The sequence below is a fragment of the Cyanistes caeruleus genome, chromosome 8 (genome assembly GCF_971803275.1).
Source record: "Cyanistes caeruleus chromosome 8, bCyaCae1.hap1.1, whole genome shotgun sequence".
Taxonomy (NCBI): Eukaryota; Metazoa; Chordata; class Aves; order Passeriformes; family Paridae; genus Cyanistes; species Cyanistes caeruleus.
The window spans coordinates 38,228,122-38,299,290 of NC_141708.1; the positions used below are offsets into that span (position 1 = coordinate 38,228,122).

Consider the following 71,169-nt stretch of genomic DNA (forward strand, 5'->3'; position numbering starts at 1 on the left):
CCTCTTTTAGAGGGATTTATATAAATTTGAGTGCAAATTAGCTGCATTCACTGCAGTGCCGCTGAATCCTTGCATTGGGGACAAAACGCCGGTTCTGCTAGAGGATTCCTCAATCCTCAGACCCGGGCCCTTTCATTTTTTCTTTCCTTTCTTCTTTACTCCCTCAGCCATTATCCCTTCCCCCGCCTCGTTTCTTTCCCTTAATGAACACCCGAGTTTATTTGAGCTCCCGAAGTTGTGTCTTTTTCCTCACACCCTTGTTCACTAGACACAAACATTAGCTATTTCTCACTCAGCCCCGCAGACCCTCAGGGGCGGAACAGTCCCGGGCCAGCCGAGCCTTCGGCGCGCGCCGCGCCTCACCGCCGGCGGGCCGCGCTTCCCGGCGAGCCCCGCGCGCGCGCGCGGCCCCGCAGGCGCAGGACACAAAGGGCACGGCCATTGCGTACCCGCCCTTCCGCTTCCACGGCGCGCTTCCGCCCCCCGCCCCTCCCCGCCGCGCTCCCGCCGCCTGCTTCGCGCTTCCGCTGCGCGTTCCCATGGCGCTGAAGCGGATACAAAAAGTGAGTCGGGCTGAGCTATGGGAGCGGGCGGAAAGAGCACTCTGCCTTTGGGTAGTCTCCGGAGCTGCCTTCCCCCTTGTTGCCGGGGGTTGAGGCGGTGGCCGGACCGGGCTCAGCGAGAGGTGTCGCGGCAGCCGCAGCCGCGCGCTTTATTTGCCAGGATTCGTCCTTCCCTCGCCGGTAGCCGGGGAAGAAAATTGAGTGTGAGGCTGAGAAGGAGGGCTCTTGTCGGCCGCCGTGCGGTTTCGGGACACTGCCTCCTTGAAGGCCCCGCACCCCGAGTCGGTGCTTAACGCGCCGTCTGTGGGCCAGCCGCGGGCGCTGCGCGGAAGCGGGGGAGGCAGAGGTGTTAATGGAGAGTCTTCGGCTGAGGCACAGGGACTGCATCAGTCGCCCACACGTTGCGCTGCTGTTGTGCACGGCTGGTCCGTAGTGTGCGCAGGATGTTGCCTGGCTTAAGAAGTGCTGTCAGCATAGTTCTTGGTGTGACCTTTGAACGTATCCCAGCTGTAGTGTTTTGGGCTGGTACTTGCAAATGGCCTGGTTCAAGTTGTGAATTCCTCGTTTCCTTTTCTTTGGCGAGGCTGAGCTGATCGCTATACAGTACCGGGTATCGAGACCAGCACAGGAGGGAAGTTAAGGTTTGTGCTTCGGCCCTGGAACAGAGCCCGTGGTGTGTGGTTGCTGTCGGTGTGGCGTGTTTAGGCGGCATTGGTGCTATCCTGGATACGTGATGGTGCTGTCATTTCTTGTGCGGGATTCCCTTTTGCTATTGGAAGCCCTTGGTATTGCAGAAGTAGGATTCTATAGTGACCAATTAACCACAGAGTAGGCAGATTTAGGATATACCCTACAGTAGGTACCGATTTATTTGGATGGATTTCTACCAGAAGCTGGTAGCCCTGTCTCATGCTGCAAAGCTTATGCCTTTACAGGTAGTGCAATTACAGGACAATTTTGTACCTTTGTATCATATGTTTGTAGTGAATGTTGTATTTGACCATTATATCAAATATTAACAAATAACTACAGTGGTTTTCTTTAGCAATAACTTTGTTGTGCTTCTATGTATTATAGGAATGGTTTGCCTTTTGTTGCCATTTCAATTTCCCACCATTTCTTGAATATCTCCTTACTCTCATGCTTCAAGGAAAGGATTGTTCTGAATACCGTCTCTTTCCAATTCTTGTTCAGCTCCTTTCTGCTAAGGTAAACAGGCAAAGGGGAAGGTCTGGTAATCTAGTATTTTTGAGATGGAGTGGTAACCACCACTTGTGGCTTTCCAAATGAGGCCCAAATAGTAGGATTATTCTTTATACTTTTATCGTGTTCCCTGCGTAACTTTTTTTTCTGCTTTAGAGACGTTCATACATATTGGAAAGCCACAATTTTCTTTAATGTGGCATTTAAAAACTTTGATAGACTTGAAATTATGGTTAGACTTTTTATGTGAGTGTCGTTCATTCTGTTAGCCTTATTAATTCTGTTTCTACTCTTTCAAAATGAATGCTTTCCAACCTGCTGACTGTAAGGTGCTATGAGATTTCCTGGTTATGCAATAACTTCTACCTGAAACGTGAAGAGATACTAGGTAAGGACCTTCGAGAAGAGTTGAGATTAAATTCTCAACTAGTTACCACTTTGCTTCTAGTTTGCTGCAGAAATGGCTACTGTTGGTTTTCTTTTTTTTCATTAACCACCCTCATCACTGTCTTATGCATTTCCAGGGGAAGAAAAAAAATCTAGTAGAGGGATTTGGCTAGCAGCCTATCTCTGAAGAAGTAGAAGATGAAAGGGAATGGCAAGGAAATAGGTTTGTTTAAAATGGAAAGTTAAAATGGAGAAGTTTGAAAAGATAAACTATCTTGATGTCTCTGTAACACATAAAATTTTTCCTGAAAATCACAGAACTGGAAGTTTAATGGTAGATGAAATGTATTTTTATGCTGGTGTGTTTATCTCATCTACTTTCCTTGGTGTTTCAGACTGGCTGTAAAGTTGATAGTTATGTTGTATCCCAGGGATGGGAAGGGATAAGATCTGGAGTAGAGGACATGCTGTGGTTTCAGAATGCTAGAGGAATTCCTTGGAGAACAAAATGCTGACAGCAAACACAGTGGTATTGCTTGGGAGCTTGTCAGTCTAGACATACCGTCTGAAGTTAAGCTTGGTTGGGTTTAGGGTGGTTCAGAATTGTGCTTAAACAAAGCTAAGAGATTTTGGTGGCAAGCTTGAGTGTTTGCAGCAGTTTTGATAATTTGTGTGTTCAGCATGACATCACCTATGAAGGAAGCAAAGCTGTAATATATCAACCTGTTAGTAACCATATTTTTTGTCATACGGGTTGGGACTCTGATTTCTAAATAATACTGCCACTGGAATCTGCGTCGTTGCATCCTGGCTTTGGTTGATTGTCTTTGAGGGACTCCTCAAAGGAGGACAGCTTGTGGACTTCCAAGAGTGTACCCTAGTTACAGAAAGACATTGTGCTTGGGAGCTTTCTTAAAAAGTGTGCAACTGAGCAACCAGTGAAGAAGCTGATCACTGTATATGGAGATATGTTGATCTTAGTGCTGTAGGTGTAAGAACAGTGAGAATATGAAGCCCTGCTCTGCAGGCACGGCTGTCAGCAGTGTCTCCATGACAGACTCTGAATCTCAGAGTTCTTTGGAGAGTTTAGGGTCAGGGGATTCTTACTCATCATATGTTGAAGATCCTGTGTTCATTTACCTTGTGAGTGCTTTGCTTTGTCATTGTATGAGGGAGGCACTGAATTTCTACACTGTCAAAAAAATTCAGTTACACTGTGTGTGATGTTCTGTGAAGCAGTGAAGGAACAACACATTTTTGTGAGCATTGTAAATTCCAGATGCTGCAAACGACAAAAGCAAAACAAATGGTGTAGGTTTTAGTTGAGAAAGAATAGTGTGCAAAGAAGCCTTTATTCTTGCCACCTCTGGAAAGTGAAATACCATGACTTTTGTGAAAGGTGGAAAATAATTCAGGCTGTCAGGTTCTGCAGAATAGCGTGTAGGTCTCAGTTCTGTCCGTCTGTCTTATGCAAAACCATTTTTCTGGAGTTCCTGTTCCAAATTCTTTGTTCACATATCTAATTTGCAGAGTTTGCCATCCTCCTAGTTCCATATCACAGCTGAGATTGTTTTCATCATACATCCTGTACCTGGGTGCTCCTCCAGTGTTAGTGGGAGGTTGATGTGCTTGCTAATGCTCAGGCTGTCTTGTAAATATTTTTCTTACAGGCATAAAGAAAAAAAATCAGACTTAAAGAGATTTTTAGAAGATATTTTGAAACCAGAAAGGAGATAGATTTGAACATTGCTTTAAGAATAGCTGTTGGTTTTATTTAATTGATACATAGTGCTTGATTGTTTTTCTCCTACAACTCAGTAAGAATAGAAGCATTCAAACATTTAGTTGTTTCAATTAACTATATGTCTCTGTGGTTCAGTATGTGTTTCATATGTGCATAGTCTAACAGGACATACTAACATACTAACTTGAAAAGTTATGTTGAAAATAACTTCTGTCATTGTAAATTGACTTAAATATAAATTAATGATATTTGTAGTTTAGATTTTGACTTTAAAACTGCAATCTTTAGATGGTAATTGACATGACAAGGAGATTTTTTTGGCTCTAACATGAAATGTTTGCTTTCAAAACCTCAGCTGTGATACTACATATTTTAGGAACTTTTTTTTTTGCATTAAAACAATGCACAGAAATAGAATATTTATTAACCATTATAGCAATAAATCTTATTATAAATATGTGCTTTATATTTACAAAATTTGTGAAGAACCAGAGAAATCTTTAACTAGTCTTAAGTATGATCACTATGGGGTTTTTTGACAAATGGTTCCAAGCAGCAGTGTACACATGGAATTGGTAGGAAATGAGTCTGTGGTCTACAGTGCATTTTGTGCAAGAAATTAAGAACATAGCTGAGAAATAGAAATCTATATTTTAAATAATAGTGTGGAGAAAGATGCTGGTTATGGTTTTGTATTGTTAGGAAAATGAAAATAGCTAAATAGCTTTCAGTGATGCTGTCTGCAATTTATTTTTGTCTTCAGATAATTTGCAGTCTTTTTTTCTGAATATTTTTTTTTTAGACTGAAAAAAGGCATGTTTAGGACTTCTGTGCTGAGAACGTTTATTTCCTTGTCACCAAAGTATCCTTTACAGTGTTGTTCCAATAGCTTTTTGGGAGAGAAGCCTGGATGCTAATCAAGCATGTGAGTGTTAAATTTGCCTTGCAGTCTTCATACTTTTATGAAATACATCCTGTATTATTCTTTGACCATGGGTATTAGTCTGCACATTTGGTAACGTCTCCAATGTTTATAGATTACCACAGCTTGTTTTTTACAGCTGTTAAACTTGAATTTTTACTTCATGCTATCTACAGGGCTTTTCAGGAGTGTGTGTAGTGCAAGGGAAGGTGATAGTTTGGAGGCTTTGCCCATCTCCAGTAGTATGTTAACCATTAGTATTCTATTCTACCCTGAAATGGTTTGTATGAGAGGATTAGAAGATTCATTCCTACCACTGTCCCCAGCTTAGGTATTTTTCTCCATACACATTTATCCTACCTGTACTGGGATAGTGTGGCATGTGTTGGAGCTCTTCAGAGATGCTTTTATGCTGTTGTGTTCACATACATGTTGTGTTTGAAATAACTTGTACTTCTCATGCATTTCTTGCAGACAGAATTTTGGGGTTGTGTATTCTCATAAAAGATGTTGCACCAGTGTACATTATAATTTAGAGTGGTGACTTTCTCTTTTGAAAATGAATCTGCACTGCTTTGAGCTATAGATCCTGTTTGTCAGCATATGTATGTCTTGCATCAGCATTTTCTATACCAGTGACTAAAAGTATTCATGCAGACCCTTGAAGTGACCAGACCTGTGTCATACAGCTACGTGGGAATAATACATAAAGCTTGGACAAAGCTGTTGTAACCAATTAACTTAAAATTACAGGTGAATCTCTAGTGTTGTCTGTGTAGTGCCCCACATGCAGTTATCGTGCACTTCTTGATGATGTTTGAGCACATTAAGCTTTGCGAGTCTTCAGCCTGGTTCCATAAAAAAAAGCAAAATTTGGCCTCCTTCTAAAGAGCATCTGTGCTTCGTATAAAGAATTCTTTTATTCAATGTCTCATTTTTTTGTGAATACGTAAAGTCATGAAGAAGTTTTTCTACATGTATTTATTTAGAGGATCCTCACTTCTGTTCTGCAGTGTTCAATTCTCTGCATTGTCTGGGCACTGTTCTGGGCACTCAGGGACATTTGAGTATCTCCTTGCCCGATTTCAAAAAGGTGTAGGAAAGCTTGAAGCTTAAATCTTACAGCTCTCCAGATAATTTTGCTTTGAACCCAAAGCTGAAACATCATAATCAACAATATAAATCTGAATAGTTCTTCATTTTTATCACAGCTTGATCTGAATTTCTGTATGTAAAGGTTCAAACTGTTCATACTGTTGGGTCATGTTACCACTTGTATTTTTAAACCACCACATTAGCTTCACGTATGGATGCTAAATACAGCTTGAATTTGCTCTACTGAGTTTGAAGTTTGATCTGGCTTTGTGTTTCATAGATGCCAAAGCTCTCTTAATGTATTTGTTAACATTGCTCTCATTTGGTGAAGTTTATTGAAGAGAACCTTTACTTCATTGTTGTTAGGAAAAATTTATAACAGGGGTTTATAGTTCTGGGTCTTATCAATATAGGATTAAAAATATTTGCTGGTTTTTTTTTAATCATGGATAGATGTCAGTGCCTTTTTAGCTTGATCAAATTGAAGTGTATACCCAAGGAGCATTTTACAGTTCTGTTAATTCTTAAGTACTTACATACATATCAAAGAAAACAAATTTTTATGGTTTTGGGGTATGTAAAGATCTTGATGAATACATCTAGCAACAAAAGCACTGTTACAGACTTGTGACTCTAAGTGGTTGCCTGGTAGTTCCTATATGCATTTGGAATGTTTGCGTATACTTCAGAGACTTTCTGAAAAGTTTAAGCTACATCTTTTTCCAGTTACTGACTTGAATTTAGTAGTCATTAATGACTTAAAAAATGCATGATTGTTAGTCTGAGTTCTCTGTTTCAGCACTGTAATGTAGCTGTTTTGTTTTGGTTGGGTTAAGTGCGTGTACAAGACCTGATCTTGTCCCGTTAGGGTAGATCTTGAGTTGCAAATTAGAGAAGACAGTGCCTGTAACATCTCTGCTGCTGGTCATGTTTGCCTCTGGTGATTGCTGGAAACTGGAGATTTGTTGACTCCCTGTGCGTCCTGGCAGTGGCTTGGCTTTGCATAAATAGGTGATTTTCTGAATCGCTCATTAATGAAATTTGAATCCTCAAGTTAAAAGGGAAAGTGCACCCCTAAAGTTCCTTTTTTAGTTACAGTCTAGCCCAGAATGTTGTTTCTGGATCAGCATACAGTGTCGCCAACATAATAAAGTGCAGACAAGTAATGCCAGTTGATAACCTGAGCTATTGCAGTATATTAAAAAGTGTCTCTCTTATTTTAATGGCAAGGATTGTGAGAAATGACTTGCAGTAGTAAGAAATGGTGCCGTGCTTTTCTTTGATTTCAGGGCCAAGAGTGCACCTGTAAGTTTGGCTGAATTTAGGTGTCAGATCCATAGTAAATTGAGTTTAAATATTTACTGGATGTCATAAATGGAAAAATATATCACAGCAGTTGAGAAGTGCAGATTTTTAACCCTTCAAATTAAATGTAAGGCCTGATCACAACGAGTACACCAATTCTACACTTGAGTTAAACTTCGCTCCTTTAAACCTTGATTTTGTAAGTAGTTTCCTTGATTAATATATTTTGAATAGAAATGTTTCCAGTGTTACTTCTTAAGGTAAACTCACCTGCTTGTATCTATTGTTGACTTAAATTGCATGTTTTGAGTAAGGAACTGAGTTACTTAGAAACAGTGGTTTAACACACATCTTTTAACTTATTTCAAAGGAAGTACTTGCATGTAGTTGTTAAAGTTCTCACAGCCCAGTTTCTGTCAGCCTAGAGCTGGAAAAAGTTGTTTGTCCTTAATACAATAAAAGTTCAGATATCAAAAGGAGTATATTGAATTCAATGAGGAAAATGAGCTAACATTACTGCCTGTCTTGTTTTCTGTTTCAAATAGTGATGATAAATCAAATGAGCTGGTTTTGTGAAATCATGTAATAATTTTAAATTACTTGGGACTGTGTGGACTCATGCAATAGAAATAAATCAGTTGACCACCAAAATCTCCTATGAGTGCTTAAGTTTCAACTTGGGAGTTTTTAAGTAGTCATTAAAAAAAAAAAAAAAAGGCATGCAGGGAATTGAATCAAGGTGCAATAAATCAGGTGTAGAGCTAGTATTTTTCCTTTTGTTTCAAATTTAGTTAGGACCCTTTATATTCTATTCCTACATCATTTCCAGGCAGGCTGCAGTTTAGCTCTGTTGATGTCCATAGACTAGGACAATACAGAAACAGGCTAATCAAGAAACCCTTTTTATTTGTTTTGTTTCCTTCAAGTATGCTGAACTTACTATGAACTTGGTTGCAACTGTCTTAAATTCTTTCAGATATGAATTTCTAGCACAGTGTTAGCTGTAGGCCATCTGGCAAATAAACTTTCTCCGTTTCAATGGACCTTTCAAGTGTTGATTGTTTTATCAAAATAGCATGAAAAATGCCCATGGGTTTAATAAAATTGGTTTGTTTTCCCACTTTTGAAGGGATGCTGCCAAGTGGTATAGATTTTCATGTCTTTCAAATATGTCTGTGTTTCTTGCAGGAACTAAGTGATCTGCAGCGAGATCCACCAGCCCACTGTTCTGCTGGACCTGTTGGAGATGACTGTAAGCTTTCCTAGTACATTCAGTAATTTCAGGTCTGAAAAGGCTCAGAAAATCTCTAATTGTTGTATCTTTTTGCCTTTCAGTGTTTCATTGGCAAGCAACTATTATGGGACCTGTAAGTATAGGAATCATGCCCCTTAAAATATAAGACCTTGCTTCTCCTTTGTTACAGAAGGATTCATTTGGGTTTCTGTAAACACAACAGCCACATTCAGCTGGGCTGAGTGTAGCTTGGAACTTTAGGGTGATACGGTTTTCTTGTTAGTCTGCTACTTTTGTTGCTTTTTGTAACTCAAAAATCCCTCCTCTTCATGAAGTTAAGAGTTGCTTAATTAGTCATCTGTGGTGTTTGAGTTGGTGATCCGGACTACAAAGCAAAGAGCTTGCTTTTCATAGACAGTCATATCAATAATGAAAGATTCCTCTATCTGAAAGGAGGAAGAGTGGGTGAAATCTAATATTGAAGTCGGTAAACTGTAAACAAGAGTGGAGTTGAAGAGGGCTTTTAGATAGAGCTAATTTTATTTGATAGTGTGATGTGACTGGTAAAAGCATGTTGCTTTTGCAAACTTTTGCAAAGTTTCTGCATATGGCTTTTGTAGGCCAGCAGTGGGGTGCTTTTGTTGGTTTTTGTGCAAGAAAGGTGCTTTCCATGAGTTGAGGAAATGACTCTTGTGAAGGTAATGACATAAGAAATGACAAAAAAATCTTTAAAACCAGGAAAACTGAGAATAATTTTAGCAAGAAAAATAATAAAGAACAACATTATCTGAAGGAAGGTGTGCTTATTAATATCCTGGTAAGAAGTTTGTATTCCTAGTGTTTTCCTTTTGGATTTAATATTTTGGAAAGAAGAGTCACTAGTTTGGAGAGTGAGGTGAGTCACGGTGTGGGGTGAAATTTTGAGATAATACTTAATCCATTAAGATGCAGCATTAAATCCTGGAGAAGAGTGGAAATGTGTCTGTTTTGAGAGTAATCTTCCATTTTCAGCACAGTTGTTCTCAAGCAGTGAAAGATCAGGCACTAAATTTGCTTGTGGTGTGCTGGAATCTATTGTCCAACTTGTCCATGGCCCAGCAGCAACTGTTTTCTGTAGTATGCTTATGCTTTTGCCCTTTTGCTTGAATAACAAGTATGTTGGTATGTTCTTCCCCATACCAAGGCCTTCTGACTCTTGCCCTCTTAAACTGCCAGAGGATGAATGGCAAAGTGATGACAAAGAGTTAACAAAAGCTTGTGTGCTGGTTGCCACCAATGTCTGTCCTGAATGACTCTTATGACATGAGTAAAGGACATACTACCACATAAATTTTGGGTTAAATTCCATTTTCTTTTCCAGCTTGCAGTTCAGCTTTCATATTCAGTAGTGAAAAATATTATTTGCTTTAAGTTCCTCAGATGTCTCTTTTTAAGAATAAGAATGATCATCTCTTGCCAGCTTTTCTCAGTTGTATCTGCAGATATATAGGAACAGAACACTTCACATATTAATCCTTTATCTTAATAACAAAAGAAATGAGGGGTGCACATTCTGTATGTTTCCTGATGACCTGAGGGAAGCATAGAACTAAAGCCTACCTTCAGAATTCACTTCCTGTGTGTGGAAGTATGTTCTGTCTCTGGACATCATCAATTTGTTTTACATACCTTGCTTATAAAACAGGGTGAATTCACTTTGCCTTTTTTGACACTGAACTTCTCATCTTCAGCTTACTGTAACTTTGAAAAATCCATTTAGTATGCAAGAGGTCCTTTCAAACCTAATTGGAAGTAAAGTGACAATCTTCTGAGGTCACCTAATGCTGACTTAGCATGACAGTGTATAACCTATCTTACTCTGCAGCCCTCTCTGCACTTTGAGCATGTAAGGCAGCATGGCTTAGCAGACCATTTGTGACATCGCCTCTTACAGTCATATTGCCATCTCTAAAACTGCTCATTTCCAAGGTAAAGCTTTTACTTAAAAGTAGTCTGCCTTTCCTTTCATAAGAAAACCCAAAAACTTGATCTTCAGCTTTGCTGCAATTGAGTTCCTACATGGTTGTTGTAAACTTACTGTGTAATGAGAGCAGTTTTCTTTCTCTTAACCAGAAATGGCAGAACTGCTCTCTATCACTTAGCCTCAAGACTTTCCAGGTCACCTTTTTTAGATAATAAAAATGAAAGTTCTTCAACAGATGACTACAACAAAATTATTTCTATGAACTGTGTGCTACCTGGACATAAACCTGTGCACATGTTGTCTAACAAAATGCATGTTCACAGATTTGTACAGGTCATAAAGATGTGTATTTTAAAATTCTCTGATACCATTATGATGAACTGAATTATGTTGGGAAATCCCACTCTGCATCTGCAAAGAGAAACCACTTCTTAGGGTAAGTATGTTTGTAGCTTAAGAATGGATGAGCAGCTGTGGTCTTGCACGGAGAAAGGATTTGGAGGACTTGCTCTGGCTTTTTATTCCCTTCAGTGCAGTGAAGCTGTTGATCTCTCTCTTTTTTTCCCCAGAAGGGCAGTTTTCCATAGCTGTTGTGCTGCTGCAGTAGTAGCCACAGTTGGCTCTGCAGTAGCTCTGCAGGCCAATGTGAGGGTTCAGTTCCCTCTGTGCCTTTCCAGTTTATGGCCCATAGTGGACTATGTACTGGGGAAAAAAATGGATTTTCTCTAGGAGAAGGGAAGCTCCAAAACAGCTGAAATATATTAATATGTTTTATGTGTTTTGTTTTTTTCTCAGCCTGATAGTGCATATCAAGGGGGAGTATTTTTTCTCACAGTGCACTTTCCAACAGACTATCCTTTCAAACCACCAAAGGTAAGTCCTTTCTTTTAAGGAAAGTTTTTTTGTCAAAATTTATACTTTGAGACTTAATTTTGCGAGTTAAGCCAGAAAGGTGAGCAATAGTATACATGTTCATCATGGATGTAGATAAGACTAAAAAAATTGTGTTGGCAGATCTGATGACTGGAAAGGAAGGGATGATGTTAAGGATTCCAAGTGTAATAACCCTAATCTGATGTTATTTTTATTGCAGATTGCTTTTACAACAAAAATATATCACCCAAACATAAACAGTAATGGGAGTATTTGTCTTGATATCTTGAGATCACAATGGTCACCAGCTCTGACTGTTTCTAAAGGTAAACTGATTTGATAATGCATTTATGAAGCTGCATACATTGCCATGGCACTTTTTTTGTGTATTATTACACTGTCTTAAAGGTAGCAGTGGGAACTCCTTTATCCTGCATGTTTCAGAAGAGGCAAATTCCATTGGAATTCTTGTTATGATCCAAGATCCCGTCCAGTTTATTGGGAGTGTCACATTACAAAAAAAAAATAAATGTGTATACAGTAAAGAAGTATTCTAAACCAAGTTGGGTAAGATAATAAATGTACAATTAGCCTGAAATGTTATAGCTGGCTGTGCATGCTGAATGGAGGATAAACTGATAAGCAGGGCATCTAAATGACAACTTGGAAGTAAATGTGAAACCCTGATGCTGATGTTGTATGAGCTTACACAATTGCCTATTGATGACTCTTTGGGTTGTCTGAGCATCCTTGTATGGACTAAGGTCTTAATTACACTTTATTTTAAAATGAGATAATTTCTTCTAGTTTACATTCCCTTGTAAAATGAGTATTTTAAAATGTAGCTCCTTTCACAGTCATCAGTAAAAGTTTCATTAAAATATTCTCATCCTGTAGTTAAGCTTTCTCAAAACTTGAACACTGTAGATTTTTGGAAGATTAATTTAACATTTAAGCAGTTCTTTTGTTGCAGGTATTTTGTGTCACTTCAAAAGCTGCTTAAAATGTAGGTGCTGTTGTTTCTCCTCACCCATCTTCAAAATGCTAAGGCACACTTAATCATATTATGGAAATTTCTCATGTGACTCAAAAGGTCAAGCTGTATCATATCTCATGTACTTGGGAGCTCTCTAAGCTATGTGCCAAAGTGTAATTGCATTGGGTGTACAAGCAAAGACAAAATGGTGTGTCTTTGTCCAATGGAATTGCTCTATGCAAGTCCAGTTGCTGTACCTCCTTGGAAAAACAACTTCTCATGCTTACAGCCCTATGCAGTAATCGCACAACCCATATAAAATCTAAGTCTAATACTGCTTCCTGAAGTCATTGCTGAAGACATCAATTACTCTTATGTGTAATTGGTATATTTTTTTCACATAAATTGGGTGTTTTATAATTGTCCAAAAATTGTCTCCTTTCTAGTTATTAAGCAAATGAAAACTGGCACTTAGGTTTAACACTTGATATCTACAACTGAAAACTCGTAAGATTTTTAGATCTTCAGCATTTTTCTATCTCTTTACTTATTCAGCACTTCCTTGGTTATAAATGTAGAGCGGTCTGCTGGTCTCATGTTCAGATATTCTGTGCTTTTAGCCTGCTTGCATTTTATGTATTTCATAAACTGGAAATTAGCTCAATGACTCATGGAAGTTTCTCCTTTTTAGTCTTTGTTTAGCTGAATAAAAAGTTTCTAGAATATTGTAGCACCTCTGACCATGTATATGACTGTGTATTCTAACCTGATTTTCTAATATTATTGGCATTTAAAACAAGTCAATATTGAAGTGGCTGAACTTTCTCCTCCTGAAAATAGGTGTGGGCTCTTGGGTAACAAGATAAAGCATGGGGGGAAAAAAGGTATTCTACAGTGAATTCTTATGGTAGCATGAAGTTCCCTTTCACATATTTAGAATTATTTCACTGTGTACTCTTGTATGCATATTAATTCTGACTGTAAAAATAAAAATTGTCCTGAAAAGTATGGCCTGAAAATGTTAGGAAAACAAATCAAACCTCCTTGGTTCAATACCAGGAAATTAATATGAAATTATAAGTGAATACCTGTATTTAATGCAGATCAAGTATTTCCCAAAATGGAACTCACACTTAGATAAGATATTCATATGACTGAGAGAATAACTGCCAGCACAGAAATGGAAAAGGATATGCACAAATAGAGTACTGTATGGCAATGTAATATTAATAATATTAGTTACCTTAACTGCAGGTGGAAAGCTTAGTTTGAGAAAATATTTACATGTAACTGTGTAGTCTGTAGGTTGGCTAACGTTCCTAGGCTAGGATGTGGGAGAGAGATCATTACAAAAGGTACAGGTTCATGTTCAAATTCCCTGGGCTTGTGTCAGGTCTTAGGCCCTAGAGAAATGATGCTGTATAAAGATTTTTGCACAGAACTGTTAAATGACAGCTTAATACTAATATGTGTTCTTTTTCCAATACCCTCCTACCACCCTCCTTCAGTATACTGGAATATATTAAAGAATTACAGAAATAAAGCAAACTAACTTGTTTAATCTAGTGTCTCTTTTATTTAGTTTTATTGTCCATATGCTCCTTACTTTGTGATCCTAATCCAGATGATCCTTTAGTACCAGATATTGCACAGATCTACAAGTCAGACAAGGAAAAGTGAGTATAATATACATAATTGTGTGTGGTACTTGCAGATGTCTATCTGCTATGCACCTTCAATACTAACTTTAGCAATACTCTTTTCCTAGATTTCTACAGGATTAGCTCTTTATATATTGAGAATAGTGATGGATCCAGTAGAAAACTATAGGCATACACAACTGTTGGTAACTGATTTTTTTTATACTTAGTTACATAAAACCTTCACACTTCTGTGTAACTGATTTATTGCATGAGAAATCATTTTCCCAAATATTAATTATTTGTTGCTACTGCAATCCTCTGGTTGTAAAACCTGTACAGAAGATTTTTTGACCTGTTTCACTGAGATGTTTGGTACCTGTTTTTTAGTGTTGAGCCATTGAAGACTTCTTGCAGTGTATGCAGTGGCCTGTGGCTCATCATGTCACAGATTCAGGAAGATTTGAGTATTGCTTTTACCTTGAGCAGTAGACAGCAAAGGAGTGATGTAGAAGTTACATGGATGTCTGTGTCTAGTATTTCTCTGCCTAGACTAAGAATTATTAAAATGGCCTTTTCCTCACAGTTCATTGTCTGGCATAGTCAAATCACGTAACTTCTGAAGTGCTTGAATGCTTTAGTCTATTCTGCAGAGTAGGTAGTGTTCAAGTTGAGGATGTTGTGCATCAGTTTCTTCCCATTTGTGACTCAACGTTTTTCCACCCACCTGCTTATTAGTGGTTTCAGCTGTTGTGCCTCCTGTTTGTGGAGGATGTGAATGAGGGATGGTTTTCTATTTCCAAACCTCAAAATTTAATCATTGCTAGGGAAAGTGAGAAAATGCGTAGTCTTGACTATAGCTTTATCTTTTTATGATGATTACCTATTAAATTTTTCTTTGTTCTTTCTTGGATTTAGGAGATTAAAGATACGGTTGGTTACCCCGTAGCATTTATCTATGAGTATTTTACTATAAGTAAAGATCCAAAGACTTGTATGGTAGCATATTCTTTAGAAGAAAACCAATTAGTACATGAGTTGCTATACTGATCTTAAGAAAAAGAGTTAAAAACTTGTCAATATTGTTCTCTGGATGACTCAAGAAAACAAATCCAGTCTAAAAAATAGAGTGTGGTAAAAGTAAGGACCAGAGGGGAAGCTATCAATTTTCTAAGGACATTTATCCTTAGGATTATGGAATTAAAAGATAATCAGCTTCGTACCAGAAGGAAAAGGCCGAAGACTTAAAACCTAGTAAAAAATGCTTTTTGGAAAATTTTCTTTTCAAGTTCTGAAATGCAGCTGGCAGTGCATAATGAAGACTAAAATCCTAGTTAATTATACTGAATTTTATGGAACTAAAATGTGTAAATTTTGTTAGACTCTTAATAGCATATGCCTTTAGGAGCAATTTGACAACAAATTCTTGTTTAGGTACAAATAAGGGAACCAGTTGTGAAACACAAATGAAGGATGCACAATGCTGTGCAATTCAATGCAAACCTGTGAAGTTGGGTTTGAGTCTGAATAGCTATGATAGGTAACCTTAGAAATTTAACTTGTAGTGGATATATACTTCTTGGCTTTTAGACTGTGTCAATGTTCTTTGACTCTGCTCAGAGGTGAAAAGCTCAGTAACACCTATATTAAGTAAATAAGTGGCCATTGTCAATGTATCACTAACAGTTCTTCACTGTAATGCCTTCTTTCTGCACGTACAGATACAACAGACATGCAAGAGAATGGACTCAGAAATATGCAATGTAAACTTTTGAAGACATTTTCATATACCACAGAGTACTGTAAATTCTAGGTTTTTTCAAAATTATAAGGAAATGGAGCAGTTTATGGTTTCAGTGTGACACCCCTTGAATTTTTTTTCACCCATGTAAGTGTTTCTGGAGCAAGAGAGGACAAACTTCTGAAAATAACCTTATGACTTTGGTAAGAATATTTATCCTCTTTGTATGCTTTACAGAAGACATTTATTATAGTTTTTAAGAGTTGAACAGCTGCATCTTCAGACTACAAGATCTATAATTCAGTTGTAAATCAGTGAAACAATTTTTGCTGGGAAAAGTAGCTTTTTTCATGTGATGAGTACTGTATGTGTGTCATTGAAGTATCTTCTCTGTTTCATAAGTGTGTTCAAGTTTCTTTTTGTTAGTTCTCTTATATAATTTGTATTTTTTTTTACTGTATAGACTATTTTATTTACACTGTAAGTAATTTTATTTTAGACTTGCTTGTGCACAGTATTGACAAGGTGAAACTGCTAATAGTGAAAATAATTGGAGTATCTCACTCATTAGAATACTCTGAAGACTGACTGCAGACTTCTTAAAACCTAAAATGATCATTGCACTCTAAATCTTTGTGTGCTGATTATGGAGAAACACTTGGATTTGATTCTGTTGCATACTTGACATAATTTTATCACAATGTGAACTAGTTGCACTGATATGTAGAAATATATGTAACCATTTTATTGCTATTGACAACTGATTTTTGATGTGTGGGCAACATAATACTATCACAGACCTTTTACAAATCCAGATGTAGCCCTTTCCATATAAATAAAATACATTTTCTACTTTCCCTGGCTGATTTTTTATCTTATCTAATGCATTTTCTTAAAGTAATTGTTCTAACATTCTAACATAGAATTGCCAGTAGTGTGTATGTGTCTTGTAGAGAGAATAGCAAATAAAGCCATACATCATGTACTACTTAGAACTCGTTTGCAGTTAATTTTTATGCTAGTTCTACCTTAGTGGATTTAGCATACTATGCTCATTGTTGGATATAGGATTTCAAATAGGTTAATGCAATGCTACACCAATACTCATCTGTGAAGGAGGTAATCACAAGAGTCTGATAAGGTGGTGTATTTGCAATATCAGAATGTTACAGTAAACTCACACTTGAAAGTGTGTTTTCTCCACATACTTGAAAGTAACTTTTCCATTAACTTGCACTTCAGTTGCTTCAGACTATGCATGTGGAAAACCAGTAGTGCTGGAGAGGGGTAATCTGTTCTTAAAACATAGATCAAAAGCAGAAAAACTCTTGATTTACTACCATTCATTCTTCTTGGTTATTTGAAAATAAAAAAATATGACGAAATGCTTTTCTCTGTATGTTGCACATGAAAGGAAAATTACTTTCAGCTGGGAAATTTGTCATAAAATATATTTTAAGATGAAAGATATATTTGATTTGGGGTTTTTTTTGTTTGTTTGTTTGTTTTTTTCTATTTGAGTATGCATCAAACTGGAACGTGGTGTATGGGTGGTAAGTGTGCACAGTAGGAGCTTTTATTCCTACCAGTGGAATGTTAACTTCATGTTTGCTGATTTGCTGACATTAAATTGGTCACATACAGGAAAATGTAATTTCTGTGCTAGTTTTATCTGTGATGTAATGGTGATATTTCAAACAGCAAAGATTGAGAGTGGTTCTAATAATCTTAAAATATCCCTATTCACTACATTTTGCAAGGTGGATAAATGGATTTTATTTTGTAAGTGCTTCATTGTACTTGAACTATGGCAATGTAGCTAGGAAGGCAAAGACATAATTTATAGTTCTTGTTCAAATTATTGTAGAAAACTGGCCATCAGAATGTGTTCACAGTTTTTATTTTTTCTAAGTAAAAATAGTAATTGTTTGTACTAGAAGTTTAAGTTTTTGGAATATGTACTGAACTGTGTGAAATCAGAAGTTTGACTTGGTTTCTTTCGGTTTATCATTTTGTCTTAGGGATGGTTTGAGAACATTTATATTTTAACTGGTAATGTTTCTGCTTTGTGCCATGCATGAATGACTTTCCATCACAGTATGAAACCAGCAGGAGGATTGAAAACCAACACCCATGTGTAAGATGTATTATTTAGCATATGTAAATATTAAAAAAGGAACTTGTCTTGTATCATGCTGGTTTAGAGCTGTGAAGCTAAGTCTTTGATTCTTATGATACTGCTAGCAGTTCAGCCTTTCTGCTTTTGAAATTACTGGAATGAAATGATAAATACATTATTTAAAACTTCAGTCATGCTATGAAGTGTCTGGGTTTAATCTGTGTAGAGAAACGCCTCCACTACTGCACCTTCAGAGCTCCTCCCTTAATGCTTTTTATACAAATTTTGTTTCCAGGGCTGAGAAGTTTACTTTATTCTGTGCTGTTTACTACTGGGGGGGGGGGGGGGGAGGGAGGGAGGGGGAGGGAAGAAAATATTTCTTTTTCTCCGATAACTTGTCTGTTCTGGAGCTGTGGCGTCTGCTCTTTCAGACGCAGCTGCGCCCAAGAGCTAGTCATTGCGAAGACAAAAAAACCGTGAAGCCGTGGAGTTAAGTTTTGGGCACACCTAATCAACAGCAATACTTAGTGGCCATTTGGTTTCTGCTCTCCATTCCAGTTCCTGGCCGCATATGCTTCTGCAGGCGCACACAATGAATCTGCCTGCAGTTCACGACCTCGCATGTCCGGGGGTCGGGACCGCGGCGCTCACCTTGTCGCCATCGCCCCGGCCCCGGCCCTCACGCTGCTGTCCCAGGGTGCCGCGCGCTGCTCGCGCGCAGGCGCGACGGGTCGGGATGGCGGTGGCGGCAGGCTTGTTGGGCCGCGCCGCGGGCCTGGGCCTGGTCACGGCCACGGCCACAGGCGGGCGGCGGCTCCTCCGGTGCGGCACCGGAGCGGGACTGCGCGAGCGGGGGACGGGGACCCTCCTCGGCGGTGTCGTTGTGTGCAAAACCGGTGGCGCGCCGGATCAGCGCCTGTCTCGGGGGATCAGCTCGGATCAGCGCCCAAAGCGGCCCCTCACCGCCTATCTTCGTTTTGTGATGGACAACCGTTCGGCTTTTAGGGAAAAAAACCCAGGTACGAGGTTTGAGTGGAGGCGAGCCCGCGGTTGTTGATGTTGGGCCCCAGGGCGCCGCCCCCCAGAGCAGGGCCATGGTCTGCGCCCCCCAAAGTGGGGTGAGCCAGGAAGCCGGAACAGCCCGTCCCTTTGTAAAACTGAGCTTCGAGAACGATCCAAAGTCGTGGTCTCAGAGACCCAAACCATCTGTTCATCCATACCATTCCCCAAGTGAATCTAGCACGGCCATACTCATTGCCTGCAAGTGCCTGCTTGGTCTTCCGTGCTTCAGAAGTCAAAAGAATGAACATATGTGTGTAACTTTAAAAATGCTTGATGAGGTATCTCATGTAGGTAATACAATGATTTACGATTCTCAATTATTTTTGAACTGTTATGTATTTGAAGTACATTTTTGCTGATATTATGAGCTGTGTATGATTTTACTTTGAGGCTTAGTAATTGGAAATTGCAGGTCCTGGATTACATCACTGTATATGGGAGAAAAAGTAAGTGTTTTTAGAGAAAAATGGTTTTCTGTGAATATGTTTGATTTACTATCAAAAACTTCACTTACAGGCAATGCAGTGATCTTGCCAGAGAGCTGCAGAATAGAAAGATCTGGTTTTAAAATACTGTTGAAGGTTAAAATGTTTAAAGAACTATGGTCATATTGGGCAAGATTTAAGTAGGTAAAACCATTTGATACCCTGTTTAACTTACTAGTTCAAGAGCTCCACACTCTCTTAGGTTGGTACCTGAGCTATCAGAGTATATTGTATTTACATACCACACCAGTGTTTTCCACTTTTCCAAAATCGAATAATCTGCCAATAAACATACGGGATCTGACATACAAATTGAATTTGGGGATTTCTAGTTCCAAGAGAGGTAGGGGTCAAAAATAATCCAATCATTTATTCTCTTTTTTTCAGTGGTCAAAGCATCATATTTTCAAAGGTTTTGAGGCTGATCTACTTGCACTAAAACCTTCCAGTTGCCTTGTCTTTACAGAATTCTGAAAGACAGGTCACTGAGAAGAGCTTAATTATGCTTTTCCATGAGGTGGTTGAGCTTTGTCTGAGGGGGGAGAAGAAGCTTGTCTGTTTTTTCTTTTAGTATGAAGTAGAGGGAGAGCCTGGAAAGGATTTTTCAAGAAAAGAAAACCTTACATCCTCTTTGCATCACACTTGGGTTTGTTTGGGGGTTTGTTTGCTTGGGGCTTTTTTGTTGTTGGTTGGGTTTTAATTATTCTTTTCCCCTTTGCAAATTCAAGTCTGGCTGGAAGTCTCATCAAATCACCCTAGTGTGAGAGCCAGAGGCAAAGACAGTCAATCAAAAACCAAAGTAGACTAAAGTCACTAATTTTGTTTGTTTGAGGAGGAAATTACTTTTTAAACTTCATTTGAATGGTATTGTAAGTAAAGGATAATAAAATCAAAGTATATGTGCTATATCAAGTGGATGAAGTCGCATTATGCTTGAATGAAGAATTCAGCAGACTCTTTTTGCTAAAAAACTTAGAACTGGAAATTTTACTTTTAGTTTCTTCTCTGCTCCCCCCTCCAAATTCAGACCATCTTGTCTTGTATAGAAAAGGATCCAGCTCAAAAGGCAAAAAATACGAAATTTTTGTGGAGTAATAATAGCTGCCTTAAAATGGTGCTTCAGTTTATAACTGTGTGTTGTGTTCCAGATGAGCAGTGACTCTTCCCCATCCCCCAAATATTGTAGTGCCCTTTAAGTGCCACAGTGAGTTAGTTTTATGAAAGGATGAAAATGCATTTGTACAGGAAGATGATACCTGTGACAGCTTTCCTTGGGAAAAGGTAAAGAAGTTTACTAAAGATATAATGCTGATCTTGATTTCTGGGCTTTCTCATTTTAATGTACAGAAGCGAGCAACCTGGAACTGATTAAAAAAATAGCAGGTGCGTGGAAGGAGTTGCCAGCTTCACAGAAGCAGGTATGGTTGTATCCTTTCCCTAAGTACTTTGAACTCTATAGGTGGTGGGGTTTTATTTGATTTGGTGTCTTTTGTGGTTTTTTTGTTGAGTCTGGTGGGTTGTTTTGGTTGGTTGGTTTGTTTTTAAAGGGCTTTGAAAAGCACGTGTACAAAGGTTCAGGCATCAAAACAATTGGGAGAATGGAGAGCTTTGAATAACTCAAGGGAAGTGTGGTGGGGTGGCCCTGGCTGAATGCCAGGTGCCCACCAAAGCCACTGTTGGTTGCTCTCTTCAGCTGGGTGGAGAGAAAACAAAGCAAAACATTTGTGGGTCAGAATAAAGCAGGGAGAGGTCCCTCAGCAATTGCTGTCAGGGCAGAACAAACTTCACTTGGGGAAATCAGTTTATTACCGATTAAATCAAACTAATATAATGAGAAATAAAACCTTGTATCCTATTACACTTTTCGCCCTACTCTCCCCTCTTCCCAGGCTCAATATCACTCTGAATTTCTCTGCTTCCTTCTGACAGCAGTGCAGAAGCATAGGGAATGGGGGCTGAGGTCAGTCCATCATGTGTTGGACTGACCTCAGCTGCTCATTCCTGTTCAGTGGGAGAACTTGGGGTCTGTCCCCCAGGGGACAATCCTGCATGAACTGCTCACAACGTGAGTCTTTCTCATGGACTGCAGTTCTTCATGAACTGCTCCAGCATGTGTCCCTTTCCATTGGCTGCTGTCTTTCAGGAACAGGCTGCTCTATTGTGGGTCCCCCACAGGGTCATAGCCCCCTCTATGCCTCCCCCTGCTCCAGTGTAGTCTCCATGGGCTGCAGGTAGATCTCTGTTCCCCCATGGTCTGCAGGGGCACAGCTGCTTCACCATGGGCAGCACCCCAGGCTGAAGGGGAACCTAAACTGGTGTTTGGAGCATCTCCTGCCTCTCCTTCCCTGACCTTAGGATCAGTAAGAATGTTGTTCTGATATGGTCTGCCTCCTTTCTCTGGCTGAAGTTGTGCAGTTTTCTTCTTCACTTTCTTAACAGTTATCCCTGAGGTGCCACCACCATACTGACGGCCAGTAGTGGATGCCTCTTGGAGCTGGCTGGCCTTGGCTCCAAGACATGGAGCAGTAGACATGGCAGCTTCTCATAGAAACCATCCCTGTACCCCCTTCGCCACCAAAATCTATCCATGCAAACCCAATACAGGAAGATACTTTGCTACTTGTACTTGAACTTGTACGTGACCTTGACTTCAACAGTTTTAATCTGTTGCCAGAGAAATGACAGCTCTCTTCCATGTAAATGTAGGGCTGTAAACCAATTATTTCTCCTTTTTGAATGGCAGTATTGCATTATATGTATAATACAAGTTTTGTAAAGTTGTTCTGCTCTCACGTATAAGGTAGGTGAGACCTCAGTTAATTTTGAAGAAAGGACCAACTTCTTTTACTTCGTGTAAATTTCTTTTAAGAGTCAACAAATTAAGTCATAAGTAGTTGTCGTGGTTTTAAAGCAGTAACTAAAAAATTACTAGAAGACTTATTTTTTTTTTTTGCTGTGAGATATGGATTAGAACAAGAGCAAAACAGGCTTAAAACTTAAAAAAAGTTAAAACTTAAAAAGAAATAAAGTTTATTAACAAAACTACAAGAATAAGAACACCAGAATAAACTTCCAGAAAACCCTTTTTATCCCCTACTACCCACCATTCCCTTGTTCACATGACAACATAGAGGCAAAAAAACTTTGGAACTTTGGTGTTTAAAACAGTCCCAATTCCTGCTAGAGTCTTTTCATCAGTCTTTGTAGAGAAACAGAAGTCTTCTTCTGCTAATCTATGGAGTTTTCCACAAGAAAACTATTTCTGTTATAGCTTTCTATTTCTCTGATGCCAGCTGCCCGGAAATCTGCCATCAGTTCACTCTTCCCATTTCACATCACTCTGAGGTGTGTTATGGGTCAATGAGTCTAGGGATGTTATTTTTAAGGATGAGTTATTCAAAGGCAAAAGTTCTCTTCATCTGTTTCTGTGAGCTTCCCTGGAAACAGTTTTCTCATTGCCTTCAAGACCTCAAATCTTCGCTTCACTCTGTTCCAGCAACTCACTGTATCACAATTACTCCACCTTTTGCTCAAAATCCAAACTTTGACTGCAGTTAGCAATTAGAGGCAGTTAGGACTAAATTCTGTTTTCTAAAGGAAATATCTTTGTTCAGTAGAATTGAGGTGCTCTCACATCCCTTCTGGACTACACTCTGTGTACCTTTGCTTTTGTGTCTCTGAAATGTAGAACAGCAAATCAAACATGAAAATCTGATGTTCTGGTGTAAGTTTTTTAGTCTGTAATTTTCTGCTCATGGGGTAGAATTGTTAGCTTGTCTAATGGTTAAGTGCTTCTGACTGAAAGCATCTTGCTTAAGTTTAACACTGGTGGTGGTTTGTGCTGTAGGTTTATGAGGAAGCAAGAAAGACAGACTGGAAAAGATACGGAGAGCAGATGGCCGCTTATAAAGCCCAACTGACTTCAGCCCAGGCTGCAGCTTTGAAAGAGGAAAGAAGAAAACAATTGGAAAAGAGAAAATTGATGAGGGCAAAAAGAGTAAGTATTTTGAAGTTCACGTTTTTTTTCTCTTAAGGAACTTGAAGTCTGTTTGTCTAGTATACAAAGCAGAGTTGAAGCATGTTTTCGAAATACAAAAGCAGCACAGAATAGGAGAAAACACACAAAAAACCACAAATCCCCCAAAATGCCATGTACTAAAATAATTACTGGTGTTAGCAGTTATTTTAGTGGCTTTCCCATGTTTGAAGAGCACAGAACTAGCATGGATCTTTGTTCTTAGAAGTAGCTTCTCTATGTTTTTTTTCTCCCTATTTCTAGAGATGCCAGTGAAAGGATAGACACTAAAAGACATTTGGACCAGCAACATTTTCTTTGGTTGGGAAGACATCCGGAAATGGCTTTTTACAGAGACCTTGTATCTGTTAGCTCATGAGGTCCTACAAGGTAGCAGCTGTTTGAAGTAGCCTTTTCTCCTTCCTATTTTAGGCTCTGTCACTGTGTAGCTGCTGCTGTGACATATATTTGTGTCCTTTACTAGCATATTCATAAGGACCTTCTTCCCTATTCCTTCTTGGCTGGTTTATGTATAAATCCTTAGAGACAGAACCATCTGTAACAGTACAGTATTATGGTTTGTCTGGAAAAAAATCAAAGGGATTATGTATTGTTTATTTATTTCTTTGAATTAAACTGTGACATTGCTCTCATCAGCAAAAGCAAAACAAATTTGGTTTAAAAGACCCCTACTTAGAGGGAGTTTTTAATCTTAATGATTCTGCTGATCATTTTTAGAGTATGGCACCACAAGGAATTCAGTAGGCATATCTAATATATAAGCAGATGTTAATTTTACAGCACCTAGGCTCCAGTCAAAATGTCAGGACTGGGGAAAATACGAAGTGTAATTGCATCTATAACTTGCTGTACTTTCATTCTCTAGCCATCAGCCCTGTAGGCAAAGCATACTGATAGTAGAAACACAGTTCTCTTCTACTTTCTTACCTCAAACAGATAAGTGTTTGCCCTCTTGTCTGCACATAGGCAGTATTTCACTTCAGAAACTGAAGCCTTACTGAAGAATAATAGAAAACCTGTCATCATTACTTTCTTAGAGTTGAATTTACAGAGTAGCACTGTTTGTTTCTGGAAGACTTAAATGAAGTAAGAATCAGTTTTAAATGCTTTTACAACAACTTGTGCAAACTGAAGTTGTTAGCTTTTTGTAGTTTAACATTAGTGTTGAAAAGCACTTGAAGAGCGTCTTGACATACAGTCCAGTTTACACAATAAAACACCAAAGAAAGAGTTTGTGTTTGATTTTTGTATAAAATAAAAAGATAAATGCTGAGTTTAGTTTTGGAACAAATTCATGCTTGGTTGATGGAATAACTTCTCTTCCTGTATTTTAGGAATTGAATCTGCTTGGGAAACCTAAGAGAGCTCGTAGTGGCTTTAACATTTTCCTGTCAGAAAATTTTCAAGAAAGTGAGGGAACTTCACCTGTGGTAAGCCAGGAAAGATTATTTTTCTAAAATATAACCATTGTATTCAGAAAAATCTAGTTTAGATTCTGTCATTTTCAAAGATATTGCTCAGTAGTTCACTGATTCTGGATGCTGCATTGCTTAGGTTATTTTTTTTAAGCTGAGGCGATCTGGCTATACTGCTAACATGGCCTGTATAAAGTGCTGTGTGGGTATACAGACTTAAAACAGTTTTTTTACACTTGATTGTTACAGACTTTATCTGTTCCTTTTGTAAGAAGAGAATTATTCTTCCCTTAGTTTTGAGGTAGTAATTCAGTTTTTCAAGGAGTTGTGGTGGTGTGCTCCTGTTCTGGCAGTAGCAGTTTATTGCACCTCCTATAGTTCCATTGGTATTATGGAAATACATGATTTTCTCAGCAAACTCACAAATTTGCACTAAACTATGATTTGGGATAATGTAAGTTACACTGGTGGATTAGTAGCACTTGAAGTGCTAGAAACCCATCCTGTGTGCCTCATGTGCTCCTTACCCTACACATTTAGTCAGTAGGTCAGGATGGTGGATATGGTTTGTTCCTCAGTTTTCCATGTACAAGGCAGGTTTTTTCAGTCAGCTGTGGCCCACACTGTAAATGTGGCCTAAATGATGCCCAGGAGCTTGTGTTGAACTATACAGATTATTATTTACTTACATTAAAAGGGTAAATAAGGGGAAGCAAGCTTTTGTGACTTTGTTTTGCATTGGTTTGTGCTTGACATTCCCTCAGTATATATGAATGCAGTATTCATCTGTACTTCTCTGAAGTCAGTCTGCTCTTAAAATATCTCTCATATATTGCATGTTCTGTATCCCCTAGGCAAAGCTGAAGAAACTATTTGATACATGGCAGAAAATGTCTACTTCCCAAAAGCAGGTATGTCAGAGGATTTAGATGAGGCTCTGATCTAATCAGAATTAAAAACTTGAGTCAAAATTGGTAAGTTCATACAAAATCTTGAAGTCAGTTGCTCAAAATAGAATACTGAGGAAAATACTCCAAGATTTTCATGCATCTTGATAACCTTTATTCCAGTGGTGGCTGTTTAATTCAGTGTTGTTGAAATGTGAGTCAGTGGGATAGGATGGAATTTTGGTGTGCCCTAAAGTGGATGCTAAGCAATATCTAGAAGAAGGTGGAATAATATGCAACAATTTTATTTTTTTCTAATAATCCATAATATCTCTAAACACCAGCCTAAGGATTTGCTGCTCATGGAAAGACTTCTTACAAGGGAAAGTAACAGAAATCTACAAGTGATGTGTACAGGGTAATTTATTAATTTTGGTTGTCTGGGGGATAATTTTCTGCCAGCTTTCTCAGTATATTGAACTACGAATCTGCAGATGAGCAAATCGGAAGTGGAGGGATGCTGTACTGAAATCTAAACTAAACCTTGACATTTTTAGGTATTCTGTACTCTACTGTCCTTCCTCCTGAATGCCCTTCTTCCAGGTGTTTTTTAATGTGTACTTAGGACACACCCTAGGTTCATATTCTTACTGTAGAAAAAGAATTTTAAATAGTTCTACAACAATATCTATGCCTGTGCCTCATGTAATCTAGCTGTCTCAAACTAGCGTTCAAATAAAAAAGCTTTAACTGTTAGTGGCAGTACTGAATACATTTCCTCTTTGGGAATGGCCAGCTGTTGACATAACTGCAATTTAATGCTAAAGCTTTGTATTTTTCTGCCCATTTGATTTTTTTTTTTTCCCCAATTAGCTAGGGGTGAAAGCAAACGCCTGGGCTGTTCACTGCACAGGTGTTGTTCTAAGTCACCTTTGTGTCGTAGCAGTTTTTCAGAAAAAGCCCCTTCTGTAACGTTTTGATACCTTATTTTCTTTCAGCCATACTTGCAGCTTGCCGAAGATGATAAGGTTCGGTATGAGAATGAAATGAAATCATGGGAAGCAAAAATGATAGAACTGGGACGTGAAGACCTGGTGCGTTCCAAAAAGCAAAGGCTAAAAAAGAAACCTGCTGAAACTGCAAAGCAAGCTGAAACAAAAAAAAAATCTTCCTCAGGTGGAAACAAGGCAAAATTAAAAAAATCTGAAGAATAAAAAAAATCCCCTTTACTTGTCCTATTTCTATCCTGCTGTGTTAATGCTGCAGTCAGCATTAGCACTGAAATCTTGAAAACCCATGAACGGCCCTTTGGAAAGGTGATCAGGTAAGAGAGGAGTTACTGTCTCTCAGAACTGACTGAAATAATCACTGTGGATATAGCCTGAACGGTAAAACAGCAATCAATTAATAAAGCTGTGAATACTGATACCCACTGACATCAGCAGAACTCTCCAGTAATGGTACATAATATCCAGCTTTTATAAGTTTGTTTTTTTTTTTTAATGAAAAAAATAAAAAAGATTCTTTCTCTATGAAAGAATATTCTGCACAGTTACCATCTAAATTCTGTAAATGAGCTGAAATCTGAGTTAACACTGCTGTGTTTTATTCCCTCCTTGTTATTGCTAGTGAGATGTTCTACATTTCAACAATAGGCACAAGAAATGCAAAATGCTAACTTTTATTTTATGCATTTGTCTTTGTATCTGTTAATCTGTGTATGCCATTTATATTGCATTTAAAAACCATATGAGTTTTGTATGAACATACCTTTATTGGGCTTTTATTCCCTGGTTTTGTTTGGATCCATACAAACGTTTTTGTCTTGCTGTTGTCACACTGGGATGACCTAGAAGAAAAAATGAAAATGTGAACCGTTTGGACTTTTGAGTTTTGGTGTAATAAATACACATATTTTAGAGGTGGTTGGTTTCTTTCCTGTTGTCTCTCCAGCTTAAAGTAAATAGGTATTTTGAGGAATCTGTTTTTAGACAGGACAGCTTTTTCAGTATGCGGTGGATCTCATCTATTCTGAGTGATCCACAAAATAATAATGGAATTCTAGGAAGGCTTGGGTTGGAAGGGTTCTTCAGGATCACATGGTTCCCACATTCCTCCCATAGGAAGGGATGCCTCTTGCTAAATCAGGTTGCTCAGGGCCCCATCCAACCTGGCCTTGGACACCATCACCTAAAAAATGGGGTTTTCCTCAAACCCTTTGTGCTTGATCAGTTTGTCAATGCCCAGGGGTTGACAGCAGAAATAAATTTGAAGCAATTATAGGTGAACTCTGCCAGTGCAAACCAGCTCAAGCTAATGATTCAGTGCACATAGAATCACAGAGTATCCTGAGTTGAAGGGCCCATCATCATGAAGTCCAGCTCCTGGCTCTGTACAGGACACCCCAGGAATCCCCCCCGTGCCTGAGAGTGTTGTCCAAACACTACTTGAACACTGACAGGCTCGGAACCCTGACCACTGCCCTGGGGAAGCCTGTTCAGTGCCTAACCAGCCTTTGGGTAAGAACCTTCTCCTGATACCTAACCTGATCTTCCCTGACACAGCTACAGCCGGTCCCTCAGGCCTTGTTACTGGTCACAAGAATGAAGAGATTGGTACCTACCCCTCCAATGCCCCTCGAGGATGTTGAGTATGGTCTCCCCTTCAATCTCCAGTCTTCCAGGCTGAATAAATCAGCTGACTCAGATGTGCTAAGGTCTGCGCATCAGGCCTCAGCCAGAGTTGACTTACTAGATAAAACCGTACGTGACTGACACCACCAGTATTATTTAGCTAAAAATAGAATGAGACACGCTAGCTGCTTCACACAAACCAGCTGCTTTAGAAACTTTCACATAACCTTGTGTAGTTAATTGCAAGAAATGTATCATTTTAAGAAATTTTCACAACTGACATGAATAGGCTTACTTGTAGGATATTTTAGGGGAAACCCTCCCAACCAAGGCCTGGGCTTTGGCCAAGCCCTGCCCCTGCTGGATGAGAAGTATGCCATCAGACCCAGGTGCTCCTGCACTAAAAATATAATCAAGTCACTTCAGCTTACTGATTTGGACCCACTTTCAGGGCAAATTCAGACACCTCACCTGTGGGTGGACAAACCACACAAGAGTTTCTCAATTGCTGGGAAGGGTTCTCCAGGTCCTCGCTGCAAAATGGGGCTCCCCAGAGAACACAGACTCTGGATGATTGTGGACTATTTGGGCAATTGGTGATATATCTTAATCACTGTTCTTTCCTTTCTCTCATATAGTAGTGATTAGGTGCATTACCTTGCTTATTTTTCCTTGTTGCTAAAGCCGGGGTGTGCTGTTTTATTCAATATATCATTTTACTTTTGTATTGCCTTAATATTCATAGTAATATAAGACCATTCTTTCTATTGGTGTCTGGGTCCTCTAAATCACCCCTGTCAATTGGCAAAACAGCCTCTCCTCATAAAGCTTCCCTTGCAGATCCTTCACTATCCTTCACCTTCTTACGATGCTCTCTGATAAATTAATGTCTTTTTTGTTCTATGGTGTGCAAAACTGCCCCCCAGGTCTCGAGGTGAGGCCACATCAGTGCAGAGTAGGGCAGGACAATCACCCCCATGGAGGAGAATACAAGTTCAGCCTGTTGGCTTACTGCAAAAGTTACACTGGAGTCTTCTCTGACATCCCTTCCCACTATAGCTATAATTACACTGTTTTCTTAGAGGAATGGGAAAAAGTGAAGTTACAGTTGATGCAATTTTATGTTTCACTTGGTGTTCCTGCTTCAAAGGGGTGCATACAATTCTGTCCCTGGTGAACTCTTGCTGATACATGCCTTCCTTCTGGCTGAACTACGTTTTTCAATATTTTCCCTAGATAATGAGTGTGTAATGTTATGCAACACCATGAACACACACAAAGCACAACAAGGCAGCAAACACAACTTCCAAAATCATTTGAGTTCAAGCTATCATGGATGGTTTAGGTATTGAAAAACCGCTCAGACTATTCACTGAGTCTTCACAGAAGTACAGCGAATGTCATTTATTTCTATCTTTAGCACACTTCTATAGGGTCCGATAGGGTTCGTGGGGCTTAACAAGCTACTATTGATTAATACATACTGGTTTACATTCTTTTCCTAATACACAATGTCATTGTTTTTCTTTATTCTCACTGCTCCAGGAGAGTTTCAAGGACACTGCCTTTAATATTGTCACCTGGACTAAAAGCTGGCTTGTGCAGATAGGCTTTTACTAAAATATCATGCTTTTACTCAGTTAAAATGTTTCCCTACATCAAGGAATCAGACACTCCAATTTAGTGTACCCACAAGAAACCGCACACTGCTCACTCCTGCCCCTCTCTCCTCCCCTGTGATCGCTGGAGCTGACAACTGGAGGCACAAAAGGCAAAGATATTAGGTTGAAATAACAATTTACTGGAAACAGCAATGAGATAAGGAAACAAACAGTAATAGAAACAATATTAATAGCTGTTATTGAAAAGAGAGAGTGATTTGCATGCAAAATGTTCACCAGAGAGTCTGACTGGATTGCAGCCATGCCACCCCTACTGCTCCCTCCTGCATAGAACTGATGCCACCCAAACTGCTCTCTCTTGGAAGAACTTGGAAGAGGCACCGTGCTTACTTGAACAGAAAGGAACCCCTTTGTCGCTAGTGGACATGAAATAGGAGCGTGGATTCAAGTACAGCAGAAGAGGTTTCATCTGAAGAAGGCTTTATTTTGGGGTTTTTCAGCCCGTTCTATAAGGTGTTCTGATACAGGTTTAACATGATTGGTAAAGGGAACAACACCTCTCTCATTCCATTGGCAGGACAAGAGAAAACACTCAGGACATCTGTATGATAATGTTTTGGGAATCAAACAACCCATTGACAAAAAACAGTCCTTGAGAGAAACATGTTCTCAAGAAACTTTCCCTTGGGAACAGATCAGCCACTGACAGGCTGAAAACTCTCTCAGGCTCAGAAAATCAGGTCCACACCCCTTCTCCTCAGAAGAGACTCCCTTCCCCCTGCCCCCGGCAAAGACAAGAGATGGTCTAGAATAACCTCTGGGTTCTGGCTATGCACTTCTGGGCTACTACAAAAAATTAACCCTGTCCTGGCTGGAACCAGCCCTGTGCCTGAGAGCCAAAAGGTTGATGTGCTGGTTTCACCCATAATCTACCAAGTAAGCACAAAAATGTGCCCCATTCCCATCCTTTCCTATTTCCTTTCCTAACTTTCCTATTACCTTTGACATTTTTTTCAGCATTTCCATCTATCTTTAGCACACTTCTATAGGGTCCGACAAATATTATTTCGCCTCTTATGTGCTATAGCAACTCTAATCTTTTTATCATGCATGACACCTTGATGAATGCAGCTCATTCAGCAGGTGATCAAGGGGATGCAGGTAGCAGCCTCGCCTACTGATCTGAAAATGATTACAAAAGGACAGAAAATTATGTCTCTGCTAATAACTGCAAAACCCAAAAACCCAAAAATTAAGTCAATGGTAACTAAAGTTTGTAAAGACAATTATTGAGAAAATAAGAAGAGGTGGACTTGTATGCAGTGAGAGGGAGGTGTCTTTACACTACTGTCATGGGGTAGCTTTATCTTTAAGACAGCTTAGAAAGAGGGGAAGTTGAAGCTGCTGGTGGCTGATGAGAGTTTTTCCTCCTGACCAATTATCAGTCATTTCCAAGAACTGACAGCAGATCTGACCATTAAAAAGTGAATTCAACTTGTAAACACCCCCTTAAGAAGTACAGACAGAATTCTCTTGCTCTCTTTGGTTTCCGGCTTCTGACAAGGTAGCAGGCTCTGTCTCGGCCTCCTCCCCCCCTCTCCAGGCCGACCAGGCCGCGGGGTGGAGGGGGGGAAGGGGGAAGAGAAGCAGCGCTGGTCAGCCGAGCTTGGTTTTCAGTTTTTGTTGCTAAACTGAAACTTAACACCATGAACTCTTGCAGTTTTCTTAAAGCTTTTAATTCTTTTACTACCTGGATAAACATACAGATTACTCCTTTTCTCAGAAAGACAGAGAAAGAGACAATCAACATAGAGAAGACATCATAGAACCACCAAAAACAGTGAAGAAAAGAGTTAAGTTTAAATAAGAAAGAGAGAATAAGGAGATGCTTTACAGCTGAAATATCTTTCTGTTAAAGCTATGGAGATGGACAATAATAGTATAAAAAGACTCCTTTAATTCATGATGAGTGTTGAGAGGAAACAAAGTATTCAAAGTGTAACTTTTGAGCAAAAGAGAGAGAGAGTACTTGTGATACTGTGAGTTGCTGGAATTGAGTTGAGTGAAGATTTTAAAGCTTTGGGGGGCAGAGAGAAAACTGTTTTCCAGGAAGGCTCACAGAGACGGATGAAGACTTCTGCCTTTGAATAACTTATCCTTAAAAATAAAATTCCTAAACTCTGTGACCCATACACACCTCGGAAATGTGAAATGGGAGGAGAAGCTCTAATGACAGATTTCCGGGCAGCTGGCATTAGAGAAATAGAAAAGTATGATGAAAAATAGTTTTCTCGTGAGAAACTCCGTAAGCTAACAGAAAGAGACTTCTGTTTCTCTACAAAGACTGATGAAAGACTGTAGCAAGAACTAAGACTGTTTTTAACCACCAGAGTCCTAAAGTTATTTGTCTCTATGTTGTCATGTGTACAGAGAAATAGTTAAGATGCAGAAGATAAGGAGGTTTTCTGAAAGTTTATTCTGGTATTCTTATTCTTGTAGTTTGTTAATAAATTGTCTTTATTCCCTTTAAGTTTTAAGCCTGTTTTGCTCTTGTTCTAATCCATATCTCACAACAAGAAATAAGTAGTTTTTTTAGTTACTGGTTTAAAACCACGACACAGATGGATAGATAGATAGATAGATAGATAGATAGATAGATAGATAGATAGATAGATAGATGGAGAGAGAAAGAAAGAGAAAGAGAGAGAGAGAGATAGAGAGATATAGCCATAAAAAAGAAATAAACACCAATTATCTATATCTAGACAAGCTGGTTAATATTCAATATGAAAAATATACAGATAGATGGTAATGTATTTTAATATCTGTTGTGCATCATATCTCTGTGTGTATAAATAAAGAAAATCAATATTATAGAAATCGATATTATAAATCTTTCAATCAAGGGAATTACTGTTTTTTATTTGGTTACAGGCATGGCATTTAAATGAGTAATATAGAAATGAAAATATACACATCTATAATAAAGAAATATATATAGGGAGATATATATAGAGACAGAGAGAGAGACATAAAAAAGAAGTAAATACAGATAATCTAAATCTAGAAAAGTCGATTAATATTCAGTATGAAAACTATAAGGATAGATGCTAATATAATATATTTTAATATCAGTTATGTCTGATATCTATGTGTATAGATAAAGAAGATCAATATGATAGAAATAAATATTACGAATATTTAAATGTAGGGGCTTTTTTTTTTATTTGGATAGAGGCATGGCATATAAATTAATAATATAGAAATGAAAATATACACATCTATAATAAAGAAATGTATATAGGGTGATAGATATGGAGATATATAGATAGGGAGATAGATAGATAGATAGATAGATAGATAGATAGATAGGTTGATAGATAGATAGATAGAGCCATAAAAAAGAAATAAATACCAGTAATCCAAATCTGGACAAGTAAATTAATGATCAGTATGAAAGCTATACAGATAGATATACAGATAGGTAATGTACTTTAATATCTGTTATGCATTATATTTGTGTGTATAAATATAGAAAATCAATATAATAGAAATAGATATTAAAAACATTTAAAACAAGGGTTTAATTGGTTTTTTCTTGGTAAGAGGCTTAAAGGCAGGGCCTTTAAATGATTAATATCGAAATGAAAATATACACGTCTATAATAAAGAAATAAATATAGGGAGATATATCTATATGTAATTTTAAATAAAAACCAAAAAAAACCAAGTAATCTAAAACTAGACAAGTAGATTAATATTCAATATGAAAAATATATGGATAGACGTTCATATATTTTTATATTGATTATGCATTATATCTATGTGTATAAATATAGATCAATATGATAGAAATAAATATTAATTACATTTAAGTGAAGGGGTATTTTGTTTTTTATTTGGTTAGAGGCAGGGCTTGCTAAGTTTCGATGGGGGGTGGGTTTTGGGGCGTTCCTCGGAGAAGAGTTTTTGGAAGGGGGTTGCACACGTGGTTTCTGGCCTCGCTTCTCTGCACGTGCAGGGGCGCCCCCCCGCCCGCCCCGGGCTGAGCTGTGCGGCAGTGCTGCCGCCGTGTGGGCACAGAGCGGTACTGCAGCTGTGCGCCGAGGCGGGCGGGGCCGGGCCGAGCGGGGGCCGAGCAGGGCCGAGCCGATCCGAAGCGGAGGGGGCCGAACCGAGCCGCAGCAGGCCGGAAAGAGCCGAGCCGAAGCGGGTCGGAAAGAGCCGAGCCGAGCCGAGCCGAGTCGGGCCCCCCCCCCCCCCCCCGGAGCCGGCCGGGAGGACCCCGGCAGAGGCGTTGGCTCCAATGCCTGCCGCCGCAGGCGCGGCCGCCGCCCAGCTACGGAGCCGCTGAGCCCCGCCGCCATCGTCCTCGCCCCGGGAAAGGCGGCGGACAATCGGGCGGAGTGCTCGGAGTCGGTCGGCGTCGGCAGGTTTTTCGTTCAGGCAAGTAAGTTAGACAGACGCGTTGAGAGCAGGGGGGGCCTTAATTCTGCCTCAACAAAGATGGCCGCTGTGCCGGAAGTGGCTTCAGCCACAACAAAGATGGCGGCGAGGAAGGGCGGAAGTGACGTCACGCCACGCACAAGATGGCTGCCCGATCGTGGCCGGCTTGACCTCCCAAGGATGGCGGCCAAAAAGGCGGGAAAATGGAAGGACCCCCGGGCGGTGGGTGCGTGCGCTTTACTGCCTGACAAACACCCCGGCGCCGACGCCGCTCCGGCGCAATTTTCCGCGGCTTTTCCGGCCGTGCGGACACGGGCTGTGCGCTTGGCGGCGCCGGGGCCGGGCGCCAGCAGGTCGGGCGCCGACAGGCAGCGGTGAAGACGCCTCTCTCTGCCGGGGTCCTTGCCACGGCCGCGTTTTGGGGCTTCTGGCACTCGCGACGACCCGTACCTCGCCGCCGCTGCTCTCGCTCCGTTCTCTCCCCCTCGGCCCCCCCCCGGGCAATGGCGGAAACCCCAATGGCATCGGGACCGAACGGTCGCTCCCCGGCCCCGGGACCGAAGCAGCCCGAGGAGGCGGCTGCTCTGTGTGTCGGAACGGTGAGAGCGGGGGCCGGGGCTGGGGCAGCTTATCAACCGAGTATATACCTGTAAAGTATAAAGATGATCAAAATAGATATTAAAAAATATTGAAGAAAAAGGGGCTGCTTGGTTTTTATTTAGTTAGAGTCAGGGCTTTTAGATAAATAGGAAAAATAAAAATAAATAAAATATTGAAAGAATGAATATATAAAGGTATAGAGAAATATATATATATATATATATATATGTATGTAGGCATAAAAATAAGTAATAGAAATATATACATATATGTTGATTTATAATCTATAATATGATTTCTGTACGTATAGATGGTAATATGATATCTTTTAGAATATGTTATGTGTTTTGTATATCAAGAAGGTATATAAATATGGTAAAAAAATATATATTAAAATATTTTTAAATACCGTTTAAGATAAAGGGACTGTTTGGTTTTTATTAGGTTAGCTTCGGGGCTTTTAAATAAATACAACAAAAATAAAAACATAGAAATGTATATTAAGTATATAAAGATATAGACATATGTGCAACCAGAAAAGTAAAGAAATAGAAGTAATGCCAATATATACAAACAGATTTATATTTAATATATATGTTATATATATATATTTTATATATGTATTATATACATAATGAATATATATCATTAAAATGTATGTAATATATTTAATATATAATAACATACGTATACACGTTAAAATAATTTATTTTGATACTTTATATATTGCTTGTCATATATAAATGAATATAGTATATAAATTTAAACATGTGTGGTGGAAATAGATGTTAATTTGTATTTTTTTTTTATTTTCATTGTTTTGGTATGTTTCTCGGAGGCAATCCTCCCCTTGCAGCTGCTGACAGCACGGAAAAGCTGTGTGCTTCGTGGTGTCTATTGCCCAGCTGGCAACGATTCCCTTGTGTTTGGTGCATTAAGTCACACACTGGTTTGTATCCACAAAGGAAAGGCATGCAGAAGGCAGCACCATCACCCCAGCCCTGCAGTCAGGAGTCCATCAGCTTTCCCCACAGTGAACGTGGTTAAGGTCTCCTTAACCAAAGGAAAACTCAGCACCACTACAGATGTACAGAACAGCAATTTATCCACTGGGGCCCTCCGACACACTTTGCCCATTGTGTGTCCAGAAGACTCCAAGTACTGACTTTACATGTCCACAAGCATGGCCAAAGCCACACATACAGAGCAACACCAAGTTCTCACAGTGTACCAAGAGAAACAAAGATTTAATAACATTATTTCTTAGACAACTGTTGGGGATGAAGTCAAATGTAAAGAAAAAATGGAAATGTAAAAAATCATGGATGTTAGTGCACACGGATAGAGAGTTTCTGCTTTTGAGCTCCGCAGATGTTTTTTTCTTTCCTCTTTCCCTTCTTGTGTGAGCTGCCTTTGAGTCAGTTATGTTATGTTGAGCTCTTGTGGGCACAGAGCGGTACTGCCGCTGTGCCCCGACCGGGGCCCTGCCCCGCTCCGCTGGGTGACGGGGGGGAGGCGGCAGCGGGAGCTACGGCAGTTCCGCGGCTGCCGAGCCTGGGGAGGGAGTGAGCGGGGCGGTGTCTGTAAATAGCAGGGAGGGGTGAAATAGTGTTAAGTGTGTAAAGTGACACGGCTGGGAGCAGGGACACTGCGCTAAAAGGAGCGGCGGCCGTGCAGGCCGGCGGCTAAGAATAGCAGCAGTGGCGGGCGGCAGATCAGTTTCAGCTTCACGGACGGACTGCGGGGAGAAGGACGGTGAGCAGCGGACCCGCAGCAGGCGAGGGGCGGGCACTTAGGTATTTTGCTAAGGTGTTTACCTCGGCCAGCACCTAACTGGGCAGTCCAAGTCCCCACAGAAGAGGAACCGCTGCGAGGGAAGAGGCGCTCAGAGCCCGCAGCGAGCTGTGCACGCCTTCCCCACCGCCGCTCCCTGCTCCGCGCTGCCATCGCAGCTTTGCGAGCTGGCACCACACCCGGGCGAGTTGGCGGCTACGCCCCTCCCCGCCCCCTGCCCCGAGTGCCGCTGGGGCGCTCCGATAGAGGCTCTGCGGGGGCCTTTTAGGCGGGACCAGGGCAATAGAGAGGGCTGGAGAAGGGGACGGGAGTCTGGCGAGAGGGGCCCAGGGCGACCGCGGACCCTGCGAGCACCCCTGGCTCTGCCTAACTGAGCACCTCGCGCTCCCATGGGCCGCAGCCTCAAAGCTTCTGCCAATCCCGGTGGATTGGTTCTAGGTCAGGGTTCTAGGTCAGGGTTCTAGGTCAGGGTTCTAGGTTATGGTTCTAGGTTATGGTTCTAGGTCAGGGCTCTAGGTTATGGTTCTAGGTTAGGGTTCTAGGTCATGGTTCTAGGTTATGGTTCTAGGTCGTGGTTCTAGGTTATGGTTCTAGATCAGGGTTCTAGGTCAGGGTTCTAGGTCAGGGTTCTAGGTCAGGGTTCTAGGTTATGGTTCTAGGTCAGGGTTCTAGGTTATGGTTCTAGGTCAGGGTTCTAGGTCAGGGTTCTAGGTGGCCAATCACAGCCACCCTTTGAATCCAGGCGCGGTCTCGCCAAGCTCAGCCCGCTCAGTCGTGGCCCGTTCCCGCTCCCCCGTTTTGCTGGGGTGCCGCTCCGGCCGCTGTCGCTTTGGGAGCCGGCGGAGCCGAGCTGCCGCAGCCCCGAGAGGTGCTGCTGGGTCCCGGGAAGGGTGGGCGGGGGCTCCCCGTTCAGGTCCCGGCCGTAACTTCGCCCAAAGAAACGGGGAGAAGGGGGGGAGCGGGCGGGATCGCGGGAGCGGGGCCTGAGGGGACAGCGGGGGGTCGCGGAGGCGAGCGCGGCGGGAACGGGCGGGCTGGGATTGGCGGGCCCGGCGCTGCCTCGGGCTGTGATTGGCTGGGCTGGCCGGTGTGGGCTATAAATAGCGTGAGCTGGAGGGGTGCGGGCCTTAGTTCGGCGGCGAGCGGTGGAGAGGCGGGCGGTGGCGGGAGGTGCGCGGATGTGATCCAGGGAGCGCCGGTGCGCCAGGACGGGAGCCCTGCGCTCGCTGATCCGGGGAGCGCCGGTGAGGTCGGGCGCCATGCCCGTGTCTGCCGGGGCCAGCATCTGGGGGCCGGCGATGTCTTGGGGCGGCAGGGCTGGTCGTGGCCAATTCTTTCTGCCACGTCCTGGGCTTTTCAGGCGGCCGGAGGCGGGTGCGGGGTCTGGAGTGGCACAGGGAGATGAGCTGCTGCTTCTGTGTGACAGAGAGGAGCTGTTTTGTAGTTTCTGGATCGAAGATAATGTTTAAAATACCGGGAATAAAGCTGGGTTTTTTTCTCTTTTTATTATTTTAGTTTGATTTTATTTAAAATAATAACGATTTTCTTTATTACATTGCTTTGTTTTGCTCGTTCTATTAAAATAATAAAATTATTATTAATTATAATTATTTTTAACAAGATATATTGTTATCTTTATTAGTTTAAATATTAATAAATAATGATTAAATATTATCTACAATTATTAAATATTATTTGTCAATTATTATTTTATTAAATATTTATTATTTATTAGTTTGTTATTATTTACTAATTATTTAATACGATTAATTAAATATTAATTAAATCTTATTCATTACTAATTATTTAATTAAATATTTATTAATAGTTAGCTAATATTTATTATTATTTCTGATTATTAATTAAATATTATTGATTAATTACTAATTAGTTAAATAGTGATTAATTTTATTAGTTTGTTATTATTATTTATTATTTAATTATTAATAGTAATTAAATATTATTTATTAATTAATTCTTAAAATTAATTACTTTAGGGGCTTTTTTGCTGGATAGCTGATGTTAATTCAGTAGAGATTGTGGGGCTGGGGCTGAAACACCCATTGTGGGACCAGTGGAGACATAAAGCCCCAGGGTGTGGAATAAAGACCTTGGCACTTGAATCATGCCTAAACCAATGTGGGGCAATGGAAATACTGAGGCTGGAGCTGGATAAATGCCATGGGGGAAGGGGATGGAGCTGCAGCTCAGGGCCTGCAGAAGGTGCCTGGGGGATTTGCAGCCCCTGTCTGCTGGTACCAAGGAGAGTCTGAGGGTCTGGGGGCTGGGAGGGCTCCAGGGCCTGAGAACCAGCCCAAGGGCACCTTTTGGGATGGGGGAGCAGGGGCCCAATGGCTATTCCCAGCCCCTGGTAATGCCTGGGGGGGGTGAGGGGGGGCCTTTGGGCAAGTGCTGGGCTGAGACCCAGGGGGAGGGGGAAGGTACCTGTTGGGCTAGAGGCCTCAAGTGTCCCCAAAGTTGGGCTCCCATTAGGGTGGGTAGGACAGTATCTAGAGACATTGAAGTGATAGTAATAACTGACTTGTGGCCTTATCAACAGCCCTGGGTTGCAGTGAGAAGCGGGAGCAACTTTCAGCCACCAGAAGTGGGAAGCTGAGGAGCAGGAACTCAGGAATCAGAGCTGGAGCAGACAGAAACATGGTAGGGTTTAGGGTAAAACTGTTGTGGGGCTGGGATAAGGAATATGGAGCTGGGATGTGAACTGCGTGGCTGGAGCTGAAATCAGTGTAAGGGCGGGGATAGGGCCTTGCAGAGCTGTTCCTCCAGTAAGGATGGTCAGGTTGGGGCTGGAATGTGGGTTCAAGAGCTAAGCTCAAACCACAGGGAGCTAGAGCTAAAACAGAGATCCTGCCTGGAGAGCCAGAAAGCAGCATGATGTGTCACTGCTGGGAAGATGAGGAGGCAGAAGGATAGCACAAGAGCTGGCAGTCAAATAAAGCTTGTGGGACTGAAGCTGAAGTCACTGGGGCTGGGATGGGGACTGCTGCAAACACTGTTCTGAGGGCATAGTGACTGTACATGTGGGAAGCAAGCATAGAATGGTACACAACGGGGCAGGCTGTAAATACAGTAAAGATTGCTTTGGGGTTGGGATGGGGTTGGAGTGGCATTTCTCGGCCTTGAGGTGAAACCTCAGAGCTGGAACCAAGAACAAAGACCCTTTGTCTCAACCTGGAGCAGCTTCACCTAGCAGAGCGGAGGGAAAAGGAAGTGGATGTGGAGCTGGAAGAAGAGAGCTTGCAGTGAAATAAAGCTCGTGGGCCAAGAGCTGAAATCACTGGGGCAGGGAAGGGATCACTAGGACTGGAGCTATAATCACTGGGGCTGGGATAGAGACTGATAGTGGTATTGACACGGCTGGGTGAGATAACTGTGGTAGCATTCATATGCTGAAATCACTGTAGGTCAGTAATATTGATGTTGGGGCAGGGTCAAAGGGCTGAGGTCAAGTGCAAAAGGTCAGGGGTCAATGGTTAAATTGGAAAGTCAGGGATTCAAACTTCAAGGGTCACATGTGAATGGTCAGGGTTCAAAGATCAAGAGTAAAGGGTCCAAGGTGCAATGTTATGGGTTAATTTTCCAAGGTTATGTGGTTCAAGGTCAATTATCAGGGAATCAAACTTCAGAGAGCTAAAGTCAAGAGTCAAAGGTCAAAATTCAGAGGTTAAGAGTAAAAGGTCAATGGGAGGTTGCCAGGGATTTGCAGGGAAGAGGAGTATTTATAAACTTTATCCATATTTCCCTGTAATTCCGGGTGTTCGGATTTCATTTGTGCTCGTCAGGATAAGCCATAAACAAGCCCCTGAACTCTGCATCCATGTGTCAAGCACTTCCACAGAAAGGCAAGTCAGCAGTGATTCTAGAGGAAAAATTAGAGGTGATGGCTTATGATCCATGGGGAATTACATTGGGAATTGTGAAACTCAAACACATGGAATTGTGGAGGTGGAATTCCATTTTCAGCCTTGGGCACCAGGAGGAGGAGAAGTGTCCTGATCCATAGCAAGGAAAGCCTGGTGCCCCAGTGTGTCAGGTGCAGACAATGTCCTGTCCAAGGAATGAGCGACAAGTTCCTTCTGCCCCTCCCCTCACCCGTAGGATGGCAACAGCACAAACTGAATTGTGAGGTTGATGAGCTCTCAGAGCAGCCCCAGGTGTGAGCAGTTATGGTAAAGAATGGGTGGGTCCTGCCCGGGGCTATTTTAGGGGGAGGGTTTCTGTCACTTCGCTTGAGCATGGAGTGTGGAGCAGTTGGAGCAGAGGGATTTTTGGTGAGCTCCTGGGGGATATTTCATGGAGTAGTACTGGGAGTGTCTCATAGGATCTGGGAGAACAGCTGGATACACCTGGACATGGAGCATTGTTTAAAGCAGCAACTGAGCCAAGTAAGCCTGTGTGGGTTCGCAGGGATTTGCAAAAGGGATTTTCCCTTTTGATTTCATTTTGCCGTTTGCTCCCCAATTCCCCCCGGAAGAAATGGGTATTATGAGGACAAAAGGGGGGCATAAATTGAGGGAAGAAACTCCTGTTATTATCTATTTTTACACTGGGGGGGAGTCCACCTATGATTTTAAGGGTGCTGATTGGAGGAAAACCTGCCTTTTCCAGGGTGTTAGGGGTATCAGTGAACAGTGAATCCCCATGTTCCATTTTAAATGGAAGGGGGGAAATATTGTTGCTATTTTATGGGTTTGACTTGAGGGGAACCCCCCACTTTCCATCATCCTGAGGTTTAAATTGAGAAGGAAGCCTTATAGTCACTACTTTTTAAGGGTCTGATTGAGTGTTCCCCTTTTCCTATCATTTGAGAGATTTCAATCAAGGGAAAAACAACTTTTTACTTTTAGGGGATTAAATTGAAGGGGGGGAGCACTCATTTATTTGCCATCGTATTGGTTTAAGAAGGCACGAACACCCCCCCACTGCCTCAGTTTCCGGGGTTCAATTGACAGAAACACCGGCTTTTCCAGCATTAGGCGGGGTCACATGGAGCCGTGGCGCTGCTTTTGAGAGCGATTCTGACCCCTTACAGCCCTGCACGGCAGCGCTTCTGGCATTCCCTGGGGAATTTGGCGGCTTGGCAGCCCCCGAGGAGTGACAGAGCCGTGCTGAGGCCGGGCGGGCAGGCGGGAGCCGCGGCGCGGAGCTGTGTCTGTCCCGGCTGCTCTGTCCGCTCCGGGCGCGGGGCTCGGGCACCGCCGGGGCCCCTTCGGGCCGGTCCCGGTGCCGCTGGGCGGGCCGGGCTCTCCCGGGGCCGGAGCTGCCCCCGCCCGCCGGAGGAGCCGCTTTCCGGCCGGGAGCGCGGGGCCGCCCCCGGGTGCCGAGTGCCGCCGCTGCCGGGGCTCGCGTGGCTCCCCCGGTCCCCCCGCACCTGGAGCGGCACCAGCCCGGGAGCGAGTCCCGGCGGGGGCGCTGGGGGACACTTGTGGCTTGTCAGCTTCAGAGTGCGCTGGCAAAAGCCGCTGGGAGGAGGGGAGGGGGAAAAGCCCGACCTGCCGGGCTTTTTGTCTCGGGGCTTTGTCGATATTGCTCTTTAGCCGAGCTGTGCCTTTAAATAACGATGTGGTGCCTTCTAGAAACTGTGTCCAATACCTTTTGTACCCTCGCAGAAGGGCTTCGAGCTCAGGTTTTTCCATTGCCGAGTTAACTGCAGGTCCGAGCTGGCAGCGTCCCGTGCATCTGGGGTGTGTGAATCTGTTTGTGATGTTCATTTCCCCTGGATGCAGAGCTGGGCTTTTCGGGCAGACTGTATTTCTCAAGCCTCGGGGTTTATTTAAGCCTTACACGCGATTTTCTGGAGACGCGGGCCGAGTGAGAACTTTGTCTTGGTGCTGTACTGGGGAATGGAATGCAGGGGGTCCCCGCAATATCCCCGTGGAAGCTGGAATGTCCGAGGGAATGGATGTGACAATTCTCGGGGCTGAACCTGGCTCCCAGCGCTCTGCAGCGTAGGATGCGAGAGAGCAGGGCCGGGGGACAGCAGGGTAGGGACAGCGAGGTGCTTCGTGCTCTGGGTTTGGTGTTGATGTTTCCAGAGCCAGAGCAGGTTGATTTGGTTCAGGTGCACTGGAACAGGATCCAAACCTTGGAAAGGTCTGAGACCAATTGGGAGGAAATGTTTTAAAATGAATGTGTTTCTTGATAGAAATCAGGTTTCAGTTAGTTTTTTAATAGATTTTAAAGGAAATTTTTTTTTGAGGAAAAGTGAAAAAAATGTTTATTTCAATAAGTAGGGCGTAGGAAGAAGAATGAATAACGTTAGATAGTTTATTTGTTGTGGAGTAGAGATCAGGAGATTTAGAAGGTTTTGTGGTTTTTATTCACGTGTGTTTGGGATGTGGCGTGGGTCTTTTTGAGCCGTGGGGTGTTTTGGTGGTAGCTTGGGTTTTGGGATTGGAGTCAAGTTGAACAGTTTTAGAAGAAGTTACTATGGTTTTGGCAATTATTTTGTATTCACTAATCAATGATGTCAGGAAAATTAATCCACAAACACCAGAGGTTTATGTCCAAAAAGGAGACGGAGGAGTCCTTTTACTTTATTCAAATAAAGGGAGAGGCCATGGGGCATTCCCCTGGGGTTTCTCAAATTTTTGGAGGGCACAGCCTCCTTTTTTATCCTAATTCCCGGCCGCTTGTCCCTTCTCCCTTTCCCCATAGGCTGAGGTACTTGACAGGTACAGACTGCCCGGAACGCCTGACACCTGGGGTACCTTTTCCCCCTCCACCCCCAATGCATAATCCCTTCTTAACTTTTATGGAACTCCTAGTGTTCTTTCAGTGCCTCTTTGATCTTCTACTGGAATTCATCCCATTGTTTCTGTCGTCTGCCACTGATAGCTACATCTTATCAACTGACCCACAGCTTGTTTGTAAAGACAAGCTCATCATTCCTTTCAGTGTGATGTGTGGAGTTCAATAGGGTTGCTTTTTATTTATGTTTAACTTTGCTGATGTGATAAGAACTGTTAGTGAAAGAGCATAGCATCTGTTTTTGCTGGTGGTTGTATGGCGTGGCTTTTGTTTGTGTTACCTGTTTTGGGGTTTTTTTTGTTAGTGAGATTAAACTTTATTTTGGGGTTAATTTGTGATTATTTTAAAGATTTTAGTGCAATTTAGGTTTTTGATTTGGGGGTGCTGTGATGAGACTGCTTTATTTGTTTTATGTGGTATTGGTGGTGTGGATAGAGGGAATACTTGTTTTTAAAATTTATTTTAGTATTGTTAGTTTAAGTGTTAGGATGCATTGTGTTTCAGTGTTGAATCTTTTTGAGGCGGTTTGGATTTTTTCTAGGTTAAGATTTTTTTCCCTTGGCTGGTGGAGGTATTGTGACTTTATTGATCATATGGGTGAGAATTTGATGCTGTTTGTTTTTTGGTTATTTTTTTTTTTAGGAATTAGATTTTTGCAGTAGACCTGGAAGAATTCACTTTATTTCAAAGCATACTAGTTTAATCACATAAAGGTTCCCATATTAACTCGTAATATTAGATTCTTTTTCTCATTTAGGTTTTCCAGAATTTACTGTTGATTTAGCAATCAAGCAGGGATGGCACTTCGTTCTTGAAAAGATGGCTATGGAAAAACCTGTGTCTAACAACAAGTACCTGACAGAGGGCAATGATTTTGCTGTTATTACAGGGCCAAATACGAGTGGCAAATCAACTTTGGCATGGAACTGCTGGAGGAGAGGAGTTTCTGGTGGGCTCCCAGTGGCATCTGATGGAGTGACGGTGAGAGCATCTCATAGGGTCTGGGGGAGCACGTGGATGCACCTGGACGTGGAGCACTGCATAAAGGAGGTGGTGAGGGACAAAGCTTTCTGCCAGGAAGCAGCACCTGAACAGCTGAGCCAGTGTGGATTTGCAGGGGTGATCTTTCTCCTTTTCCCTTTTGATTTCATCTTGGCAGTCCTTCCTCAGTGCCCTCAATCTGTCACAAGAATTCCAAAAATAAAACGGCTGAGTGAACAGTGAAAAGAAGGGGTATAGGTAAGGTGGAGTTCAGGTGTACCCCACCCCGAACCCTAAACAGCAGCCCTAACAGCGCTCCCGTTTCCTTGAGAGAGCTGCAGGCAGGAACCCTAAAGCAGCAGAGTGCCAGAACCCCCGAGAGGTGCAGGCAGTTCCCTGGTGCTAGGGCCAGCCAGGAAGAGATAGTGGGGGGACGATCCGCAGGGTTGGGGAAACAGGGGGTTTCCCGCCCCGCCCCACCCTGGGCTCTCTGTCCCTCCGCAGCCGGGGATTGCTCCCACCCCTCCTCGAGGCGGCGGTTGGTAAGGCTTCGTGCCTGGCCTCCGCAAAGAGTTCGGCTCTGTCAGCCTCTGCCCTGTCTCAGGGCCAAACTTAGGTAGGGTAGGGAGCAACTGTGGATTGCCTGGTCCGGGCTAAGGGACATCTCTTGGGGCCTATGGATAAGGAGCATCCCCGGTTGCAAGCGTAGGGTTGTAAGTTTGTAGGGTTCAGCGGGGCAGCTTGGCAGTGACACGGAGAGGCTGAGGGAGGGCTTCAGAGGTCAAGGGCTCGAGGGCTGGAGACAAACAGAGAAAATAAAAGGGGTATAGGTTGGGATATAAGGTAGAGTACAGGACTATTCAAACCCTAAACAGTAGCCCTAACAGCGCTCCCGTTTCCTTGAGACAGCTGCAGGCAGGAACCGTAAAGCAGCAGAGTGCCAGAACCCCCGAGAGGTGCAGGCAGTTCCCTGGTGCTAGGGCCAGCCAGGAAGCGATAGTGAGTGCTCGGGCCTACTGCTGTCATATAAGCTGGGGTTTCTATCCTTGGGGTATCCTGGGCTCCCTGTCCCTCACTGACTGGAGAGTCTTCCTCCCCTCCTTGAGGTGGTGGTCATTTGGCTGTCAGCCAATACTGCTGTGAAGCAAGCCTCTGCCTCCCTGTGGGGTGAAGTGTGCAGCCCATGAACCTGGGCATTCTCTAGAGAAGGTAAGTGCTGGGTTTTCACAGATGTGCCACTAAGATCCTGCATTGATATTTGGTCTTCTTGGTTGTAGCTGACCAGGAGACGACATCCTGGCAATGGCAGGAGCTTCCCAGATGGCGAGGAGGCCTTCCTTCACACCCCATGTGGATCCACCCCACCAAGCATCCGAGAGCTGAGTCGAAGGCTACGACCCGCCGAGGGGATGAAAGCGGGGTGCCGGGTCGGGGCTCGTGACCTGGGATATTTGAGTCAGCTTTGGGGACGGGGAGGTCCAGGCTGTGGCCCCTTAGGCCGCACGGTGGGAGAGCCTCACTTTTGTTCACAGTGCTGAGGTGTGCAGGACAGAGCAGCCTCGGGGCGCGTCGTGTCACTTGTCCGTCGTGCCTTCTGTGTCTTTTGTGCCTCTTGTGTTGTACGTGCCTTGCCCTATCTCTTCTGGGGGCTTACCAGAAACCCCAGCATCACTTATAGCATCTCCAATCTCTGGGCTCCTCGGCTCGGCTGCTCTCAGAGGCCTTGGAATCGCGTCTCTTTTGAAAAGCATCCGATCGGATGTCTTTTAGATGTTTTCTTCCGAGCTGTGTCAACAGCCGTGCGCCGCGAGGATCCATTGTTGCGGCTTAGGACTTGAAGAAACGCAAAGATAGGTAGGGGACTGCGGCCCTCAGGTTCTTGAGCATCTGTCTTGGCAGTTCCTGGAGTTAATTGTTCCATCAGCATCTTCTTCCTCCCGGGTTCTGTGAGCTTCATCAGCTCGCCTTCATTCTCACCCGGCTCATCTCGTTCCGCATTCTCTCAGTCCTTGCGGCCGTCCTTGTGGCCCAGAGTTTTGTCTCCCCATTGTGTCCCCTCGTCGGGTGTCTGGTGTGTCACGGGTGTCTGGGTGTAGTTGTCCCGGAGCTGCTCTGCCCTGCTGCCCAGCCTGGCTGTAGGTGTAAAAGGCCAAGTCCCAGGCCCCCGTAATTTGAAATCTGTGATGTAGGGTGTAGTTGGGGTCTAGAACATATTCCTAGATCAACACAAGATGTCCGGAGCTGTGAAGTTACCCTGCAGCACTTTGACTTTTGTCTCAGCTCTCTTTCAGATGCGGATGGATGAAATCGGTGGCAGAGCGCCCCATCCAGGGTAAGGGGGTTCCCCCGAGAAGGTAGGTCAGTGTTTGTCTTTGCAGGGCAACTGGAACCGGTCCCTGTGTTACAGGTCTCCTCTTTGTCTTTATTTTTAGGAAATAGAGCCGGCTAGCAGTAGTCAAGGTGAAGCGGGCAAGGTGAGCGTTGACTGGTGGAGGGAGGCTGTTGTTATCGCTGGGCTCTCAGTTTCAGGTGCGACGCCAAGCGTCCCTCCTTGTTTGCGTGCTTTAGGCGGTCCAGTCGCGTTTCGTCGAGACCCCGTCGCCAGCCGGCCGGCACGCCTGCTTCGCCGCTCCCGTGAGCCCTGCGGAAGCGTCACAGGGACCGCGTGACGGAGCCTTTTCCACGTAAAGGGGCTGTGTGGCTGGCCTTCAGGAAGGGGCCGAGGGCTTCCCGTGAGTTGGGGATGTGGGGGGGAGGAGCGAGGGCCTGTTCAAGTCTCAGCAATGCCACATCACTTTTTCTTCTCTTAACTCAGGCGCGCCCTGTGCTGATGGCGTCCGGCACCCGGCATGTCCGTAGCATGTGGCCTCAGGACACAGCCATTCATAGGAGACCGTGAATAGCGGAATTGTCGGGTTTTGGCTGACGCCCTACAAAGATCAGCTGCTGATTTTCTGTTTTATTTATTGTAGCTGACCTGGAGATGATATCCTGGAGATGGCAGGAACTTTCTGGATGGCGAGGCGGCCTTCCTTGGCGCTCCGTGTGGATCCTCCCCAGCGGGCATTCGAGAGCATAGTCGATGACTGAGATCCGCAGAGTGGATGAAAGTTGGGACTAGTCGGGACTCGTGACCTGGAATATTTGAGTCAGCTTTGGGGACGGGGAGGTCCAGGCTGTGGCCCCTTAGGCCGCACGGTGGGAGAGCCTCACTTTTGTTCACAGTGCTGAGGTGTGCAGGACAGAGCAGCCTCGGGGTGCGTCGTTTCACTTGTCCATTGTGCCTTCTGTGTCTTTTGTGCCTCTCGTGTTGTATGTGCCTTCCCTTATCCCTTCTGGGGGCTTACCAGAAACCCTGACGCCGTTCTTAGCATCTCCAATCTCTGGGCTCCTCGGCTCGGCTGCTCTCAGAGGCCTTGGAATCGCGTCTCTTTTGAAAAGCATCCGATCGGATGTCTTTTAGACGTCTTCTTCCGAGCTGTGTCAACAGCCGTGCGCCGCGAGGATCCATTGTTGCGGCTTAGGACTTGAAGAAACGCAAAGATAGGTAGGGGACTGCGGCCCTCAGGTTCTTGAGCATCTGTCTTGGCAGTTCCTGGAGTTAATTGTTCCATCAGCATCTTCTTCCTCCCGGGTTCTGTGAGCTTCATCAGCTCGCCTTCATTCTCACCCGGCTCATCTCGTTCCGCATTCTCTCAGTCCTTGCGGCCGTCCTTGTGGCCCAGAGTTTTGTCTCCCCATTGTGTCCCCTCGTCGGGTGTCTGGTGTGTCACGGGTGTCTGGGTGTAGTTGTCCCGGAGCTGCTCTGCCCTGCTGCCCAGCCTGGCTGTAGGTGTAAAAGGCCAAGTCCCAGGCCCCTGTAATTTGAAATTTGTGATGTAGGGTGTAGTTGGGGTCTAGAACATATTCCTAGATCAACACAAGATGTCCGGAGCTGTGAAGTTACCCTGCAGCACTTTGACTTTTGTCTCAGCTCTCTTTCAGATGCGGACGGATGAAATCGGTGGCAGAGCGCCCCATCCAGGGTAAGGGGGTTCCCCCGAGAAGGTAAGTCAGTGTTTGTCTTTGCAGGGCAACTGGAACCGGTCCCTGTGTTACAGGTTTCCTCTTTGTCTTTATTTTTAGGAAATAGAGCCAGCTAGCAGCAGTCAAGGTGAAGTGGGCAAGGTGAGCGTTGACCGGTGGAGGGAGGCTGTTGTTATCGCTGGGCTCTCAGTTTCTGGTGCGACGCCAAGCGTCCCTCCTTGTTTGCGTGCTTTAGGCGGTCCAGTCGCGTTTCGTCGAGACCCCGTCGCCAGCCGGCCGGCACGCCTGCTTCGCCGCTCCCGTGAGCCCTGCGGAAGCGTCACAGGGACCGCGTGACGGAGCCTTTTCCACGTAAAGGGGTCGTGTGGGTGGCCTTCAGGAAGGGGCCGAGGGCTTCCCGTGAGTTGGGGATGTCGGGGGGAGGAGCGAGGGCCTGTTCAAGTCTCAGCAATGCCACATCACTTTTTCTTCTCTTAACTCAGGCGCGCCCTGCGACGACGCTGCCTGGTCCCGGCGTGGCCGTATCGTGCGGCCTCAGGACACGGCCATTCGCAGGAGACCGTGAGTAGCGGAATTGTCGGGTTTTGGCCGACGCCCTGCACAGATCAGCTGCTGATTTTCTGTTTTATTTTTTGTAGCTGACGGAGAGACGACAGCCTGGCGATGGCAGGAACTTCCCGGATAGCCAGGCGGCCTTCCTTGGCGCTCCGTGTGGATCCTCCCCAGCGGGCATCCGAGAGCTGAGTCAAAGGCTACCACCCGCAGAGGGGATGAAAGCGGGGTGCCGGGTCGGGACTTGTGACCTGGGATATTTGAGTCAGCTTTGGGGACGGGGAGGTCCAGGCTGTGGCCCCTTAGGCCACACGGTGGGAGAGCCTCACTTTTGTTCACAGTGCTGAGGTGTGCAGGACAGAGCAGCCTCGGGGTGCATCGTTTCACTTGTCCGTCGTGCCTTCTGTGTTTTTTGTGCCTCTTGTTGTTGTATGTGCCTTCCCTTATCCCTTCTGGGGGCTTACCAGAAACCCCAGCATCACTTATAGCATCTCCGATCTCTGGGCTCCTCGGCTTGGCAGCTCTCAGAGGCCTTGGAATCGCGTCTCTTTTGAAAAGCATCCGATCGGATGTCTTTTAGACCTCTTCTTCCGAGCTGTGTCAACAGCCGTGCGCCGCGAGGATCCATTGTTGCGGCTTAGGACTTGAAGAAACGCAAAGACAGGTAGGGGACTGCGGCCCTCAGGTTCTTGAGCATCTGTCTTGGCAGTTCCTGGAGTTAATTGTTCCATCAGCATCTTCTTCCTCCCGGGTTCTGTGAGCTTCATCAGCTCGCCTTCATTCTCACCCGGCTCATCTCGTTCCGCATTCTCTCAGTCCTTGCGGCCGTCCTTGTGGCCCAGAGTTTTGTCTCCCCATTGTGTCCCCTCGTCGGGTGTCTGGTGTGTCACTGGTGTCTGGGTGTAGTTGTCCCGGAGCTGCTCTGCCCTGCTGCCCAGCCTGGCTGTAGGTGTACAAGGCCAAGTCCCAGGCCCCTGTAATTTGAAATTTGTGACATAGGTTTTACTTTGGAATCTAGAGGCTTTTCCTAGATCAACACAAGATGTCTGCATCTGTGAAGTTATCCTGCAGCGCTTTGAGTTTTGTCTTAGCTTTCTAAGCATTTTATTATTTGCTGCCCAATGTGGGGTTCAGAAGAGTAAGGAAAACCCATGCTGATTATGTTGTATTGGTGCTTAATGTGTGCTGGGATAAAGGACTTTGTAATGGTGTTACTTAAGTTCATGTCTCTCAGGGTGGAGGCCTTTATGTTGTTCTAGTCTCTGAGCTTTTTGGAGGTTTTAATGCCTTTCTTGTCCCTAAGTTTATTTTCTTATCCAAAAATAACTCCAATACTGTCCCTACTACATAACTTTCACAGTAAAAGAGAACAGATTACTATAGCTGTTATGCTAAGGTCAGTAATAATGATGGATAAAAACTTTATAAAAGTACTGAAATTTGTACCAAATAGCTTTAGTTTATTGTTTCTTTGGCCTACCCTACATCCCAATCCCAGTAATATGTTTTAAAAGTGTATTAGTAATTATACCCTGTTTATTAGAAGAGGAGCAAAAAACCCCACTACACTCTTTTTACTAATAATTCATACCCCATCATAAAAGTAAAACAAAACACAAAAAGCTATATAAAACCTAACACAACCCAATCTGCTTAAAAAAACCTCAACAGCTTACTAAACTGAAAACCATTCAATGAGCCCTAAGCATTACTAAAAACAACCTAACCACATCTCTACCTTCTAATTCATAAATAATAATCAATGCTCTATAAAAATAACTTAAGATTAACATTAACATTAACAATAAAAAAAATTAAGCTACTAAAAAATAAGAAATCACTACAAAAACAAACTAACTGTAAAAATCCATCATATAATATATTCATATCCATCATATATATATTCATATCTCAAAAAATACAACTAATAAAAACCACCAAAGCAATAAACAGGTACATGCAACTACAAAAAAAAAAGATCAAAAATAAACTGCAGTTAACCATACAAAACCAAATTGTTCCTAACTCAATAATCTCATAATACCTTGAATCATCAAAATAAAAATACTATCTCCAAATAAACACAAAACCAAAAAATAAATTTAACCATAAACAATATTTTTCACATTAGCCATAAGTTTAAAACATACTACAATCAAACAAATGAACCTCCTCTAAGAAACAATAATCCAAATAGAAATATAAGAAACCTAACGAATTAGCTACATTACTGTACCCCAAACATACATAAGCACTACATACTCACAATAATAAAAATACATCAATAAATAAATGAAAACCTACCCTATACCTCACACTGCTACTCAAAACATCATCCTTAACCTTAAAAAACAAGCCCTTTAAAAACATAATGCCCCTAAAAAATTAAATCAAACCATAAAACTCATTTCAAAAACAACCTTATCAACACCTCAACTAAAAAACATAATATTCAGTAAATATACCATATCCCCTATCATGCACCAAGTACAAAAAAAAAACCCAACAAAACTATTAAAAACCATTTTAAAAACATTAAATAAAAAAGTCTTTCAAATATTAAAAAACATCTAGCAAAAGCCACCTAATTCATTAACACCCCAAACTCCACCAAGCAAACTAACCCTACCCAATCTAAACCCTGGCATATCATTAACAAAACCAAAATCCCAGTAACAAATAAAAAATGTATTTAAAAAAGCAATTAAAATCAATTCCAGGTTAAATAGAAAAAACTCCATAAAATTGTCTTAACTCAAAAACCAAATGACACATGATAAATAATATGAAAAAATAACACAATGTATACCTCAAAAAATATATACCTCAAAAAATTCTAAGCATTAAATAAAAAATACGTATAAACCTCACTTTTTACTCAATATCTCTACTCTTATCTGTCTATATATATAACTAAACCTCACTTTTTACTCAATATCTCTACTCTTATCTGTCTATATATATAACTAATTTCCAAAAGAAACAAAACACCCCACACAAGTTATTTTCAAAAACAACACTCATTCCCTCACATCCTTCTCCTAACGATATTCTGTACAACAAAACAAAAGTCTCCCTTACTTTGAATTAATTTTTAACAAACTAAAACAAAAAAATTCTCCAAACTATATATATTTTTTTCTTTCTCTTAAATCTATTCAAATGTACTCTAAACTAAAAACCCAAACACCAAAAACTCACACATCCAGCCCTCGGGGGTCTGGGCCTCAACGCTTTGCAACACCAAAAAAACTGATATATAACTAAACAAACAAAACTACACTTCCCAACAAGAACTTTCTAAATTGACCATCTCTTCAAACAACAAATAATTTTATTATTTATTATTCATTTGTTTATAATTATAAATACTTTACTCATTAAATAAACATTTTTTTCAATTTTCCTCCAAAGAAATCTTTTCCCAAACCAATTAAACAAAATAAAAAACCCACTTAAATTTTCTTTATTAAAAACCCTTTTCAAAACTTTTCTCCCAAATTTACCCTAAACCAGGAAAAATATCTCTTGTGCATTATACATATATCAATGTAGTATATAAATATATATTTGATAAAAATAGACATTAAAAAAATGTTTGATTACCATTTCAGGTAAAGGGGCTGTTTGGTGTTTATTAGGTTAGAGGTAGAGCTTTTAAATAAATAATGTAGAAATTAAAATGCACAAATCTATAAGATATAGACATAAAAAAGAAATATAAGTAATATAAACATAGACATGTAGATTAATATTAAATAAGATATATATATAGATGTTATATATGCTTATATGTTATATATGCTGCTTCATCCCCTACTGCAAGGTCACCGATGACAACAACACCCCTCCATGTTCACCAAAATCATATTGCCAATATTTCCCATAGATAGTACATACATCACGGCAGCCATGTAAATCCACCACACCGCATCAGCACATGCACACTGCTGTACCATCCACTAACCAACCCACACAGCCCTCCAAATAAACCACACCTCATCAGCACATGCACACTGCTGTACCATCCACTAACCAACCCACACAGCCCTCCAAATAAACCACACCTCATCAGCACATGCACACTGCTGTACCATCCACTAACCAACCCACACAGCCCTCCAAATAAACCACACCTCATCAGCACATGCACACTGCTGTACCATCCACTAACCAACCCACACAGCCCTCCAAATAAACCACACCTCATCAGCACATGCACACTGCTGTACCATCCACTAACCAACCCACACAGCCCTCCAAATAAACCACACCTCATCAGCACATGCACACTGCTGTACCATCCACTAACCAACCCACACAGCCCTCCAAATAAACCACACCACACAGGCCCACCAAAACACGTGTGGCACAGCATCCGGAAACCACACAAATGTACAGCACCGCGTTTGGCCAGAAATGCATGACCACAACCATTTTTAACCACAAATAAATGCACATCACCATATTCAAGCCAAAATGCATCTGCAGACCACCATATCGAACCAGAAATACACATGAACCACCATAGTTACCTAAAAATAAATGCACAGCACCAAATCTGAACCAGAAAAACACAACCACCACCATTCCACTGCTGCTGGAATGGAGTGGCTCTCTCAGGAGGATCCCGGTTGCTTCAGGGCTTTGTGTCCACAAAGGAAAGGCATGCAGAAGGCAACACCATCACCCCAGCCCTGTAGTCTGGACCTAGAAAGGCTTCCAATAAAGTAGGTGCTGCTGTCCAGGGCAGTTGGAGTTGTTCTGTGCCTTCTTTGGGGGGGAAGAGCAAAGGCTGAGGGGGACGGGGTGGAGACTGGGGGGCTCCCGTGTCCCTTGGGGCACGCCGAGGTCCCCGCCAGAGGGAGGGACACGCTGCGCTGGAGGAGCAAGGTGAGCGGGGAATGGGGAGGGCTTGTGCTGGGTACCCTTGCCCAGAGGGGACCCCAAGCTGCCAGGAAATTCCCCGGGAGGGCTGGGTGCAGAATCCAAAAACCTGTGGAGTTGTTCTGGTTTTTACGGTAGCTATTGGCAAGGGACAGGAATTGACCTCTCCAAATCCCCTTGGAAAGGAACCCCCTCTCTGTGCACTCCGTCGTTAGGGTTTTGTTATGTCAGGAACGGCTTAGGGTTAAGAAAGTGGGTTTTGTCTTTCCACCTCTTACTTCCCTGTAAAATGGCAGTGTATAAAACACATGTGTGCATCCCTGAGGTATTAAAATGCACCGAGAGAAATTTCTAGGCCTAAGGTCCATAGAGACGAGCGCGTTCTGCGCTCGGGGTTGAGTAGGGATTTATATTTTTGTCATTCTGACCTGTTAGCTGAAAGAATTGGGAGAGTTTCCAAGAGAAAGAAATGCAAATTTCAAAAACCAGAACATTAGAAAGTGAAATATATAAATGTATACATGTAAAAATAAATATAGGGAAGCTAGGTAGATCTATATATAGAGAGAGAGCCATAAAAAAGAAAGAAATACAAGTAATCCAAGTCTAGACAAGTAGATTAATATTCAGTATGAAAACTATATGGATAGATGCTAATATAATATATTTTAATATCAGTTCTGTATGATATCTCTGTGTATAGATAAAGAAGATCAATATGATAGACATAAATATTACAAAAATTTAAATGTAGGGTCCTTTTGTTATTTATTTGGATAGAGGCATGGCATATAGATGAATAATATAGAAATGAAAATATACACATCTATAATAAAGAAATAAATATAGGGAGATAGATAGATAGATAGATAGAGATAGAGAGATAGAGAGATAGAGAGATAGAGAGATAGAGAGATATAGCCATAGAAAAGAAATAAACACAAATTATCTATATCGAGACAAGCTGGTTAATACTCAATATGAAAAATATACAGATAGATGGTAATGTATTTTAATATCTGTTGTGCATTATATCTCTGTGTGTATAAATAAAATCAATATTATAGAAATAGATATTATAAATCTTTCAATCACGGGAATTACTGTTTTTTATTTGGTTACAGGCATGGCATTTAAATGAATAATAGAGAAATGAAAATATACACATCTATAATAAAGAAATAAATATAGGGAGATAGATAGATAGATAGATAGATAGATAGATAGATAGATAGATAGAGAAAGAGAGAGTGAGATATAGCCGTAAAAAAGAAATAAACACAAATTATCTCTATCTAGACAAGGTGGTTAATATTCAATATGAAAAATATACGGATAGATGGTAATGTGTTTTAATATCTGTTGTGCATTATATCTCTGTGTGTATAAATAAAGAAAATCAATATTATAGAAATCGATATTATAAATCTTTCAATCAAAGGAATTACTGGTTTTTATTTGGTTACAGGCATGGCATTTAAATGAATAATATAGAAATGAAATTTATACACATCTATTATAGGGAGATATATATATATATAGAAAGAGAGCCATAAAAAAGAAATAAATACAGAAAATATACACATCTATAATAAAGAAATAGGTATAGGGAGATATATATATATAGAGAGAGAGAGCCATAAAAAATAAATAAATACTGATAATCTAAATCTAGAAAAGTCGATTAATATTCAGTATGAAAGCTATATGGATAGATGCTAATATAATATATTTTAATATTTGTTATGTCTGATTTCTATGTGTATAGATAAAGAAGATCAATATGATAGAAATAAATATTACAAAAATTTAAATGTAGGGGGTTTTTGTTTTTTATTTGGATAGAGGCATGGCATTTAAATGAATAATATAGAAATGAAAATATACACATCTATAATAAAGAAATGAATATAGGGAGATAGATAGATAGATAGATAGATAGATAGATAGATAGATAGATAGATAGAGCCATAAATAGAAATAAGTACCAGTAATCCAAATCTGGACAGGTAAATTAATAATCAGTATGAAAACTATAGGGATAGATGGTAATGTACTTTAATATCTGTTATGCATTATATCTGTGTGTACAAATATAGAAGGTCAATATAATAGAAATAGATATTAAAAACATCTAAAACAAGGGTTTAATTCTTTTTTGATTTGGTTAGATGCTTAGAGGCAGGGCTTTTAAATGATTAATATAGAAATGAAAATATACACGTCTATAATAAAGAAATAAATATAGGGAGATAGATAGATAGATAGATAGATAGATAGACAGACAGACAGACAGATAGATAGATAGATAGAGAAACAGAGAGAGAGATATATAGCCATAAAAAAGCAATAAACACAAATTATCTATATCTAGACAAGCTGGTTAATATTCAATATGAAAAATATACGGATAGATGGTAATGTATTTTAATATCTGTTGTGCATTATATCTCTGTGTGTATAAATAAAGAAAATCAATATTATAGAAAGAGATATTATAAATCATTCAGTCAAGGGAATTACTGGTTTTTATTTGGTTACAGGCATGGCATTTAAATGAATAATATAGAAATGAAAATATACACATCTATAATAAAGAAATAGATATAGGGAGATAGAGAGAGAGAGAGAGCCATAAAAAAGAAATAAGTACAGATAATCTAAATCTAGAAAATTCGATTAATATTCAGTATGAAAACTATATGGATAGATGCTAATATAATATATTTTATTATTACTTATGTCTGATATCTATGTGTATAGATAAAGAAGATCAACATGATAGAAATAAATATTACAAATATTTAAATGTAGGGGCTTTTTGTTTTTTATTTGGGTAGAGGCATGGCATTTAAATGAATAATAGAGAAATGAAAATATACACATCTATAATAAAGAAATGTATATAGGTTGATAGATCGGGAGATATATAGATAGGGAGCTAGATAGATAGATAGAGAGAGAGAGAGAGAGAGAGAGATATAGCCATAAAAAAGAAATAAACACAAATTATCTATATCTAGACAAGGTGGTTAATATTCAATATGAAAAATATACGGATTGATGGTAATGTATTTTAATATCTGTTGTGCATTATATCTCTGTGTGTATAAATAAAGAAAATCAATATTATAGAAATAGATATTATAAATCTTTCAATTAAGGGAATTACTGGTTTTTATTTGGTTACAGGCATGGCATTTAAATGAATAATATAGAAATGAAAATATACACATCTATAATAAAGAAATGAATATAGGGAGATAGATCGGGAGATATATAGATAGGGAGATAGATAGATAGATAGATAGATAGATAGATAGATAGATAGATAGATAGAGCCATAAATAGAAATAAGTACCAGTAATCCAAATCTGGACAAGTAAATTAATAATCAGTATGAAAACTATAGGGATAGATGGTAATGTACTTTAATATCTGTTATGCATTATATCTGTGTGTACAAATATAGAAGGTCAATATAATAGAAATAGATATTAAAAACATCTAAAACAAGGGTTTAATTCTTTTTTGATTTGGTTAGAGGCTTAGAGGCAGCGCTTTTAAATGATTAATATAGAAATGAAAATATACACGTCTATAAGAAAGAAATAAATATAGGGAGATAGATAGATAGATAGATAGATAGATAGATAGATAGATAGAGAAAGAGAGAGTGAGATATAGCCATAAAAAAGAAATAAACACAAATTATCTCTATCTAGACAAGCTGGTTAATATTCAATATGAAAAATATACGGATAGATGGTAATGTATTTTAATATCTGTTGTGCATTATATCTCTGTGTGTATAAATAAAGAAAATCAATATTATAGAAATCGATATTATAAATCTTTCAATCAAGGGAATTACTGGTTTTTATTTGGTTACAGGCATGGCATTTAAATGAATAATATAGAAATGAAATTTATACACATCTATTACAGGGATATATATATATATATATATATAGAAAGAGAGCCATAAAAAAGAAATAAATACAGAAATTATACACATCTATAATAAAGAAATAGGTATAGGGAGATATATATATATAGAGAGAGAGAGCCATAAAAAATAAATAAATACTGATAATCTAAATCTAGAAAAGTCGATTAATATTCAGTATGAAAACTATATGGATAGATGCTAATATAATATATTTTAATATCTGTTATGTCTGATTTCTATGTGTATAGATAAAGAAGATAAATATGATAGAAATAAATATTACAAAAATTTAAATGTAGGGGGTTTTTGTTTTTTATTTGGATAGAGGCATGGCATTTAAATGAATAATATAGAAATGAAAATATACACATCTATAATAAAGAAATGAATATAGGGAGATAGATAGATAGATAGATAGATAGATAGATAGATAGATAGATAGATAGAGCCATAAATAGAAATAAGTACCAGTAATCCAAATCTGGACAGGTAAATTAATAATCAGTATGAAAACTATAGGGATAGATGGTAATGTACTTTAATATCTGTTATGCATTATATCTGTGTGTACAAATATAGAAGGTCAATATAATAGAAATAGATATTAAAAACATCTAAAACAAGGGTTTAATTCTTTTTTGATTTGGTTAGATGCTTAGAGGCAGGGCTTTTAAATGATTAATATAGAAATGAAAATATACACGTCTATAATAAAGAAATAAATATAGGGAGATAGATAGGGAGATAGATAGATAGGGAGATAGATAGATAGATAGATAGATAGATAGATAGATAGATAGATAGAGAAAGAGAGAGAGAGATAGATAGGGAGATAGATGATAGATAGATAGATAGATAGATAGATAGATAGATAGATAGATAGATAGAAAGAAAGAAAGAAAGAAAGAAAGAGAAAGAGAGATAGAGATAGAGAGATATAGCCATAAAAAAGAAATAAACACAAATTATCTATCTCTAGACAAGCTGGTTAATATTCAATATGAAAAGTATACGGATAGATGGTAATGCATTTTAATATATGTTGTGCATCATATCTCTGTGTGTATAAATAAAGAAAATCAATATTATAGAAATCGATATTATAAATCTTTCAATCAAGGGAATTACTGGTTTTTATTTGGTTACAGGCATGGCATTTAAATGAATAATATAGAAATGAAAATATACACATCTATAATAAAGAAATGTATATAGGGTGATAGATATGGAGATATATAGATAGGGAGATATATAGATAGGTAGGTAGGTAGGTAGGTAGGTAGGTAGATAGATAGATAGATAGATAGATAGATAGATAGATAGATAGATAGATAGAAAGAGAGATAGAGAGATACAGCCATAAAAAAGAAATAAACACAAATTATCTATATCTAGACAAGCTGGTTAATATTCAATATGAAAAATATACGGATAGATGGTAATGTATTTTAATATCTGTTGTGCATTATATCTCTGTGTATAAATAAAGAAAATCAATATTATAGAAATAGATATTATAAATCTTTCAATCAAGGGAATTACTGGTTTTTATTTGGTTACAGGCATGGCATTTAAATGAATAATATAAAAATGAAAATATACACATCTATATTAAAGAAATAGATATAGGGAGATATATATATATATAGAGAGAGAGAGACATAAAAAAGAAGTAAATACAGATAATCTAAATCTAGAAAAGTCGATTAATATTCAGTATGAAAACTATATGGATAGATGCTAATATAATATATTTTAATATGAGTTATGTTTGATATCTATGTGTATAGATAAAGAAGATCAATATGATAGAAATAAATATTACAAATATTTAAATGTAGGGTCCTTTTGTTATTTTTTTGGATAGATGCATGGCATATAAATGAATAATATAGAAGTGAAAATATACACATCTATAATAAAGAAATGTATATAGGGTGATAGATCGGGAGATAGATAGATAGGGAGATAGATAGATAGATAGATAGGGAGATAGATAGATAGATAGATAGATAGATAGATAGATAGATAGATAGATAGAGCCATAAAAGAAGAAATAAATACCAGTAATCCAAATCTGGACAAGTAAATTAATGATCAGTATGAAAACTATAGGGATAGATGGTAATGTACTTTAATATCTGTTATGCATTGTATCTGTGTGTACAAATATAAAAGATCAATATTATAGAAATAGATATTAAAAACAGTTAAAACAAGGGTTTAATTGTTTTTGATTTGGTTAGAGGCTTAGAGGCAGGGCTTTTAAATGATTAATATAGAAATGAAAATATACACATCTATAATAAATAAATAAATATAGGGAGATATATCTATGTATAAATTGAAATAAAAACCAAAAAACCCCCAAGTAATCTAAAACTAGACAAGTAGATTAATATTCAATATGAAAAATATATGGATAGACGTTCATATATTTTTATATTGATTATGCATTATATCTCTGTGTAAAAATATAGATTAATATGATAGAAATAAATATTAATTACATTTAAATGAAGGGGTATTTTGTTTTTTATTTGGTTAGAGGCAGGGCTTGCTAAGTTTCGATGGGGGGTGGGTTTTGGGGCGTTCCTCGGAGAAGAGTTTTTGGAAGGGGGTTGCACACGTGGTTTCTTGCCTCGCTTCTCTGCACGTGCAGGGGCGCCCCCCCGCCCGCCCCGGGCTGAGCTGTGCGGCAGTGCTGCCGCCTTGTGGGCACAGAGCGGTACTGCAGCTGTGCGCCGAGGCGGGCGGGGCCGGGCCGAGCGGGGGCCGAGCAGGGCCGAGCCGATCCGAAGCGGAGGGGGCCGAGCCGAGCCGCAGCAGGCCGGAAAGAGCCGAGCCGAAGCGGGACGGAAAGAGCCGAACCGAAGTGGGCCGGAAAGAGCCGAACCGAGCCGAGCCGAGCTGCGTCGGGCCCCCCCCCACCTCCGGAGCCGGCCGGGAGGACCCCGGCAGAGGCGTTGACTGGTTAATATTCAATATGAAAAATATACGGATAGATGGTAATGTATTTTAATATCTGTTGTGCATTATATCTCTGTGTGTATAAATAAAGAAAATCAATATTATAGAAATAGATATTATAAATAGGTATAGGGAGATATATATATATAGAGAGAGAGAGAGCGCCATAAAAAAGAAGTAAATGCAGATAATCTAAATCTAGAAAAGTCGATTAATATTCAGTATGAAAACTATATGGATAGATGCTAATATAATATATTTTAATATTAGTTATATCTGATTTCTATGTGTATAGATAAAGAAGATCAATATGATAGAAATAAATATTACAAATATTTAAATGTAGGGGCTTTTTGTTTTTTATTTGGATAGAGGCATGGCATTTAAATGAATAATATAGAAATGAAAATATACACATCTATAATAAAGAAATAAATATAGGGAGATAGATAGATAGATAGATAGATAGATAGATAGATAGATAGATAGATAGATAGATAGAGCCATAAAAAAGAAATAAATACCAGTAATCCAAAGCTGGACAAGTTAATTAATGATCAGTATGAAAGCTATACAGATAGATATACAGATAGGTAATGTACTTTAATATCTGTTATGCATTATATCTGTTCGTACAAATATAGAAAATCAGTATAATAGAAATAGATATTAAAAACATTTAAAACAAGGGTTTAATTGTTTTTTGATTTGGTTAGAGGCTTAGAGGCAGGGCTTTTAAATGATTAATATAGAAATGAAAATATACAGGTCTATAATAAAGGAATAAATATAGGGAGATATATCTATATGTAATTTTAAATAAAAACCAAAAAAAACCAAGTAATCTAAAACTAGACAAGTAGATTAATATTCAATTTGAAAAATATATGGATAGACGTTCATATATTTTTATATTGATTATGCATTATATCTATGTGTATAAATATAGCTCAATTTGATAGAAATAAATATTAATTACATTGAAGTGAAGGGGTATTTTGTTTTTTATTTGGTTAGAGGCAGGGCTTGCTAAGTTTCGATGGGGGGTGGGTTTTGGGGCGTTCCTCGGAGAAGAGTTTTTGGAAGGGGGTTGCACACGTGGTTTCTTGCCTCGCTTCTCTGCACGTGCAGGGGCGCCCCCCCGCCCGCCCCGGGCTGAGCTGTGCGGCAGTGCTGCCGCCGTGTGGGCACAGAGCGGTACTGCAGCTGTGCGCCGAGGCGGGCGGGGCCGGGCCGAGCGGGGGCCGAGCAGGGCCGAGCCGATCCGAAGCGGAGGGGGCCGAGCCGAGCCGAAGTGGGACGGAAAAAGCCGAGCCGAAGCAGGACGGAAAGAGCCGAGCCGAGCCGAGCTGCGTCGGGCCCCCCCCCACCTCCGGAGCCGGCCGGGAGGACCCCGGCAGAGGCGTTGACTGGTTAATATTCAATATGAAAAATATACGGATAGATGGTAATGTATTTTAATATCTGTTGTGCATTATATCTCTGTGTGTATAAATAAAGAAAATCAATATTATAGAAATCGATATTATAAATGTTTCAATCAAGGGAATTACTGGTTTTTATTTGGTTACAGGCATGGCATTTAAATGAATAATATAGAAATGAAATTTATACACATCTATTACAGGGATATATATATATATATATATATAGAAAGAGAGCCATAAAAAAGAAATAAATACAGAAAATATACACATCTATAATAAAGAAATAGGTATAGGGAGATATATATATATAGAGAGAGAGAGCCATAAAAAATAAATAAATACTGATAATCTAAATCTAGAAAAGTCGATTAATATTCAGTATGAAAACTATATGGATAGATGCTAATATAATATATTTTAATATCTGTTATGTCTGATTTCTATGTGTATAGATAAAGAAGATCAATATGATAGAAATAAATATTACAAAAATTTAAATGTAGGGGGTTTTTGTTTTTTATTTGGATAGAGGCATGGCATTTAAATGAATAATAAAAAAAATGAAAATATACACATCTATAATAAAGAAATGAATATAGGGAGATAGATAGATAGATAGATAGATAGATAGATAGATAGATAGATAGATAGATAGATAGATAGAGCCATAAATAGAAATAAGTACCAGTAATCCAAATCTGGACAGGTAAATTAATAATCAGTATGAAAACTATAGGGATAGATGGTAATGTACTTTAATATCTGTTATGCATTATATCTGTGTGTACAAATATAGAAGGTCAATATAATAGAAATAGATATTAAAAACATCTAAAACAAGGGTTTAATTCTTTTTTGATTTGGTTAGATGCTTAGAGGCAGGGCTTTTAAATGATTAATATAGAAATGAAAATATACACGTCTATAATAAAGAAATAAATATAGGGAGATAGATAGGGAGATAGATAGGGAGATAGATAGATAGGGAGATAGATAGATAGATAGATAGATAGATAGATAGATAGATAGATAGAGAAAGAGAGAGAGATAGATAGGGAGATAGATGATAGATAGATAGATAGATAGATAGATAGATAGATAGAGAGAAAGAAAGAAAGAAAGAAAGAAAGAAAGAAAGAAAGAAAGAAAGAAAGAAAGAAAGAAAGAAAGAAAGAAAGAGAAAGAGAGATAGAGATAGAGAGATATAGCCATAAAAAAGAAATAAACACAAATTATCTATCTCTAGACAAGCTGGTTAATATTCAATATGAAAAGTATACGGATAGATGGTAATGCATTTTAATATATGTTGTGCATCATATCTCTGTGTGTATAAATAAAGAAAATCAATATTATAGAAATCGATATTATAAATCTTTCAATCAAGGGAATTACTGGTTTTTATTTGGTTACAGGCATGGCATTTAAATGAATAATATAGAAATGAAAATATACACATCTATAATAAAGAAATGTATATAGGGTGATAGATATGGAGATATATAGATAGGGAGATATATAGATAGGGAGATATATAGATAGGTAGGTAGGTAGGTAGGTAGATAGATAGATAGATAGATAGATAGATAGATAGATAGATAGATAGATAGATAGATAGATAGATAGAGAGAGCGAGCCATAAAAGAAGAAATAAATACCAGTAATCCAAATCTGGACAAGTAAATTAATGATCAGTATGAAAATTATATAGATAGATGGTAATGTACTTTAATATCTGTTATGCATTGTATCTGTGTGTATAAATATAGAAGATCAATATTTTAGAAAAATATATTAATTTTTTTAAACAAGGGGCTTTTCTTTTTTTATTTAATGAAAGGCATGGCATTTAAATGAATAATATAGAAATGAAAATATACACATCTATAAGAAAGAAATATATGTAGTGAGAGAGATAGATAGATAGATAGATAGATAGATAGATAGATAGATAGATAGAGAAAGAGAGAGAGAGAGAGATAAAGAGATACAGCCATAGAAAAGAAATAAACACAAATTATCTATATCTAGACAAGCTGGTTAATATTCAATATGAAAAATATACGGATAGATGGTAATGTATTTTAATATCTGTTGTGCATTATATCTCTGTGTATAAATAAAGAAAATCAATATTATAGAAATAGATATTATAAATCTTTCAATCAAGGGAATTACTGGTTTTTATTTGGTTACAGGCATGGCATTTAAATGAATAATATAAAAATGAAAATATACACATCTATATTAAAGAAATAGATATAGGGAGATATATATATAGAGAGAGAGAGAGAGCCATAAAAAAGAAGTAAATACAGATAATCTAAATCTAGAAAAGTCGATTAATATTCAGTATGAAAACTATATGGATAGATGCTAATATAATATATTTTAATATGAGTTATGTTTGATATCTATGTGTATAGATAAAGAAGATCAATATGATAGAAATAAATATTACAAATATTTAAATGTAGGGTCCTTTTGTTATTTTTTTGGATAGATGCATGGCATATAAATGAATAATATAGAAATGAAAATATACACATCTATAATAAAGAAATGTATATAGGGTGATAGATAGGGAGATATATAGATAGGGAGATAGATAGATAGGGAGATAGATCGATAGATAGATAGATAGATAGATAGATAGATAGATAGATAGATAGATAGATAGATAGATAGATAGACAGAGAGATAGATAGAGAGATAGATAGACAGAGAGATAGATAGATAGAGCCATAAAAGAAGAAATAAATACCAGTAATCCAAATCTGGACAAGTAAATTAATGATCAGTATGAAAACTATAGGGATAGATGGTAATGTACTTTAATATCTGTTATGCATTGTATCTGTGTGTACAAATATAAAAGATCAATATTATAGAAATAGATATTAAAAACAGTTAAAACAAGGGTTTAATTGTTTTTGATTTGGTTAGAGGCTTAGAGGCAGGGCTTTTAAATGATTAATATAGAAATGAAAATATACACATCTATAATAAATAAATAAATATAGGGAGATATATCTATGTATAAATTGAAATAAAAACCAAAAAACCCCCAAGTAATCTAAAACTAGACAAGTAGATTAATATTCAATATGAAAAATATATGGATAGACGTTCATATATTTTTATATTGATTATGCATTATATCTCTGTGTAAAAATATAGATTAATATGATAGAAATAAATATTAATTACATTTAAATGAAGGGGTATTTTGTTTTTTATTTGGTTAGAGGCAGGGCTTGCTAAGTTTCGATGGGGGGTGGGTTTTGGGGCGTTCCTCGGAGAAGAGTTTTTGGAAGGGGGTTGCACACGTGGTTTCTTGCCTCGCTTCTCTGCACGTGCAGGGGCGCCCCCCCGCCCGCCCCGGGCTGAGCTGTGCGGCAGTGCTGCCGCCGTGTGGGCACAGAGCGGTACTGCAGCTGTGCGCCGAGGCGGGCGGGGCCGGGCCGAGCGGGGGCCGAGCAGGGCCGAGCCGATCCGAAGCGGAGGGGGCCGAACCGAGCCGCGGCAGGCCGGAAAAAGCCGAGCCGAAGTGGGACGGAAAGAGCCGAACCGAAGTGGGCCGGAAAGAGCCGAGCCGAGCCGAGCCGAGCTGCGTCGGGCCCCCCCCCCACCTCCGGAGCCGGCCGGGAGGACCCCGGCAGAGGCGTTGACTGGTTAATATTCAATATGAAAAATATACGGATAGATGGTAATGTATTTTAATATCTGTTGTGCATTATATCTCTGTGTGTATAAATAAAGAAAATCAATATTATAGAAATAGATATTATAAATCTTTCAATCAAGGGAATTACTGGTTTTTATTTGGTTACAGGCATGGCCTTTAAATGAATAATATAGAAATGAAAATATACACATCTATAATAAAGAAAGAGATATAGGGAGATATATATATAGAGATAGAGCCATAAAAAAGAAGTAAATACAGATAATCTAAATCTAGAAAAGTCGATTAATATTCAGTATGAAAACTATAAGGATAGATGCTAATATAATATATTTTAATATCTGTTATGTATGATATCTATGTGTATAGATAAAGAAGATCAACATGATAGAAATAAATATTACAAATATTTAAATGTAGGGGCTTTTTGTTTTTTATTTATATAGAGGCATGGCATTTAAATGAATAATATAGAAATGAAAATATACACATCTATAATAAAGAAATGTATATAGGGTGATAGATATGGAGATATATAGATAGGGAGATATATAGATAGGGAGATATATAGATAGGGAGATAGATAGATAGATAGATAGATAGATAGATAGATAGATAGATAGATAGATAGATAGATAGATAGATAGATAGATAGAGAGAGCGAGCCATAAAAGAAGAAATAAATACCAGTAATACAAATCTGGACAAGTAAATTAATGATCAGTATGAAAATTATATAGATAGATTGTAATGTACTTTAATATCTGTTATGCATTGTATCTGTGTGTATAAATATAGAAGATTAATATTTTAGAAAAATATATTAATTTTTTTAAACAAGGGGCTTTTCTTTTTTTATTTAATTAAAGGCATGGCATTTAAATGAATAATATAGAAATGAAAATATACACATCTATAAGAAAGAAATATATGTAGTGAGAGAGAGAGAGAGAGAGAGAGATAGATAGATAGATAGATAGATAGATAGATAGAGAGAAAGAGAGAGAGAAAGAGAGAGAGAGAGAGATAAAGAGATACAGCCATAAAAAAGAAATAAACACCAATTATCTATATCTAGACAAGCTGGTTAATATTCAATATGAGAAATATACGGATAGATGGTAATGTATTTTAATATCTGTTGTGCATTATATCTCTGTGTGTATAAATAAAGAAAATCAATATTATAGAAATAGGTATTTTAAATCTTTCAATCAAGGGAATTACTGGTTTTTATTTGGTTACAGGCATGGCATTTAAGTGAATAATATAGAAATGAAAATATACACATCTATAATAAAGAAATAGATATAGGGAGATATAGAGACAGGGAGAGAGAGAGCCATAAAAAATAAATAAGTACAGATAATCTAAATCTAGAAAAATCGATTAATATTCAGTATGAAAACTCTATGGATAGATGCTAATATAATATATTTTAATATTAGTTATGTCTGATTTCTATGTGTATAGATAAAGAAGATCAATATGATAGAAATAAATATTACAAATATTTAAATGTAGGGGCTTTTTGTTTTTTATTTGGATAGAGGCATGGCATTTAAATGAATAATATAGAAATGAAAATATACACATCTATAATAAAGAAATAAATATAGGGAGATAGATAGATAGATAGATAGATAGATAGATAGATAGATAGATAGATAGATAGATAGATAGAGCCATAAAAAAGAAATAAATACCAGTAATCCAAAGCTGGACAAGTTAATTAATGATCAGTATGAAAGCTATACAGATAGATATACAGATAGGTAATGTACTTTAATATCTGTTATGCATTATATCTGTTCGTACAAATATAGAAAATCAGTATAATAGAAATAGATATTAAAAACATTTAAAACAAGGGTTTAATTGTTTTTTGATTTGGTTAGAGGCTTAGAGGCAGGGCTTTTAAATGATTAATATAGAAATGAAAATATACAGGTCTATAATAAAGGAATAAATATAGGGAGATATATCTATATGTAATTTTAAATAAAAACCAAAAAAAACCAAGTAATCTAAAACTAGACAAGTAGATTAATATTCAATTTGAAAAATATATGGATAGACGTTCATATATTTTTATATTGATTATGCATTATATCTATGTGTATAAATATAGCTCAATTTGATAGAAATAAATATTAATTACATTGAAGTGAAGGGGTATTTTGTTTTTTATTTGGTTAGAGGCAGGGCTTGCTAAGTTTCGATGGGGGGTGGGTTTTGGGGCGTTCCTCGGAGAAGAGTTTTTGGAAGGGGGTTGCACACGTGGTTTCTTGCCTCGCTTCTCTGCACGTGCAGGGGCGCCCCCCCGCCCGCCCCGGGCTGAGCTGTGCGGCAGTGCTGCCGCCTTGTGGGCACAGAGCGGTACTGCAGCTGTGCGCCGAGGCGGGCGGGGCCGGGCCGAGCGGGGGCCGAGCAGGGCCGAGCCGATCCGAAGCGGAGGGGGCCGAGCCGAGCCGAAGTGGGACGGAAAGAGCCGAGCCGAAGTAGGACGGAAAGAGCAGAGCCGAGCCGAGCAGCGTCGGGCCCCCCCCCACTCCGGAGCCGGCCGGGAGGACCCCGGCAGAGGCGTTGGCTCCAATGCCTGCCGCCGCAGGTGCGGCCGCCGCCCAGCTACGGAGCCGCTGCGCCCCGCCGCCATCGTCCTCGCCCCGGGAAAGGCGGCGGACAATCGGGCGGAGTGCTCGGAGTCGGTCGGCGTCGGCAGGTTTTTCGTTCAGGCAAGTAAGTTAGACAGACGCGTTGAGAGCAGCGGGGGCCTTAATCTTGCCTCAACAAAGATGGCCGCACAGCCGGAAGTGGCTTCAGCCACAACAAAGATGGCGGCGAGGAAGGGCGGAAGTGACGTCACGCCACGCACAAGATGGCTGCCCGATCGTGGCTGCCTTGACCTCCCAAGGATGGCGGCCAAAAAGGCGGGAAAATGGAAGGACCCCCGGGCGGTGGGTGCGTGCGTTTTACTGCCTGACAAACACCCCGGCGCCGACGCCGCTCCGGCGCAATTTTCCGCGGCTTTTCCGGCCGTGCGGACACGGGCTGTGCGCTCGGCGGCGCCGGGGCCGGGCGCCAGCAGGTCGGGCGCCGACAGGCAGCGGTGAAGACGCCTCTCTCTGCCGGGGTCCTTGCCGCGGCCGCGTTCTGGGGCTTCTGGCACTCGCGACGACCCGTACCTCGCCGCCGCTCCTCTCGCTCCGTTCTCTCCCCCTCGGCCCCCCCCCGTGAAATGGCGGAAACCCCAATGGCATCGGGACCCAACGGTCGCTCCCCGGCCCCGGGACCGAAGCAGCCCGAGGAGGCGGCTGCTCTGTGTGTCGGAACGGTGAGAGCGGGGGCCGGGGCTGGGGCAGCTTATCAACCGAGTATATATTTGTAAGTATAAAGATGATCAAAATAGATATTAAAAAATATTGAAGAAAAAGGGGCTGCTTGGTTTTTATTTAGTTAGAGGCAGGGCTTTTAGATAAATAGGAAAAATACAAATAAATAAAATATTGAAAGAATGAATATATAAAGAAAAATATATACAAATCTATATATCTATAAATATATAGAGAAAAAAAAATATATATATATATGTAGGCGTAAAAATAAGTAATAGAAATATATACATATATGTTGATTTATAATCTATAATATGATTTCTGTACGTATAGATGGCAATATGATATCTTTTAGGATATGTTATGTGTTTTGTATATCAAGAAGGTATATAAATATGATAAAAAATATATATTAAAATATTTTTAAATACCGTTTAAGATAAAGGGACTGTTTGGTTTTTATTAGGTTAGCTTCGGGGCTTTTAAATAAATACAACAAAAATAAAAACATAGAAATGTATATTAAGTATATAAAGATATAGACGTATGTGCAACCAGAAAAGTAAAGAAATAGAAGTAATGCCAATATATACAAACAGATTTATATTTAATATATATGTTATATATATATTGATTTTATATGTGTATTATATACATAATGAATATATATCATTAAAATGTATGGAATATATTTAATATATAATAACATACGTATACACGTTAAAATAATATATTTTGATACTTTATATATTGCTTGTCATATATAAATGAATATAGTATATAAATTTAAACATGTGTGGTGGAAATAGATGTTAATTTGTATTTTTTTTTTATTTTCATTGTTTTGGTATGTTTCTTGGAGGCAATCCTCCCCTTGCAGCTGCTGACAGCACGGAAAAGCTGTGTGCTTCGTGGTGTCTATTGCCCAGCTGGCAACGATTCCCTTGTGTTTGGTGCATTAAGTCACACCCAGCTGTGTGGGATGGCAGGTGAGCACATTGCCCGACCCTTTTAGCTTTTCTGGCTCAGGCACAACTTCCTTTCCTTTTGGATATGGAAAACAGGGAAGAGAGGGTAGTGTGACATTAGCACTAATTTCTAGCAGATTTTTAACTGCCCCTGATGCTCGTTCATCTTTGCAGTGTGGGTTTTCATGCTGACAAATCCTCTGCTTTGCCTTCTGCTCACAGTCAGCTGGGCCCTTTATTGAACAGATTTATCTGCTACAAGGCTACGCAGAAGGATGGAAAGGAGGAACACAGGGGGGAAAAAAAATAGATTCAAGGCATAGAGAAGGTAGCCGGTTTATTTGTATGACATGTAGCTTTTTTAGGATGTTTTGTTCTTTATATGGCGTTAATTTCAAAGAGAAGCCTGTGAACTTTGTGTTCCCCTTTTGGGGCTGGTTCTGGGGTAAGGGGGAAACACGAGGCCTAAGCACCTCTGGCTTATCTGTCCAAGGATCTGCCTCAGTTGTGGCTCCCATCCTTCTGAAGGACTCTTCAGCGCAGTGAGTTACCTTCTATAACTATTCATTGTTGTATTGTTGTTGTGAGACCTCATTGCTGGGTGAGAGGACCAGGGGAAATGAAAGGCTGTATGCCACTGTTACTTCATCACTGAATTCTTGCACTCTGTTAAAATCAAAACAAAAGGGATTTACACTGTCAGAAACACTTAACTGTAAGTTAAGGTAAAGGTCACAGTGCTAAAACCTAAGAGCAGATAGGGTTGAGCTCCTTTGTCTTCCCTCTCCGGCAGCTTTTGTGACTCCTGCCTCCAAGGTATCATCAGCTATCCCCTGGATCTTGCAGTGGAAGAGATGCTGAACCACC

The 71,169-nt window shown here is 40.1% G+C and overlaps 3 protein-coding genes and 2 long non-coding RNA genes across 21 annotated transcripts in view; all 5 read left to right on the forward strand.

Annotated features, from left to right (window-relative positions):
- The first annotated feature begins 412 nt into the window (after positions 1-412).
- Positions 413-16,503, forward strand: UBE2D1 (ubiquitin conjugating enzyme E2 D1). 12 transcript variants are annotated; one of them, XR_015290177.1, is made up of 11 exons: positions 1,147-1,204; positions 1,641-1,772; positions 2,096-2,154; positions 4,700-4,822; positions 8,408-8,471; positions 8,555-8,586; positions 11,212-11,289; positions 11,510-11,615; positions 13,848-13,941; positions 14,034-14,111; positions 15,627-16,503. XR_015290177.1 is itself a non-coding variant. In XM_086900937.1 (10 exons), exons 4-10 carry the CDS (start codon positions 4,808-4,810, stop codon positions 15,670-15,672), a joined length of 435 nt encoding a protein of 144 aa, XP_086757063.1. In that variant the 5' UTR covers positions 1,147-1,204; positions 1,641-1,772; positions 2,096-2,154; positions 4,700-4,807; the 3' UTR covers positions 15,673-16,503. The 12 variants fall into 12 exon arrangements, 10 of the variants coding, with proteins under 10 accessions (XP_023773768.1, XP_023773767.1, XP_086757064.1 ...); XM_086900937.1 differs by lacking the exon at positions 14,034-14,111; XM_086900933.1 differs by lacking the exons at positions 13,848-13,941; positions 14,034-14,111; positions 15,627-16,503 and adding exons at positions 7,454-7,479; positions 11,698-13,826 and having other exon boundaries at positions 4,700-4,759.
- Positions 16,504-18,459: 1,956 nt separating this feature from the next.
- On the forward strand, positions 18,460-27,571 carry TFAM (transcription factor A, mitochondrial). The gene is made up of 6 exons (XM_086900932.1): positions 18,460-18,784; positions 20,660-20,730; positions 23,160-23,309; positions 24,683-24,778; positions 25,618-25,674; positions 26,649-27,571. Exons 1-6 carry the CDS (start codon positions 18,502-18,504, stop codon positions 26,862-26,864), a joined length of 873 nt encoding a protein of 290 aa, XP_086757058.1. The 5' UTR covers positions 18,460-18,501; the 3' UTR covers positions 26,865-27,571.
- Positions 27,572-37,874: 10,303 nt separating this feature from the next.
- LOC147652031 (uncharacterized) lies at positions 37,875-44,569 on the forward strand. The gene is made up of 3 exons (XR_015290255.1): positions 37,875-37,989; positions 39,306-39,406; positions 44,406-44,569. It is a non-coding gene; the product is annotated as an uncharacterized LOC147652031 (long non-coding RNA).
- Positions 44,570-46,788: 2,219 nt separating this feature from the next.
- LOC111945523 (uncharacterized) lies at positions 46,789-50,525 on the forward strand. 2 transcript variants are annotated; one of them, XR_015290258.1, is made up of 10 exons: positions 46,789-46,851; positions 46,930-46,971; positions 47,066-47,229; positions 47,313-47,392; positions 47,470-47,607; positions 48,471-48,544; positions 48,623-48,664; positions 48,759-48,922; positions 49,006-49,084; positions 49,162-50,525. It is a non-coding gene; the product is annotated as an uncharacterized LOC111945523 (long non-coding RNA). The 2 variants fall into 2 exon arrangements; XR_015290256.1 differs by lacking the exons at positions 46,789-46,851; positions 46,930-46,971; positions 47,066-47,229; positions 47,313-47,392; positions 47,470-47,607 and having other exon boundaries at positions 47,609-48,544.
- An 18,029-nt stretch (positions 50,526-68,554) lies between these two features.
- LOC147652032 (extracellular matrix organizing protein FRAS1-like) overlaps positions 68,555-71,169 on the forward strand; it is a 7,551-nt gene continuing 4,936 nt past the window's right edge. For 2 of the 5 annotated variants that reach the window (XM_086901357.1, XM_086901359.1), the window contains exons 1-2: positions 68,555-69,383; positions 70,215-70,323. In XM_086901357.1, coding sequence (XP_086757483.1) covers positions 70,317-70,323 — 7 coding nt within the window. In that variant the 5' untranslated portion in view covers positions 68,555-69,383; positions 70,215-70,316. Of the gene's footprint in view, positions 69,384-70,196; positions 70,324-71,169 lie in introns of all 5 variants that reach the window. The other 3 variants (XM_086901358.1, XM_086901360.1, XM_086901356.1) reach the window with 3 other exon arrangements.

Coding starts and splice junctions, on each gene's coding strand:
- TFAM (XM_086900932.1), top strand. CDS start 18,502: ATGGCGGTGGCGGCAGGCTTGTTGGGCCGCGCCGCGGGCCTGGGCCTG. Junction 23,310..24,682: donor AATTGATGAGGGCAAAAAGA/GTAAGTATTTTG, acceptor CCTGTATTTTAG/GAATTGAATCTGCTTGGGAA. Junction 25,675..26,648: donor TGTCTACTTCCCAAAAGCAG/GTATGTCAGAGG, acceptor ATTTTCTTTCAG/CCATACTTGCAGCTTGCCGA.
- UBE2D1 (XM_023917999.2), top strand. CDS start 540: ATGGCGCTGAAGCGGATACAAAAA. Junction 8,472..8,554: donor TGGACCTGTTGGAGATGACT/GTAAGCTTTCCT, acceptor TTTGCCTTTCAG/TGTTTCATTGGCAAGCAACT. Junction 11,616..11,697: donor AGCTCTGACTGTTTCTAAAG/GTAAACTGATTT, acceptor ACTGTCTTAAAG/GTAGCAGTGGGAACTCCTTT.